Here is a 71,150-nt window from a genome sequence, read left to right as displayed (position 1 = left end):
AGATTGCCCTGAAGAAAAAGAAAAATAATCAGAGAAGAAGCAATGGATTTTCTTCCACAGATACCGTCAACATTAAGCTGGTGGTTTGAATTAGAATATCAAAAGATTTTGCTAAATCAAAAATACTTTAATCTAAACAATGATAAGATATGGATTTTACCTGCTACTCATTGCCGAATGATTATGCATCAGCTGCACATGAATCAATCATACTTGCAACTACACAATCTGCGTGTAAGAGGCGCCGGGGCGGCGGCCCCGGATCTCGTCTGCGGTGGGCGTCCGAGCAAGGCGCAGCGGGGGCTGGGTGCCCGGTGGCTGGGGCAGCGGCGCTTGCATTGGCTGGATCTGGCGCGGGGCTGGCGGGGAGATGGTGGTGCGGCTAGTTGTGACGGCGTGCGAGTGCCCGGCGGTAGGTGGTTGTACGGGCGGCGGTGAGCGGCTGGGCGTGCACAGTGAAGGGTGGCCGTGGCTGGATCCAGCTTGTCCGGGGTTGGTAGGGGAAGGGGCTTCCTCCTCCTGCTGCTAAGGAGGGAAGGGAGGCGCGCAGCGGCCCGATGAGCCTGCGGCTGCGGATCTGAAGGTGGTGCGCGGCGGCGGCGGATTCGCCTAGGGCGCTCGAGCAGATGAAGCGCAGCGCGTATTGGGTGTTTCTTCCGTGCGGGATTAGACTCGGAATTGGAAAGTAGCGAGTGCGTCGCGGGATTGGTTTTCGCGTGCACAGGGCAGGGGACTTCTGGTTTTTCGATCGAGCGGGGTGTGCGGAGAGGGACGGAGACGGACGACGTACGATGGACTGATGCAACTTAAAATTAAGGAATAGTAAAGTGTGTCCTGATACGTGTCATACTAGGAAGTCTTCTACGAGTCGGTTTCCGTGGTCTTTGGTCGGCTACTCGTGCATATATATGCACAGGACGTGTAGCTAGAACTTGAACCGTGAGATACTTGAGAAAAGAAGCTAGAGCACTTGGCTACGAGTTTCCCAACTAGGTCGTGATAGATCGATCTATGGATATCACAAATCAGGCGGCGCTTAACCAGGAGAAGCAGCGGGCAGCGGGCGGAGAAGATGTCGTACCTGCTGCCGCACCTGCACTCCGGATGGGCGGTGGACCAGGCCATCATGGCCGAGAACGAGCGCCTCGTCATGATCCGCTTCGGCCACGATTGGGACGAGACCTCCATGCAGATGGACGAGGTGCTGGCAGGGGTGGCTGAGAAAATAAAGAACTTCGCGGTAACCTACCTCGTTGACATCACTGAGGTTCCCGACTTCAACACCCTGTACGAGCTCTATGACCCATCGACGGTGATGTTCTTCTTCCGCAACAAGCACATCATGATTGATCTCGGGACGGGAAACAACAACAAGATCAACTGGGCGATGAAAGACAAGCATGAGTTTGTTGACATTGTAGAGACCGTCTATCGAGGAGCTCGTAAGGGTCGTGGTCTGGCGATTGCTTCCAAGGATTACTCCACCAAATATCGTTACTAAAGTGTGTTTCAATTCTCTCTGTCTGTTTATGTGTAATTTCGATTACTCCGCCAGATATCGTTTCTAATGTGTTTCTGTTTGGCTATTCATATGTAATTTCTAGCTTGCTAGGTCGTTTTTAATTGGTTGGAACTGCCTAGACACTTCCTAAAAAAAAGAGAAACCATGTGCAAGCTTGTGAACTTGGTAAGAGAAGGATCGATGGCATGGCTCGCCGCAAAGCAAGTCGTGGTGATGAACGTTATCGAGTACATTGCCTGGATACCATGGATTTTAGATGGAAAAGTAGTTGGATCCGTGCATCGAGAACTATGTTGGCTAGACTAGAAGTTTATATAGCAAGGAAAACATATCGATCAATGATAGAACAACCTTATTTACAATCTCGACGAATCACCACTAACCTATGCTTATCTATATGCACACGGTGTGAACTTGTTAAGCTAAAACATCGCTTACATAGGCGTCTTTCATTCTCCTTCGTAAGGTATGTTCAGATCCTAAGCTTTCTTTGAACAATATACATCGGACCTGGTTTACTCGACGGAAGGCGTGAGGTGAACAAGACGCACCACGGCTTTCTGTGGCAACATTTGTTCGAAAATTGGGTGCATTTGGAAGTTCTTGTTTCTTGGGTTTCATTTACTTTGTAACCGATGGCAATGCCATGTCGTTTATTTCTTGTTTTCACCTGGTTTTCCGTAATAAACTCGTCAACTCTTTCTTCTGTATCAATAAACACTCCTCCTAATGGTCTCTTGAAAATATGTCTCTAGTTAGTAGTTTTCTTGCTATTCATTATATGTTTAGTGAGAAAGGTCCAGACGGTGAATGATGGAGGCGGCATCATCTCGCACCAAGTATAAAAAAACCTCCAAGTAATGAATTTGATAGATGCAAAAGCGATCTTTACTCAGAAATATTTATCTTTAAACCAAAAAGACCCCATAGGTAAATGAATCTCAAGCTACTGTCTCCGAGCGGCTGCATTGGGGAACAAGAGTTAGCGTGGCATATAGATTTACTTTGAGAAATTTGGAAACTTCACTTTTTAAAAAGAATAATGATGCTTCGTAGACGTGATCACACGCTCGTTGGGAACCCTAAGAGGAAGGTATGATGTAGTCTAGCAGAAATTTCCCCCAGTGAAGGAACCAGGGTTATTAAACCATTAGGACTTCGAAGTCTCACGGTAGGTTGCTTGTTGGCTGGCGCTCCAACAAGCGTGGACCTGCACACAAACACAAACTCTCTCTTGCTCCCAACTTTTCGAGAAGGTTGTCAATCTTCCCGTCTTGCTGAAAACTTGAGAATTAATTTTATCGAATGGTTGGAAGTAATTAAATAAAAACGGAACAGCGAGCAAATGATGATTAAAAGTGCTTAAAAGAAGGTGTATTCAATGAGGAAAATAGGACCGGGGGCCATAGTTTCACTAGTGGTGTCTCTCCTAAGAACAATAAACATGCTGGGTGAACAAATTACAGCTGGGCAATTGAAAAATCATGAACGTATAACAATACTATTATGACAAGATATAGTTCACGGGTTCTAACATTGTAGGCATTACGTCAAGACATATGGACCGCTATCCAGCATGCATCCATATCTAAAAGTCCACCTTGAGAAAGCTATCCAGCAAATCTCGCTGGTATTAAGTTGCAGCAACGAAGTGATTGCTTGTGTGCAACAGACAATTGCATTAAGAATAGTACGTAATGTAAGCAATAATCCTTGCCCGTAGATAAGAACACCGCTGTTTTCTCCCTAGTGGCAACAGCACATCCTCCACCTTGCATGTTTCTGTCACTCAAACGCATGTGCAAAGGAGGCATGAACCCACTATCTAGCATATAAACCCTCTCTTGGAGGTGCATACAACAACGTGGCCAAGGCAATCATACACACCAGAGAGCATTGCAAGACAAGATTAAAACTCTCTAAAGATATAAGTGAAGCATCTCAATATGACATCAACAAAATAATCATACTCTCATGGCTCTCCCATGTGATGTCGGTCAACTTTAAAAGTATTCTCAACTAATTTGAAAAATAATACACTTCACATATACGCCTTCAACTCTACTAATTAAGATCTATCATGCGATGTCCGGGAAGTAGCAAATTACTAGCCGCCTCCCATGGTTTTCTTTTTGCGTTGTTCTATGGTGGTGGGCTAGATTTTGGGTCTAAAACAATGTTGTAGCTGATATCCTGCTAATTGGTTAACATGTGTGCAATTTGTGACAAGTGAGAACCGATGATTATAATTAGGTGTGTGGTTGTCTATTTCAGTTGCTGGATGATGAGGCACATAGTAGTTCTCGAAGAATGAACGGAAGGAGTGCATGTAAATATATCGAATTGTTAAGCTATTGAACTTTTAATCACGGTTTAATGTAGCCTCGATGAAATTTGTGTTTCTAGGAGACTAAACTTTGCCTTGTTCAGTGATAGTGTACTAGATATTTGTCTAAAATAATATTCTAACTGACTTACTGTTAATTGGTTGGAACTTCCTAGACACTTCCTGATAAAAAGAGAAACCATGTGCAAGCTTGTGAACTTGGTAAGAGAAGGATCGGTGGCATGGCTCGCTGTAGAGCAAGTCGTGATGATGAATGTTATCGAGTAGATTGCCTGGATACCATGGATTTTAGATGGAGAAGTAGTTGGATCCGTGCATCGAGAGCTATGTTGGCTGGAAGTTTATATAGCAAGGAAAACATATTGATCAATGATAGAACAACCTTTGTTACAATCTCGACAAATCGCCGCTAACCTATGCTTATCTATACGCACACGGTGTGAAGTTGTTAAGCTAAAATATCGCTTACACAGGCGTCTTTCATTCTCCTTCCTAAGGTCTGTTCAGATCCTAACCTTTCTTCGAACAATCCACATCGGACCTGGTTTACTCGACGAAAGGCATGAGGTGAACAAGATGCCCCGTACTTTCGATGGCAACATTTGTTCGAATATTGGGTGCATTTGGAAGTTCTTGTTTCTTGGGTTTCATTTACTTTGTAACCGATGGGCAATGTCATGCTGTTTATTTCTTGTTTTCACCTGGTTTTCCGTAATAAACTCATCAACTCTTCTGTATCAATAAACACTCCTCCTACCGGTCTCTTGAAAATAAATCTCTCTAGTTAGTATTTTTCTTGCTATTCATTATATGTTTAATAAGAAAGGTCCAGCCGGTGAATGATGAAGGCTGCATCATCTCGCACCAAGTATGAAAAAACCTCCGAGTACTAATGAATTTGATAGTTTCAAAAGTGATCTTTACTCAGAAATATTTATGTTTAGACAAAAAAAGGCCCCAAAAGGCAAACAAAGCTCAAGCTACGGCTCTCCAAACGGTTGCATTGGGGGACAGTTAGTGCGGCGTATAGATTTACTTTGAGAAATTTGGAAACTCTTGACTTGTAAAAAATAATAACATGCGACTTTCACATAGCTCAACATAATGTTCATATTCTCACATAGATTTAATAAGCCTTAAGTTGTCGACTTGTCCATGTTAACCAGTTAAAGAACATATTCAATACTCTAGGCGATGAGGGTAGGTTGAAAGCCACAAAAATTATTCGCCACAACAAATGAGCAAATGTGGAAGATAAGAATAAGTATAGAATCATCTCATTTTTAATCGCAACAAAAACTCTTATTGTTGTGTTAGCAATAACCTGACTAAAATTACCACCCAACACATTTTCGATAAGGTACGGTTTATTAAACTTAAAAATATAGCATTGAGGCGATACAAGGACAAGAGTTCACACCCGATCTCACGATAATTAGGATGGACAAAGCCATAAGACACCACACATATTTCAAATCTTAAGTTAATCATCAATAGTATCTTGAGTTTATAAATACTTGTTCTACACAAGCTACAACGTTACGATTGACATTGGGGGTAACTTGCCTCACATCAGTACTTTAGAGGGTTACTTTTTCAAGGATATTTCATTATTCACCAACTCAAAAAACACGATTGTATCATATTGTATTTATTCATCTCCTGAAATTTCACCTTCACATCTTCTCTAGCTCCAGCTAGGCCTATAAGAGGGAAGCTCTGACTAGGAACATTATGGCGGCTACCAATAAATGTCTTCTGTCACATGCTCAATCACCGTATATATAGATATGTGACCGATCTCCCATCTTACAATTTTGTTTCACCACTATATTCTTACTTCCTAACTACATTATATTTGGGCATGATGCATGGCTGCATACACTATCTTGGCCTTAACGTATTTGGAATGAGATGCATCGGAACAAGTAATAGAACTTTAAGTTTCCTGGCAGCGGGAAATGATCGTAGACGTTGTACGTCAGGCTATTCTATTACCCTCTTTACCAGGCCATCACCATGGAGGAGGTCCGCATCATGATCTGCTTCGGCCACAACTGTGACGAGACCTGCATGCAGATGGATGAAGTGCTTCGTGGTAATCTACCTCGTTGACACCACCGAGGTTCCCGACTTCAACACCATGTATGAGCTCTATGACCCATCGACGGTGATGTGCTTCTTCCGCAACAAGTACATCATGATTGATCTCGGGACGAGAAACAACAAGAAGATCAACTGGCCGATAAAAGACAAGCAGGAGTTTGTTGAAATTGTAGAGACTATCGCTCACAAGGGTCATGGTCTGGTGATTTCTCCCAAGGATTACTCCACCAAATATCGTTACTAAGGTGTTTATGTCTGGCTATTCATGTGTAATATCTAGTTTGCTAGGTTCAGTATAACATGTGACCTTTGATGTGATGTATGTCAAGTAGTGCATAACTACATGTTCAGTAATGTTACCATGACCGTACTCAGACATTCACTCCCATATGATATTGGTCAACTGTAAAAAGTATTCTCAACTAATTTGAAAAATTATACACTTCAAATATACGCCTCCAACTCTACTAATTAGGATCTGTGATCTTCGTGAAGTAGCAAATTAATTGTTGCTTCCTTTGGGATTTGCTTTGTTCTATGGTGGTTCGCTAGATTTTGGGTCCGAAGTACTGTTGTAGATGATTTTCTGCAAAAAATTTTGGACCAACTGGACAATTTATGCAAACATGTGTGCGATTTGCGACAAGTGAAACCAATGATTATATTTAGGTGTGTGGTTGTCGGTGTTTTGATCCGGCAATAATGAATATGGGGTGGCGTGTGCGCAGGAGATCTAGATGGTTACACACGAGAGACAAAGTTTAGACAGGTTCAGGCCCTCGGAAAGAGGTAATACCCTACGTCCTATGAATCGTGTTGATTGTATCACTCGTATGAGATCGATTGTGTTTGCCTGTGGCTTGATGTTGTTCTGGGTGCCCTTGCCCCTCCTTATATAGGCAGTCGGGGGGTAGGGTTCCCAGAGTTTGAGTCGGGTTACAAGTTGTTTCCTGGTCGGTTACAATAGCTATCCGGGGATCCCGGGTCAACTCTTTCCTATCTTGTACTCCAAGCTGACGAGGAACCCTCGTATCCTGGTCGGATGCCGAGTGCCGGGCCTGGCCCACCCTGGGGGGCTTAGGCCGACTTTGTCCTTCATGATGATACCCGGTTGCCTATGTCATCGACAGTAGCCCCCGAGTCCTTTGTGATCTTCCATCTTGTGTGCTTGCCGAGTCGAGGGATGATCACGGTGGACTCTGAGTTCCTGCAAGATAAGAGAAAATTGGATTGCCGAGTAATACTCATCCATAGGGCAGGAGCATCATGGCGTTTGAGTTACCTACGGGTAAATTCTGGTGGTATCCGTCTCACCAACGGGTGGTGATCAGGCGATAACCCAGCGGGGGGCATACCATGAACCCCGACTAAAATTATGATTGGTATCTGGTTTCCCGAGTGGTTCGGGCCCAGCTAGTGTTTCTCTTGTGGGAATACCCTCAAAATTTTAGTCAGTGCCAGAACCCACACAGTAGCGCTTCGGTCCCGAGTGGTTCGGTTCCCGACTGGTGGCCCCTGGAGGCGCACTTCTGTTGCCCTTCACTCGGATGGGTGTGCCCGAGTGGTCTTGGATCCTAGAGGATCAATCATCGGTCTCGGTCCCGGTTTAATCGGGACACGCCTTTTTGGCCTACTGGAGGCATGCGTGCAGCCCTTTGATAAATCAGACGCTTCAGATCCTTCCGTTCCTGGTGAGCGTGCCACAAGACTTAACCACTAAGCCCCCCACGACCGATCGTGGGTTTATGCGCCAGCGGAATTTCCGGGACGTGCCATTAACTCGCCATGGAATTCAAAGCGTTTCCCGGCACACAGCACATTCAACGCTCGGTCAAACGGCCGGGGAAGGCTAACAGTCGCTCCTCCACTCCCCACACCCCCCTTTAGATATAAAAGGCTGCGGGATTTCGTCACTTCGTCTTCTTCATCTGTTCTTGCACTTCCTCTGCCTCCATTGCGCTCCACCTCGCATTGCTTTAGTTCGTTTTCGCTCGCCGCCGCTTCCACAGAAAGCCTCCGCCTTTTCCTCTTGCACTCTTGCCCAAGCCCTTGTTTCGATTAGCCGTTGTTGGATGCCCATTATCATTCCGGAGGAGGACCTGTTAGCTGAGGAGGAGATCCAATCGGGAACCATGGCTCCTTGAGCAAAATCAACGATGATGGAGGCCAAGCTCGAGGCCATGGTGAAGGCCGGCGTGCTCCCGCCGAAGGAGCTGATCGAGTGGCGCGCGGCCGCCGGAGAGGAGGTGCCGACCCCCAACACCAACGAGGTGGTCGTGCTCGCGCCCTTCTTTTTCCGGGGGTTCTCGCTGCCGGCGCACCCCTTCCTCCGCGGCCTCCTCTATTGCTACGGGCTGGAGCTGCACAACCTCAACCCCAACGGAGTACTCCACATCGCCTGCTTCATCACCCTCTGCGAGTGCTTCTTGGGGCTCCAGCCGCACTTCGGGTTATGGAAGCAGCTCTTCATCGTCTGGCGGCAGCCCAACAAGAACCACCCGGCGATCGTTGGTGGCGCCGGGTTCCAGCTGAGGAGTGGTTTGGGAAAGATGTACCTGGAGCTTCCTTTCCAGACCTCCAACAAAGGCTGGCATTCGGAGTGGTTTTACTGCTCCAATGTCGAGTCCTCTCTGTTAGCATTAATCTTGATATATGTATCCCATGTTTATTTTTCGTCCTTGCATGTAGTAGTGTGATAGTGCAGAGGTATGTGTGATGCATACAAGATGGTGGTTTCAGTTAGGAAGGCATGCATGGAGAGAATCCGAGGTGCTGCGTGAAGCTGGCCTTGCCGTGAGAAATGGTGATGCATGCAAGTCTGAAGTCAAAGGTCTGCACAAGTGCTTGCCGAGTTTCTGGTTGTTTGTAGGAGTTCTTTGACTTCATCTCTCGTCCCCCATTGTCGGAGAACGAGATCTGGAATCGTCCGGGTTTCTGTCGGTCATTCGCTGAGGGCGCCGGGTCCTCCGGGAAGGAGAAAGCGCCAGAAGACGCGCCACCGACCAAGAAGCGGAAGCAAACCGCCTTGAGGATCGGCGGCAGTCCGGCGCCAAGTGCCCCAGTCCTGACCGCGAGCTCGGGTGCTCCGGTGGGCCCGGCTCCGGTGGCGCCTGCGTCCGCCCCGTCTCGAGGTCCCGGTGAACCAAACCGGGGAGGGAGTGCCTGCTCTGGCCTCCCACGTTCCTCCAAGTTAGTATCTTGCCTGTTCTTCGCTGACCGTCCGGAGTTAGGGATTCTGACAAGAAGAGCCTGCCTTACATAGGAAACAGAAGACGGTGATCCCTCGAGGGAAACCGGGTTCCTCGGGTTCCCCGGGCCCGCGCGGTGACCCGATGGGACGGTCCGCACCAAGTGCTGCTCTGGCCCCGAGTGCTGCCCCTGCGGCAAGCGCTGCCCCGGCCCCAAGCTCCGCCCCCTCGTCAAGCACTGCTCCGGCTCCGAGCGCCGTCCTTACTCCGCCGCCATCCTGCGCTCCGCCTTCTGCACCAAGTCCTCTAGCTCCGAGGGAGCACCTGGGGGAGGAACGCGTGGTATTGGCGACGGTAGGCACCGGAGAAATGCGGCCGGCAGCGCCTGATTTCCCCTTCCCAAAGGGGTTCCAACCTCTGCAAGTCTGCCAGGCCGGCGCGTCGTGTCCGGTGGAGGCTTCGCAAGGAGTTGACGACCTCCGGGAGTTGGCGGAGTGGGAAAAGGCGCTCGGAGTGTTGGCACAACTGGGCGGCAAGCTCCCTGCCTTGGTTAAGGCGCTACAGGACGGGGCCCAGCTCGTGGGCTCCGAGCTGAACCCGACACTGGAGGTGAGTCTTTCTTACTCTGGGTGCACGGCAGTGCACCCAGAGGGTGTAGCCCCCGAGCCTCTACTTGGTTGGTAGAAGCTAGTGGAGGGTTTTACCATATCTTCTGACTTCTCTGACTCAGCTCTTTTTTGATTTCTCGCAGTCTCTGATGTTGAGATCTCGGAGAAAGTCCGAGATTCTCAAAGTCCAGCTGGAGAACGCCGGTGCCGCGGCTTCATGGGCCTTAGCCGCCAAGAGAGAACGAGCCTCGCTGGAGCTGCCCGAGCCGATGGTAATTCGCATGTACCTTTTGCTTTTTCCCTCCTCTCCTTCTTGTTCGAGTCCGGGCTGACTCGGTTCGTCCTCAGCCGCAGAAAACGAGGTCACTTGGATGAAGTTGGCGCTCGAGAGTATGGCCAACCTCAAGAACGAGCTTTCTTTGGCAAACGCTCGGGCGGCCAAGGTTGAGCAAGAGAGGACGGTGATTAGACCACTCTCAAAGATGCTCGGGACGCCCTTGACGGTGAGTGCCGTGAGTCCCATGCTTCGTAGTATCCTTTTCTTCGGCGTCCTTTAGCTTGATCCTTCCTTTTTCTTGCTGACAGTTGTCCGAGTCGAGAACGAATCGCTCCGAGCCGAGAACGAGTCATTGAAGGCGGGGGCCCGTGCCGCCGAGACGTCCTATCGGACGGCGACCTTGACAGCAGCGGCCCTTTTCTCGAAGGCTCGTCAGGCCTGTTCTGCCCTTTGGCGGAGCGGGCCAGAGGCGGACAACGCGGAGGAGCTCCAGGCCCGCCTCGACCTTGTGCCGACCCGGATGCGGGACCTGATGAAGACTTCGGCCCGCGCCCGGGGCGCAGATGACCTTGGTGATGACCAAGTCCAACTACCCCACGCTCGAAGTGGAGGACTTGGGCGAGGGCCTGGCGGTGGAGACTACTGACGAGGAGGTCCCCGGTTGCTGGAGGAAGTGAAGCCGGTGGCCTACGCCATCGCGGACGCAATTCAGCTGACGGGCTACACCGATCCGTAGTTATCCTGCATACTCGGGGAAGGCAGAGTGCGTTCCCCTTTATGTAAATAAACAAACAGTCGTGTTAATACAACTTAAGCCTTTTGCAATTTCGTCCTGTCTTCGCGTGTATTGTCCTCCAGTGCGCTTCTCCGACCCGTTGCTTGTTCCTTTGCCAAGGGTTTAGCTCGAGGAGCCGTCTGCCCGAGTAGCGTAGGAGTTTCAAGGACAACTGGCAGTCGGGAAGAAAACGACTCGAGATGTTTTACACGGTACTTAGGAAAGAAGAGTTGCAAAGGCAAGGATTCGAGTGCGCCGAGCGCACCCAGAGGGTGTAGCCCCCAAGGCCTTGTCATGTAACCGCGGGGGTAAACAGTAGGGCGAGTCGGGGGATTGGTGATCATAAATAATCCAAATGAGAACAAGGAGTAAGAATAATCACGTATGTGTTTGATCTGTTAAGTATAATCAAGGGAAAGCACAAAAAAGGGCTAAGCATAGAAACGACGTAGCTGCTCAATGTTCCAAGCGTTGGAGAGAGTGCGCCCGTCCGCATCCTTTAGCTTGGCTTGTAAGCCCCCGGGCGTAGAACCGCAGCGATGACGTATGGCCCTTCCCATGGGGGAGGACAGTTTGTGTTGGCCGATGTTAGTCTGAACTCGTCGCAGGACGAGGTCCCCGACTGAGAACGCTCGACCACGGATGTGGCGGCTGTGATAGCGCTGTAGTCCTTGCTGGTACTTTGCCGACCGAGTCAGGGCCACGTCTCGCACCTCTTCAAGTTCGTCGATGTCGTCCTGGCGTGCGTCTTCGGATCTTCCTTCTTCGTAAGCCCCCGTGCGTAAGGCCCGATGCTCCAAGTCACTCGGGAGGACCGCTTCGGCCCCGTAGACCATGAAGAAAGGGGTGTAGCCGGTTGAGCAATTAGGCGTAGTCCAGAGACTCAGGGCAATCTGGCTACGACCTGGCTGCTGCTTCGGAGACGGCGGGCTTGAGGGCGTCAAGCTCAGCCGCTGCGACCTAGGAAACGGCCAGGCTGCAGTTTTCCTGCTCGCACGCATAGGCGTGGCGAAAGCTACTCTGCACCGTTATGATCCCGTTGGGACCCGGCATCTTGAGTTTCAGATACACATAGCTGGGTACGGCCATGAACTTAGTGTAGCATGGGCGTCCCAGTATGGCATGGTATGAGCCGGGGAAGTCGGCTACCTCAAAGGTGAGGGTTTCTGTCCGGAAGTTGTCCGGTGTCCCGAAGGTTACGTCCAGGGCAATCTGGCCGAGCGGCATTGCCAGCTGGCCGGGTACCACCCCGTGGAAGGGAGCTCCCGTTGGTCGGACCTCCGAGCGTGGGATCCTCATGGCGTCGAGCGTCTTGACGTAGAGGATGTTCAAGCCGCTGCCTCCATCCATGAGGACTTGGGTGAGTCGAACGCCCCGGACAAGCGGATCAACCACCAGGGGGAAGCGTCCCGGCTGGGGTATGTGATCAGGGTGGTCCGTGCGGTCGAAGGAGACCACCGATTCCGACCAGCGGAGGTAGCGGGGAACGGCGGGCTCGACCGCGTTGACCTCGCGCTGGACGAGCTTCTGCTGGCGCTTAGCCTCGTATCCATCTGTTCCTCCGAAGATCATCAGGCAATTGGTTTCCTCGGAAAAACCTTTGTTGCCTTCGGGGGGAGGATCTTTCTTGTTCTGACTGGGTGCAGCCGACTGGCCCTTCTGCCAGTTCTTGAGGACATTGCACTCGCTTGTCAGATGCGTGGACTTTGGGCCGTGGAAGAGGCAAGGTTGGTTCATTTTTTCCTCGAAGGAGGTGTTGCCCCGCGGCTGCCAGGTCTGCGGTGCCCGATCTGTGGCGGCGACCGGCGCTTTTTGTTTCGCCTTTTGGGCGACTCGGAGCGCTCCTTGGCTTTGGACGCGGGATCCTTCTTCCGGTCCTGTCCCTTCCTGGAGACACTGCGCACGGCTTCTTCACCAGTGGCGAAGTTGTTCGCGATGTCGAAGAGCTCGCGTGTGGTCCGTGGGTTTTTCCGCGCTATTTTATGGATCAGGTCCGTGCCGCGGACGCCTTTGGAGAAGGCAGTAATGATGTCACCCTCACGAACTTCCGATAGGGAATTCTTCTTTTTGGAGAAGCGCTGGATGTATTCCCTGAGGGGCTCGTCCTCCTCCTGGACGCAGCTGTGGAGATCCCAGGCGTTTCCAGGCCTATTGTAGGTTCCCTAGAAATTGTTGATGAAGTGGGCCCGGAGGTCTTGCCAGTCTTGGATGAGCCTGGGGCAGGCTGGTGAGCCAAGGGCGCGCCGAGTCGGCCAGGTGCAGGGGGAGACAGTGGATGGCCACCAGGTCATCGCCCCGTTGGTCCGGCAAGCTGTGTGGTAGTCGGACAGCCATATGTCCGGCCGAGTTTCGCCGGTATATTTGTCGATCCCGCTGATTCGGAATCGTTGGGGAAACAACTTTCCTATTGCGGGAGCCGAAAGCCTTCGCTCCCGAGTAATCAGCGCTGGGCGAAACCGACGGGCGGCGTCCCGTGCCCCGGCGATTGCGTCGGTCGGGGCGACGGCACTGCTCGAGGGAGGCCGCGTCGGGCGATGTGGACGGCCGTCGGTTGGCATCTCCGCGATGGGGACGGGCGATACGACGCTGCGACCCCGAGTGGGCTACACTGGGTAAGTCGAGCGAACGCCGCCCCGTGGTTCTCTGACGATTATCCTGACCCGGGCTGCACCGCCTTGTGTTGAGAGTATGGCGGGCATCACGGTGGGGTCCCAACCTGCTGTGGACTGTAGCCGAAGTGTTGCCGTGAGGAATTTGGTCGGCGGGCTTCTTCTGCAGTCACCGCCTTTTGCCGACTTCCCGAAGGGTGCGAGGAGCGCCCTTTGGTGTCGGCTCCGGAGACGGTGCGATCTAGTGGGGCCTCCGTGGCTTGGAGGGTAGCCTCCTCCATTAACACCTGAATCTGCCGAAGCTGTTCGCGACCCGGGGTGCCTTCTGGTAGATCAAGGGAGCGGGCCACCATGGTGGCGGCGACGATGTTGTGGCTAGGCGTGGCGAAGACCGGTACGCCTTCTTTCTCCTGAAGACAGAGGGCCGTATTGACTTGACGGCCCTGTCCTCAGAGAGAAGTGTTGCGCCGGCGCTCGCTTTGCTGGTGCTCAATCGCTGCTTGCTGCTCCTGCAAGCGCAGCTGCTCGGCAAGGAGGTGAAGCCGAGTCTGCTCGAGCTGAGCGGCATCCTGCCCCGCGATGGGAGTTTGGAGGGCGTCTTGCTTGTCAGCGGTGGCCTGTCCGCCATCAGCTGTAATCCCGGCCATGAAGACCTCCCGGGAAGGGTGGTGGCTAGAAGAGCTCTCCTCACCATCCGAGTCGGACTCGAAGATGGGTGCAAGAGATTCGAGCATGCCGACCAGCCGTGTCTCGGGTCCATCGAAGCGGGAAGCGCTAGTCGGGAACCAGTTAGCCGGGCGAGTCGGGTCGAGCCCCTGTTGTGCCAGGAGCGAAACCCCAGCCGTGCAGCCAAGCGTGAGAGGTGCTGCCGGTCCTGCCTGCGGGCAGGGCGAAGGGCAACACCGGTGGAGCTGGCCGATCTGCTCGGCGACGAAGCTCAAGCGCCCGAAAGAGAAGAATTGGCCAGGGATGGCGATGTGATCGAACCGGCCATGGAAGAGGACTCGGCTTGACGAGGAACCGCCGTTGCTGCTGGAGGAAGCCATCCCGATCTGCTGAATTGGATCTACGCGCACTTCCCCTACCTAGCGCGCCAACTGTCGGTGTTTTGATCCGGCAATAATGAATATGGGGTGGCGTGTGCGTAGGAGATCTAGATGGCTGCACACTAGAGACAAAGTTTAGACAGGTTCAGGCCCTCGGAAAGAGATAATACCCTACGTCCTGTGAATCGTGTTGATTGTATCGCTCGTATGAGATCGATTGTGTTTGCCTGTGGCTTGATGTTGTTCTGGGTGCCCTTGCCCCTCCTTATATAGGCGGTCGGGGGTAGGGTTCCCAGAGTTTGAGTCGGGTTACAAGTTGTTTCCTGGTCGGTTACAATAGCTATCCGGGGATCCCGGGTCAACTCTTTCCTATCTTGTACTCCAAGCCGAGGAGGAACCCTCGTATCCTGGTCGGATGCCGAGTGCCAGGCCTGGCCCACCCTGGGGGCTTAGGCCGACTCTGTCCTTCATGATGATACCCGGTTGCCTATGTCATCGACAGTGGTAGTATATTTCAGTTGCTAGATGATTAGGCACCTATGTAGTTTTCCAAGAATGAAAGGAAGGAGTGCATCTAAATACATCTAAATGTTAAGGTAAATATATTTAACATTTAAGCACCGTTCAATGTAGGCTCGATGAAATTTGTGTTTCTATGAAACTAAACTTTTCCTTGTTCAGTGATAGTATACTAGATATTTGGAAAACAATATTCTAACTGATTTACTGTTAATTGGTTTGGACTACCTAGACTCTTCCTGATAAAACAAACAACCATGTGTAGCTTGTGAACTTGGTAAGAGAAGGATCGGTGACATGGCTTGTTGTAGAGCAATTCATGGTTATGAATGTTGTCAAGGTATTTTTCGATGGTGTATTTATGTTCGGAGGGGTCACGCTCGTAAATCGGGATGGAAGGACATGAGAGAGAAAGATTCATACCGGTTCAGGCCGCGGTGCACATCACTTAGTAAAAACCCTGCTCTTGTTTGTGTGGCGTATGCTCGGTGATCTAGAGGTAGATCTCGATCTCGGTGGATGGTTTTGGAAATATGCCCGAGAGGAAATTTTAGAGATGATGATATTTCGATGTATCCATGATTTGTAATAATGTTCCTTGAATTATATCTTTGTATTGATTGGCAAGTACTCGACTTGTTTGTGAAACTCTTTACTTACATGATTATTCTAAATATGTCTCTAGTCGGAGTTCATGTGAAAACACACCTGAATATTAGAGACTAGCACAGGTATTAGTTGATGGCTATGTTTCGCAAGTCATAGACATGGTGATGTCAAACTAATAATGTGAACTCATGTTGTGAACATGGGGTTGGACTGACCCACCTAGAGACATTGTAACAACGTTCATAGTTCTCTCTTTACACGATGTGCTTGCTTTGTCCTTAGACCTGAGATTGTTGTGTGTTCTTGAGATGTGAATCGGCCTACTTTGGGGCTATCAAATGCTACACCATGACAGGGTAGTTATAAAGGTAGTTTTCAGGTTTGTCATGAAGCATGATGCGAGGCATAGTCAGTCGAGATGGGATTTGCCCCACTCTTCATGAGAATGAGATATTTCTCTAGGCCCCTCGAGTGATCGGATCCAGAAATACATAACCGTGCTACATAAGGTTAATGGTTGACCTATTAAGGGATTCCGAATCACAGGATCGAGAAAGAGTGGCCAGCTATGAGCTTGATCAAATATCATGAGGAAAAAGGAATGGCATAAACATGTGATGGTTCGTATGATGCGATCTTTATGCGCGTTTGGGAGTTGGCACATTTTGCTAGAAGCCGCTACCAACTATTGGCCGAGTAGGTGTACTCGTGTCGTGTCTAAATGTGCGTGAACCTAAAGAGTCACACACTTAAGACAGTAGAAGCAGAATTCGGATTGGATCCAAATTGGACTAGAAATGGACTCCAGAGTGGGTTGTTTCGTGGCAGCCCATTATGGGGACGTCTATATAAAGGAGATGAGGTTGTGCATTTTAGGTTGCTAGTTACGCACCACATTCCACCACAACCACCATCTTTCCACTCCACTACCACCCGCGTGGATCTAGCAGTCCGGCGAGCGGTGCTTCCACGCCGCACATGTGGATTGTAGCACTTGGACGAGCCAACAAGAGGAGCTGTTCGTGGAAGCGATGGGATCCAGAGGATTCGTACGACTACCCTGCCCTGACCCGCTTCACCGAGATCGGCACAGCGCGCCTAGTGGTAATCCTGTGATCTATACATGAAGTGGATCTTGGTTAAAGCGATAGAAAATTTTGATTTGCGCTAGTGTAGCCTACCTGTTTTCCTACAGATGCATGGAGGTGGAAGATGATGTTCGTGTGCACTTTTGTGTGATGTACTCTGACCCCTTCGGCGGCCCCCAACCCCTTATATACTGGGAGGGTTAGGGTTACACGGTACCGACGAGGTCCTTGGGGTGCAGCTAAGACCTAATCCCTAGTCGTAAACGAGATGATCTGATATGATCGCTCCGTCAAAGAATCTAGGGTTCGGCGATCTTCAGCGTAGCTTGATCTCCAAGTCATTGTGCTCGGGCCTTGCCATGGCCCGGTCGCCCTAGGCGGGCCATCCTGGCCTGAGTGGTCCGCCTTTCCTGGTTGTGCGCCTACCCGGAACCCAGGACCTCGTTAGTAGCCCCCGAGTCCTTCGTGGTTGGAGGGCGACCCCGTCTTTGATGAGCTAGGTACAAAGTCCATGAAGGAGTTGTCCAACTTGTGTCCACAGAGAAAAAAAGGACTGATATGCAAGTTACTGAAGTTCGTCAATCCCTATGAAGATGATGGGAGAGACCCCAAAGGTCGTTCCATCAGTTCTTCAACTGACCCGAACACTTCCTCTCGGGAATACTGCGGTACCGCAAGGTTCAGCTCTGATGAGGGGAGAGGGAACCCCAAAGGTCCTTCCGTCGGTTGATCGACTGACCCGAATGCTTCCCCCCAGGGTACTATCGTACCCCAGGGTTCGGCTCTCTGGGGAGGGAAGAGGACACCCCGAAGGTCTTTCCGCTGTTTGATCGACTGACTCGAACGCCTCCCCCGGAGATATTATCATATCCCAAGGTTCGGCTCTCTAAGGAGGGCGGAGGACACCACAAAGGCCTTTTCATCGGTTGATCGACTGACCCAACGCCTCCCCCGGAGATATTGTCAGATCCCAATGTCCGTCTCTCCGAGGAGGGCAGAGGACACCCCAAAGGTCTATTCGTCGGTTGATCGACGGACAAGAATGCTTTCCCCCGGAGTTACTATTGTACCCCGAGGTTTGGCTCTCTAAGGAGGGCAAAGAACACCCTAAAGGTCTTTTCGTCGGTTGATCCACTGACCTGAATGCTTCCCCTGGAGGTACTGTCGTACCCTAAGGTTCAGCTCTCCGAGGAGGGCAGAGGACACCCCAAAGGTCTCTGAGGCTCTCTGAGCAAGGAAAATATATTGATCAATGGTAGAACAAGTGTTGTTCCAATCTCAACAACCTATAATTATCTATACGCACACAGTTCGAAGTTGTTAAGCTAAAATGTTGCTGACAGAGGTGTCTTTCATTCTCGTTCCTAAGGTGTGCTCAGATCCTACCTTTCTTCGAACAATCCACATCGGACCTGGTTTACTCAATGTATGGCATGAGGTGAACAAGATGCACAGCGACCTTCTTTGGCGACATTTTTGTGAGTATTGGGTGCATTTGGCAGATCTCTTGAAAATGAATGTCTCTGGTTAGTATTTTTCTTATTATTTATTATATGTTTAGTGAGCAATGTCCATACGTTGAATGATGGAGGCGCATCATCTCATGCCAAGTATAAAAACACCTTCAAGTACTAATGAATCTGATAGATGCAAAAGTGATCTTTACTCAACAACATTTATCTTTGGACAAAAAAGGCCGAAAAATCTCAAGTTACCTTGTCCGAACGGTTGCATCCGGGGAAAAGAGTAAGCACGATGTATAGAATTACTTTGAGAAATTTGTAAACTCTTGACTTATAAAAAATAATAACATGTGACTATTTCACATAGCCCAACATAATGCTCATAATTCTCACATAGATTTGATAAGCCTTAAGTTGTCTACTTGTCCCCGTTAACCAGTTACAGAATATATTCAATACTCTAACCGACGAGGGTAAGTTGAAAGACACAAAAATTATTATCCATGACAAATGAGTGAAGGTGGAAGAGAACGTATAGAATCCTTTCATTTTAATCATAATAGCAGCTCTTATTACCCTTCTAATTAGGTTAGCAGTAACCTTATTACAATTACCACACCGCACATTTTTTCTATAAGGTGTGATTTATTAAACTAAAAAAGACAGCATCGAGGTGATACAAGGACAAGAGTTCACACCCGATCTCTACATAGTTAGGGCGGACAAAGCCGTAACACACCAAACATGTTCAAATATAAAGTTAATCGTTAATAGCATCTTGAGTTTTCAAATAATTGTTCGACAAAAGCTACAATGTTACGATTGACATTGGGGGTAACTTACCTCTCATCAATACTTTAGAGGGTTACTTTTCCAAGGATAATTCATTCTTCACCTACCAAAAAAAGTTGATTGTATCATAGAGTATTGTATTCATTCATTTCCAGAAATTCCCCCTTCGCCTCTTCTCTAGATCCAGCTAGACCTGCACGAGGAAATCTCTGAATATGAACATTATGTCAATATATATGCATAAATTTTATAAATGATGGCTACCCAACACTATATTCGGTCACATGCTCCATCACCATATATATAGATATGTGACTGATCTCCCATATTATAATTTCGTTTCTTCCACCACTGTATTCCGGATGGTTGTCTATTTCGTTTCTTCCCAGCTACATATATATTTAACAGTTGGAGATGATGCATGGCTGGCCTGGGCGTGTTTTGGAATGAGATGCATCGGAAAACCTAATAGAACTTTGAGTTCCTTTGCGGCTGGAAATGATTGTGACAGTTGTACGTCAGGCTATTCTATTACCCTCATTACCAGGCCATCACCGCCGAGGGCCTCGCCACTACCAGAGATTGATGTTCTTTTTCCGCAACAAGCACATCACGATTGGTCTCAAGACGGGAAACAACTAAAATATTAACTAGGCGATGAAAAACAAGCAGGAGTTTGTTCGTATTTGTGGAGGCTGTCTACCGAGGAGCTCGTAAGGGTCATGGTCTAGTGATTGCTCCCAAGGTTTACTCCACCAATTATCGTTACTAAGGTATTGTTTATGTGTAATTTCTGGTCAGGTAGGATGCCAGACCGCCAGTACTCAGACATATGACCCTTGATGTGACCGGCTCAACATAGCAAATCTCACATGTGCATGTGCACCGTTAGATGGACATTGTTCCATCACACTTATATGTTACAACAAAGTATTGTTTTAGAAAATTAACCATGTATCTACTATTCTCCACTTGTAGTATTTGGTCAATTATAATTATCAACAAAAACAAAAAATATCTAGACAAGTGAGCATGTAGTATAGCTAACGAAATCCAGATCATGAATGGAATACAAAGGCTCAATGGGTAAGTATAATCCTCATTGGATTTTGTACTTGACAAGCTACATGCTGTGGTCCATTTTTGATAATTTTCATCAACATGTCTGTCATATTTCTACCTATAAATCGTATAAAACTTATTGCATAGTCCAATAATAATTTAAACCTAGAAAAATATAGGTATTCCAACAATTAAAATTAAAATTAAAAATTCGGTAAGTTTTAGGAAACAACGCGTGACAACCAAACCACACAATCCCTATGAGTGCTCACAAGTTTGCGACCAAATCATTTTTGGTTGGAGTTGTTTCATCATAGATTTATAGATGGTAATCATCAAACTCGGCCGGCACGCCCTGCTGTGGCTCGGCAAGAGGGCACTGGTACTCAAACTGTCGATCGAAAACCATATTAAGATCTCGCTCACTCTCGATAATCATGTTGTGCATGATAACACAAGCATTCATGATCTCCCACATTTGATCTAGTGGCCATGATAAAGAAGGGTACCGTACAACCGCAAACTAGGCTTGGAGCACACCGAATGCCCGATCCACATCTTTTCGAAAACTCTCTTGTTTTCTTGCAAAATGAGTGTTTGCATCACCAACAGGGATGCGGATTGTCTTCACAAATGTCGACCAACAAGGATAGATTCCATCCGCTAGGTAGTACCCATGTCGTATGGGTGGCCGTTGATCACTTAGTTGCACTATGGTGCTTTGCCTTCACATAGTCTGGCGAACACTGAAGACCGTTTCATCACATTGATGTCATTGTGAGAACCGGCCATGCCAAAAAAATGTGTGCCAAATCCACAAATCATAATCTTCCACAGCCTCAAGTACGACACTGCACGCTCCAAGACGTCCTCCCTATACATCCACCGTCAAACAAATGGGAAATTCTTCCATCTCCAATGCATTCAATCGATGCTCCCAAACATCCTTGGAAATCCTCTTGCTTGGCCTTGTGCCATGAGCCAAGATGTCTCTGGTGTATTTGGTGCTCTCATATAGGTGGGTCCAAACACTCCAACCACCGCCTTGAAAAAACTATACGTGTCTTCAATGGTTGTGGTTTCCGAATACAGAGGTAATCATCCAAAGAGTCGGCGGTAGCTCCATATGCAAGCTACCGTATAGTAGCAGTGCATTTCCGAATGGATGAGAATTCAAGAAGCCCGATGCACTCTTTCTTCGGCTCAGAGTAGTCATCATGCTCCCGAAAAACATGCACGATTCCCATGAACACTTCCCTCTTCATCCTAAAGCGTCGGTGAAAATCATGAACATTATTTGCCGATGTCTGTGAAAAATAGTCATTCAACAGCAACACATGACCCGTTGCCCTTTGAGGGTTCTTGTTGGCTATCCAGCCTCTCAGTGATCCTCCATGTTTGGTGGTGGCGTCTAGCTCGGCTTGCGCAACTAAAGTAATGGCGAGGACCATCTGATTCTTGTCGGCGGCGGGTGCAAGGTCGGCGTCCTCTGCCATCATTTAGTGAAACATTCTCTCATGGTCACTATCCATAGCCTCTTGGACAACATAACCCTATATACTAAGATGTGTGGTTTTTTATTTTTCTCTTTTTTTTTGTGCCTTCGGCGATTTTTTGTGGCCGTCGGATGCGGCGTCTGATGGTGTCGGTGGTCTGGACCGAGGCTTCGGCTCTGGGATGGCGATAATTACCCGCCATGCCACCTATAAGTCGTACCAGTTCATTTTTTGGATATTTGCGTCTGAATTGCCATCCGTAGGTCATGTCTTTTGCGCGCACGACACGTGGTCGGGCGGTCTCGCGGGAGACGGGTTTCGAGTCGGTTAGCCGTTAGTCGGTTCGGTGTTGCCCGGCGGATCCTGTCATGCCATGTGTTAGGCTAGACGTTGGTGCCGTGTCGTTATCTGGGGGCTGGCCCCGTGTGTGGGCGACTGGCGTGTCACCTGTTAGGCCGGCGGTCGGTGTCGTTTCATCGCTAGAAGGCTCCATGGGACACTGGAATGTTCGTGTGGGGGCACGTTGCGGGCGGACATTTCCACGTGTTGGTCTTCCTTCGGGTTTTCCCGTCCTATATATATGTCTGCCCTAGGCCGTGTCTCACATTGGTTGTCGCTTTTTGCTTGCTATCATGCCCTGTAGGCTCCCGCCTCCGCCTGAGCTCCCGCCTCCGCGTACATATGCGCCGAGCTGCTCCTCTGCGATTCATGTCGACACGGTGGCTACGCTCGTCGGAGTAGCATGCAAGGACGTGGTCCCACACACTCCTCCGTCGAGCGCTGCTGCCAGTGTCGCTTTCTAGCCGAGCCGTGGAGTGGATCAGGGTGGCGCGGCGGCGATGGGCGCACCCTGCTGGCGATGAAGACGGTGGGTGACGCAAGGCACATCCCCCGGCGGCATCCTCTTCGCGTCTTGCGGCGCGTCCATCCGCATCGACGCCTTCCCTCCGGTGGCTACACAAGCCTGTAGCGGCGTGTTTTTCGGATACTCGGAGTCCTCTGTGAGGGGCGAGTGTCGTGTGTTGCCATTTGGGGTGTTCCCGTGTTTCGTTGCCCTGTGTGCCTTTGAATTGTCATACTCAATTGCAATGGATGTGTGGCTTGCCTCTTAAGGCAAGCACATATGGCGCAGGCTGGAGCCGTTGCCGTTTCTTGCAAGTGCGTTGGTGCGAGTCATGGCCGATATTTTGTTCTATTTTGTTGTTGAGTCGACGGCCTCGGATTCGTTTGTTTTACCCTTGCTGTGTTTCAGCCGGGAGTCGGTGTTCACTAGGTCCCGTGTGTGTTTTTATGGGAGTTGTATGCGTTTGTGCGGTGCTTTTTGTCGGTCTGTTTTGTGGGTGTTCTACGAACGCGCGGCCATTAATTTTGCGCTTCAATGTTCATCTCCCTGCGATTCACTATCGCTCTGACGGCCATAGCGGGACCTTCTCCGGGGCTTCATTGTCTCTGTTCTACGGCTTCGAGTTTTTGTGCCCTGTATTAGGAAATGGTTGATGCATGCGTGTGGGTACGTGTCGTGGCACATGTTTTGTTCTCTTTTGTTGTCAACTCAAGGGCTTCGGAGTCGTCTGTTTTACGGTTGATGTGTTTCGGTCGAGAGTCGGCTGGGGCACGTGTCTGCTTTTATCAAAGTCATATGCGTTAGGGCGGTGCTTTTCTCGGTCTGTTTTGTGGATGGCTTTGGAGTCGGGTTTTTTACGGTTGGCTGTGTTTCGGTTGGAAGTCGGCCGGGGGGCCGTGTTTGTTTTTATCGGAGTCATATGCGTTGGTGTGATGCCTTTGTCGCTATGTTTTATGGATGTATTACGAACGCGCGGCCTTTTTCCTTTTTTTTCTTTACTGTTCATCTCCCTGTGATTCCTTGTCGCTCTGAAGGCCATGGCGGGAGCTCTTAAGGGCACAGATCGTGGTCGTGGACAGTTGTTTTTAACTTGATCGACCCGGGCATCGTCTTGGTCGTCTTCCGGGGTTTCATTCTCTATGTTGTATGGTTTCGAGTTCTTGGTGGCCCTGTATCAGCAAATGGTTCTTGGGCGGTGGATCCGTTCTTCACGCGTTCAGCCTGTGGTAGGGACTTCAGTGGGGACAATATTTTCGTCATCAGACTATTCGAAGGAACCATGTGCCGAAGGTTGCGATGCGATAAAAGCGGGGATTAGTACGAGTAGGGTGCGCCAACAGGCATTTAGCAGTAGAACCTACCTTGGTTATAGGGTCGTGTCTGCGTGCCTTTTGTTGAGTCTATTTCTTTTGATTTGGAATATATGTACGTTTTGTGGCTGCTTTCGGAGCTGGGCCAGATCTTCTTTTCGTATGTCTTTCTATTTCTGTGCCGGCTCGGTGCCTCGATGAGCCCTTTAGCTGCATCTCGATTTAATTCCGTGGAGAGATTTCAGCAGCGGATAGGTGTCGTCTCGGTGGGGAGGAACTGTGGCATATTTGTCGGGCTACTTTGTTCGGAGCTGTTTGTCTTACGGTTACTGTGTTCTCTAGGGTAGTGGGTTGAAGTTGTACCATGGTGGACAGGCTGCGTGTCGGCTTTTGTCTGCTGTGTGTCTGCTTCTTCTCCCGTTTGTAGGTGTTCTGAGGTGGCGACCGACATGTGTCGGCAGTTTCTGCACGCAGAGGCTATATCGTCTTCTTCTATGGCAACATTACGCGTTGGCGAAAATTCCACACGTCGCTCGTCCAGTCGTCCTGTGAACGGGGTTGTGTACGTGCAGGTCTAGAACGCACCTGTTGTGGCGAGCGACTTGCTTCGGCTGTTTCTGTGTGGAGAGTTTATATCGTGTTGTTGGGTGGCTATGTTATGCATTGGCGAAAAGTCCAGATGTAGCTTGGCCAACATTTTGTAGATGGGACTGTACGTGCAGGCGGTTTGAGTTGTTCCCAGACACGTCTTAGGCATGCACGGGTAAACAGAGGTCGTTCTTCATGTATTCGCTTCTATATATGACCGTCTTTTCCTTTCGGGTTTAGTCGCCCAGATACGTCGGGACCGTGATTGTTGTGTTGTACGTAGACTATTGTGATGTACGTAGAGACTCCATGTATCGAGATGAGTGCTCGAGCCGTAGGCGGTACGGATTCATCTCCGGGCGGCGGCCCGCGGCCGCTCGCTGTTGTGCCTCTCATTATTCTTCCACCGCCGGACTTCGTAGGTTTACCTCCTGCTATCATGTCTGCAGATGACTCGCCAGTTGACGGGTCGGTGGAGGAATTGGTGACGTTGAAAAAGGTTACTTGGGAGGGGTCGCACGCTCCCGTTGATGGCTCTGAGATGAGGCGGGTTGACTTGGAAGATGAGCTGGATGAGGTGATGGTGGGGGAACCGGAGGATTGTTGGGTTTCTGACGGTTTCGGGTACAGTGAAGACGAGGACGAGGATGAAGACAACTGGTTGGGGCGGTACATGGTAGTGAAGCGTACCATGGATGAGTCTGTCCAGTCTGCTCGCCTGCATGCGGAGGTGCGAGTTCTCTACGACGCGAAGCAAATTGCGATTGATGAGTTATTGGGAGAAGTTGGAGTTGATGGTGATTCAGTTTTACAGGCAGGAGAATCTGCTTGCGGATCACCTCGGATCTCCTCCGTCGACGGTAAGAAGGTCATCATTCTGTTCTTGGATGACGAGGGCGGGGACTGCGATGATTGCTAAACGTTGTGTGCATGCTTGGCAATCTTAGGTTTTTTTGTCAACGGTGCTACGGTAGTCTGTTGTAGATTCTTGATGGCAGTATGAATATACGGTTCCTTGTTTCGATTGGGCCATGTATCTTTTAGTTGATCCTTAATGGTTTTCTCCTGTTTGGTTTGGTTGTTTGTTCATGTTGGGTGTTAGGTATTCCTTATTGTTCGTTTCGTATTTGTTGATTTCCTTGTAGTGTTGACGAAATAAGTCGTTTTGCATCGTAACTTGGAGCACGTATTATGGCGAATTGCGACGCTAGCCGGTGAAGCATGAACCTAGACGTGAAGGATGGACATTTTGAGACCATTGATGGTTGTGGATGAAGAAGAAGAAGAAGAAGAAGAAGAAGAAGAAGAAGCCACAATAGGTGATTTCGAGTCAGCCAAGTATTTCTCTTGCTACGGCTTTGGGGAAGCGGATTTTAGTCTTCTATTTTATATTGGAATAAGAAATGTACGTAACGACATAAGTGATTTCACAGTTTGAGAAGCAAGGATCTAGCCAAGGATAGTCATATCCTCTTTGCTGTAAATTCCCATCACATCTATGCACGGCTAGCAGCAAGGCGTCGCATTTGGTGCTCCAAACGTCGAGAGGTCTCCCGGGAGTGGGATCCTAAATACAGCCACGATTGTAGAGGTAACGATGTAGCCTAAGACAACTAGCGTATATCTTGGCGTCAAATAATATTGTGCATCTATACAGCAATGAAACTAATCAAACGTTTCGGTCTTTTCATGTAAGCATTACGGTTCGTCTATTCGACTTGTTACATTAATTAAATCTATAAAAAACTGGTTAGAATTTAGGAAGGGTGGATAAACACCAGTTACATTGCGAACTCGCAAATCGCTACTTCGAACAGATCCATCGCCCATACGGTTTTATCAATCCGATTCATTGCCATAGTAGTAATCGTACTCGTCGGCGGCGTTCTCGGGCCACCAGCCTGGATTGATTTTTGTCGATGGTGGTGGCGGTTCTTGCGGAACGGTTGGTGCCGAACGTCCTTTTATCTTCCCAAAGGAGTAGGACACTGAGTCGAGGAAGAAGTGAAGCTGGTTCGTCATAGGAGCTGTACCCCAATGGTGGCAGTCGGACCCCGTGAGGATGTTGTCGGCTTGAGCGGCCTCTCTTATTCCGGTAGTTTGTTCTCCGGAGACGTTCCCAGCCCCTTCCTGGTGGTTGACCTTGCCGCCGGGCACCATATTTTTTTTCTTGGGGGAGTAGCAGGTGCAGAAGCGGGATTGTAGGCTGTTCCCCAGCACACATCGCTCTTTGGCTCGCTGGTGGAGACGGTTGGAGATATGCCCTAGAGACAATAATATTCGGTTATTATTCTATCTCCTAGTTCATTATTATGTTTATGTCTTTGTGCTACAACCGCTATAGCACTTGATTAATGAGTAATCAAAGGAAAATCTTTGTGCGGGTGTGAAGACATGAACCACAAGTGTTCCTAATCTTGTCTCTATGATTAGCTAGTGTGTTGTGGGATGATCACATTTTCCTGATCATGGACTTGGTTGAAAGTCTATCAACGCATTAGGGTTTATTGTTAGAGTAACAATAGTACCGAACCGACACAAGTATATGATCTTCCTAAGAGCAAACCTTTGATTAATTTAGTAAAGTGAAATATAAAGTTATCATTAGCTAAGATTCCTATAGTATGAGAATATCTAGTGACCGCTTGTTCAACAGTTGTGCTTTGATTGTCATCAAATGTCCAGCCGTAAAAGGGGATTATAAACGTGATTTTTGCGCATGACCTAGAATAAGTAAAGGAACTGAGATCGTTCAAGGATAGTACTCAACTCCTCCAGACGATGGAGAGATACATCCTCTGGGCCCTCTCAGTATCACCGATGTCATATCGTCTGGCCAGACACAGTGTGTTTTATCACAGGGACATCAGAGATATGAATGAGAAAATAGAGCGTTATTGGTACGAGTTTCATATGTGTTATGATCAAAAGTTTGATCAGATTAGAGCACATTGTCTCACCTCGTGATAACGTTGGTATCGTGTAGTTGAGGGGATAAGCTTAATGAGTAACTAAAGGTTCCCTCGTACTTCATGGACACACATGAGCTATCATGGGCGTCCACGGCTCCGCTGTTAGTTATTGTTCGGTAAGCTCCCAAACATGTCTATGTGTTGCTGAACCTTTACGGGTCACACTCTTAAGCCATGCCAGCCTTTAATTGAGAGTATAAAGATGTTTCTAGTGGTTTTATGAATGGTCGAAATCGATACGATGTCGCAGAAACAAGTCCGGTGTCATTCGGAGCTGTTTCGGGAAAGTTACTATGAGAGAGAAATAATGCTGGATGATGGCAGAATTTAATATGAGAGAAATATGAGGACATGAGATGTCCCGGGATGTCAGAAATATGTTTCTAACATCAGTAGGTAAGGTCGATGATTTTACCTATAGGGTCCATCTGGTTCCGGAGGAGTTCCGGGCAAAAACCGAGAAGGGGGAAAGTGCCAAAGAGGGGGCATAATTGCCCCCATGGCCGTACCCACTTTGTGGGGGCTGGCAGGTGGGCCCCAGGGCTTCACAATGCAGATAGGCATCCCACCCTGCACCTTCCTTATTTTTGTTGTGAGAGAAAAAGGAAAAACCAAAGCAAAAGGAAAGGGGAAGGAGGAGGTGGTGTTGGACTCCCATGGCAGTCCGATCTGACTCCCACTAGGAGGGGTGGTGCGGCCACCTCCTTGGTGCGGATTTGGGGGGAACTCCTCCCCCCCCCCCCCCCCCCAAGGGGGCAGGTGTTCCCCTCCTCCCACTATATAAAGGACCCCAAACCCTTGAGGCAAAACACATCAAATCAATTGGCTCCAGAGCCTCTCTCTCTCTAGCGGGATTAGAGCCTCTAATTAGAGCTTCTAATTAGAGACCTCTAATCAGTTTAGGGTTTTGTCTAATTGGGTTTTGAGGTGTCCTCTCCCGATTATACCTAGCCTCTAATTGCTAGTTGCTCTCTCATGTGTTGAGGATTTCCAGATTCATATAGCTCTAATCACAGTTGATTAGTGCTACCACTTTAGCAACGCCAAAAGCCTGTCTCTCTTCGTCGGTGCCGAGTCCTGGACGGCGGAGCGCTGACGGGTTGACACGAGCGTATGCGTGCACACCATAAGAGGGATTACACGTGTGATCCTTAGCGAGGGAACTAAGCAACATCCTTGCAACTAGGCCTAGTTGTGAGGATCTACGATATATCAGAACTCTTCTTCGACTACATCGTTCTTCCGATGTTGATGAGTTGAAGTACTAGATCATAGCATGTATGAGCATGCTTCGTTCTCGTTATCTCCATAGTGATCCTCGGCGGTTGCGTAAGGCAAAATTATTAAATTCCTAGTACAACACACCAGTAGTGGTATCAGAGCATGCTATGCGTAGATACGATTTGATCAAGAGCACCGTTGAGTGCGGGTATTCAATGAGCTTGTGCAAGTATATTAGAAAGTTCTCTAATATTCAGTTTACCTTAAGTTGTTTCCCAATAAGTTGTGTTTGTTTTGTTTCCGACGGCATGGTGTGATTTTTACAAACTTTTGGCAATCCTAGGACGCTCGAGTTGCCCTCGGCATATCTCGCTTGATCTGAAGAAGTGCTTCATTAGCTTTGGGTTGCACCATAGTTAGTCTCATATAACGGCATGGTGGAAAGGGCATGTGGATTGGATCCTGATACGTCCAAAACGTATCTACTTTTCCTAACACTTTCCTTATTGTTTTTCCTCTAATTTGCATGATTTGGATCAAACTAACATGGACTAACGCTATTTTCAGCAGAATTACCCTTGGTGTCTATTTCTGTGCAGAAATCAACTTTCCCGAAAAATTCCTGAAAATTCACCAAAATTATATTTCCCCGGAAGACTCCCGGAGCCCGAAGGAGAGCTGGAGGGGGGCCACCATGCCCCCAGGGGGGTGCCAGGCGCCCCCCCCCCCCCTAGCCGCGCCTGGTGGGGCCCTGGGAGCCTGGGATCACCCCTCAGGCTCACCTCTGGTATTTATACCTCTTCGTCCCCGCAACGGAGAATCCCCGAAGGATTTTCCCAAATAAAATACAGAGCTCCGCCGCCATCGAAAACCCTAGAACGGGACTCTGAAGTTCCTGTTCTGGCACCCTGCCGGGACGGGATTGGAGGGGAGATCATCGCCATCGTCACCGCCAACACCCCTCCATCAACCATCCATGATTCCCCCTTCGATATGTGAGTAATTCCCTGCTGTAGGCAGAGGGGATGGTAGGGATTGGATGTGATTGATCATGTAATAGTTCATAAGATTGTTAGGGCTTGATGCCTAGTATCCACTATTGTTGTTAATTATCGTTGTTGCAACTTGGAGTGCTTAATGCTTGTCACTTAGGGCCCGAGTGCCATGATTTCAGATCTGAACATGTTATGTTTGCATGAATATAAGTGTTGTTTTGGATCATATCTACGAGTTGTTTGCACCTACTATTGTCCGGAACCCGAGACCCCAAAGGTGACAGGTTGGGATATCGGAGGGGATGGATTTTAGTTTGAGGATTACATGTATTCATTGAGTGTTAATGCTTTGATCCGGTGCTTGGTAAAACAAGTACCTTAATTACCATTAGTTCCAAATTGGCCCCGCAGCAACGGGATGGTAGGACAAAAAATGTCGTGCAAGTTCTTATTGCAAGCACGTACGACAATTTCCGGGATACATGCCTATGATAGTTAGTGACTTGGATACTCTCTTATATATTTGTGCTGCCCTTAGTTAAGTTTATTACATTGTTAATCTCATTCATGCAACGCCCATACATCCATCCTTATGCCTACGGTGTTTTTAGCACTGCTACTTAATTCGTTTACATTCGTTGTTACTATTGCTACTACCGTTTTACTGGTACTATTACTATCACACTACTGCTGCCATTATATCACCGTTACTACTAATAAATTGTGTCAAGCAAGATACTTTTCAGGTGCAGCTGAATTGACAACTCAGTTGTTAAGGCTTATAAATATTCTTTGGCTCCCCTTGTGTCGAATCAATAAATTGGGCTATATTTACCCTCGAAGACTGTTGCGATCCCCTACACTTGTGGGTCATCAAGACTATTTTCTGGCGCCGTTGCCGGGGAGCATAGCTTTATTTGTAAGCTCACTTGAGAATTATATTGTTCGCTGCAATTTATTATCCATCATGGGAAAGACCAATGATCCCAAAGTTCCTATATTACCTTCCAAAACTAGGCAAAGTACCACTCTGAACACCGCTGTTACACTTGATTCACCTTCTATTTTAAATAAGCTTGTTACTCCATCACATTCTTCGCGTGCTATTACTGCTGAGTCTGATACTATGTCTGATGAATTTGATGATGCTTCTACTGTGCTTGATAATTCTGGTTCGTTAGGTTCATTTTTAGAAACACAAATTGCTAAAGCTAAAGAAATTGAATGTGCTGAAATTTTTGAGAAAATATTGTCTTCACCTGAAAGTCCTGATCCTAAGAATTGGAAGAATAACTACCTTGATGATACTTATGTTACACTTGATGATGAGTTCTTTAAAGATTATATGAGTCATGAAATTGCTCCTGATCCTGAGACTTTTAAGAAGTTGCTTGAGAAACATTCAATGAAAAAAAAAGTTTGTTCCTGATCCTAAATTTGCTAAATCTCCTGTAAACATTAAAGATAAGGAATTTGATTTCTCTATTGATCTTTCACTCATTCCTATGGTTGAAGCTGAACCCTTTTGTGGTAAACAAAATGATGATGATGTTGCCCATTTGATTAAATTATTTGAGATTGGTACTCTATTTTTTGATAGAAATTTGATAAGAGGCTATTATGTGGTTAAATTGTTTCCTTTCTCATTAAAAGATGATGCTAAGATTTGGTATGATAATTTACCCTATGGTTGTATTGAGACTCCGCAATGCTTGACTCGTGTCTTTTGCGAGAAATATTTCCCTGCTCACATGCAACATGCAGCTTTACAAAAGATTTTTAATTTCAAACAACTTGAGGATGAGAAACTTCCTAAAGCTTGGGGGAGGTTTTGTGCTGCCCTCAAAGGTAGACCTGATCATAATATACCTAAAAGTGAGCTCATTGATATATTTTATAACGGACTAACTGTTGAATCTAGGACATATCTGGATAGTTGTGCTGGTTGTATTTTTAGGGAAAGAACTGTAGAAGAAGCTGAAGAATTGCTGGGTAACATCGCCAAGAACCATGATGATTGGAATATTCCTGATCCAACATCATTACCCACACCCAGGAAGAGAGGAGTTCTCTTCCTTAATCCTGAAGACATGCAAGAAGCTAAGAAATCTATTAAAGAGAAGGGTATTAAATCTGAAGATGTGAAGAATATACCTCCAATTGAAACATTATGTGAGCCTACCACTCACCCTCCTATGGTAGAGGTACATTCTCTTTATAAATTTGATGCTGGTGATATTACTTATGATAAACCTCCTGATCAATGTTAGATGAATTTGATGCTTTCATTATTAAACAAACTCATTTTAATGAGCAAGTGCAAAATCAATTAAATGAAAATTCTCTATGTATCAAAAATTTGCATGAAAATTTAGGAAGAACTATTAATGATGTTAAAGGTCTTGTTAAACACTTTGAAATGATTCAGACTCAGCTTGAGCAACTTACTAAGGTGCAAAATGATTTATTTGCTGAAATGTCTGGCCAAATTAAAAAACAAGCTTGTAGTGTTAAAACTAGAGGTGGTGGTTTCACTCAGCATCCTCTATCCTGAGGGACACCCAAAAAGGCTTGAACAAGACTCTCAAATGCTAGATGAAAATGTTATTAGCTCTCCTAAAAAGAAAAAGAAGAAGAAACATAAAAGAATTAGAGAGACTAATGATGATAATACTAATCCTGATAAAGAACCTGTTAAAGATCCTAATAGTGTTTCCATTTCTGATGCTGAAACTGAAAGTGGAAATGAACATGATAATGATAATGATAAGAATGATGCTTCCAATAAGGAAGAAAATGAAGTAGAACCTGAAAACCCTGCTAAGAACAAGAATTATGATAAAGAAGATTTTATTGCTAGGAAGCATGGTAAAGAAAGAGAACCTTGGGTGCAAAAACCTATGCCTTTTCCTAGTAAATCTCTTAAAGGTAAAGAAGAAGAACATTATAATAAATTTTGTGAGTGGATGAAACCCCTCTTTCTGCAAATCCCTTTGACTGATGCTATTAAGTTACCACCCTACTCTAAGTATATGAAAGATATTGTTACTAATAAGAGGAAAATTCCTAATGAGGAAATTTCTACTATGCTTGCTAATTATTCATTCAATGGTAAAATTCCCAAGAAGCTTGGAGACCCAGGTGTTCCTACCATTCCTTGCTCTATCAAAAACAATTATGTGAGAACTGCTTTATGTGATCTTGGTGCTGGAGTTAGTGTTATGCCTTTTTCTCTTTATAAAAGGCTTTATTTAGATAAGTTGATACCTACTGATATTTTATTTGCAAATGGCTGATAAATCCACTGCTGTTCCTATTGGTATTTGTGAGGATGTTCCTGTCCAAGTTGCTAATTGTTTAATATTAACTGACTTTGTTGTGGTTGAAATGCCTGAGGATGAAAATATGTCTATTATTCTTGCAAGACCTTTTCTTAATACTGCAGGGGCTGTTATTGACTGTAATAAAGGGAAGGTCACTTTTAATGTCAATGATAAAGAACACACAGTTTATTTTCCAAAGAAGATTGATAAGAAATATGGTCTAAATTCAATTGAAAATATTGAGACCATCAAGATTGGAGAATTCTATTGTCCCATTCAAGTGCCACAAAAAGAATATGATATTATTATGGTTGGGACTATGCCTATCAAAGTTGAGGTAACATAATCATTTAAGTGAAATGCAAAGTTTTATTTCATATAAAATTGGTTTGGTGACAAGACTTGATCAACCTTGTTAACAAATTGATTTTGAATGAATGAAAATTTGTTTTCACCATATCTTCGCATGTTCTCTTTGTATTATTCATAGTTATCCACTGTTCCCACCTTGTTTTCTCCATATTACCATATGCTTGCATCTTGTTTTCACCATACTCCATCATGTTTTCACTTGTCTCTCACATGTTTTCACCAAGTTTTCACATGTTTCCTTATGTTTTCACTTGCCCTTTGCACTTTAGCATATCATATCATCTCTGTAGAATTAATTTTATATTTGTTTCTCATCATTCCACAAAGTATTTCCTCCATTATAATAATTTCTTAAAATTCTGAAATTGCCCGAAAACAAAGTTTCTCGAAAAATTCCAGAAAATTCAAAATTAATTTTTATGCATTAAAAGAGGCAGGGAGGCACCTGGAGCAAGCCAGGGGGACCCACCTAGCCCCCAGGGGGTGCCAGGCGCGGCCCCCCCCTGGCCGCACCATGGGGGCACCTGGGGGCCACAGGCCCCCCCTACATGTAAGACTGTTCCCCCATCCTTTCTCTCTCTCGAAAAATCACTTTTCCACAGCCACATTTCGTGTTCTTGCTGTTCTTCCTCGGATTTCTTTGATCTCTTCATTTAGCCCACCATTTGTGCTGAAATTTGATACATCTCTTCTCCGGTATGTGACTCCTCCGCCTATACACGTAGAATTTTGTTTGGTGCTGTATATCTTGAGTATTTTGCTGCACTAGGTGGCTGGTTATTTGAGCTTGCATGCTTGTTTTAAGTTGATTTAAGTTGTTATGATGCATGTAGTAGCTCCCCCATGATTGTTAGAGTAACTCCCTATAATATTTATTCACCATGGTTGATTTCTATTGGACTTGCTAAAAATTTCAGAATAGGAGTATGAAGAAAGTAGGAGGCTGGTTTGGGGGCCAAATTGCTCCTTCCACCTCAAGAGAGACCAGGTCTTCGAAGAGGAAATCAAACATGAGACCATCTCTCAATGAAGACATTGCAGATTTGAGCTCGCTTGATTTTGATAAGATGAAAGATGTGCGAGCATCTGCGTACCCTTGCAATGAGCTTTTAATAGCTCTGGGCATTTATGATTCATTCTATGAGCTTGTTAACAATGCAGGGTTGCTAGACTTTGCAACTAACGAAGTAGACCAATATAGAAGGCTTACTTTCATATTTGTGCAAACCTTTAAATTTTATGATGTGGATAACCCATATGTGGAATTCTGCCTCTATGATAGAAAGAGGAGAATGTCTCTTGATGACTTTTGCAGCACCATTGCAGTGACCAACCGGGGGTACACCGGGAGGATAACAACTCCCACGGACCTTCATAATTTATATTCGAAGCTCTGCCACCAGGACACGAGGACCGCGCAGCAAAGTAAGAACTCTTGCATGCAATTCCCTGAGGTCAGGTATTTCGCGTACTATCTTTCTAGAGGAGTTCTTGCTAGAGAGAATACCAGCACCTCCACAAACCTTGACCTAGCCATCATGCTTGCTGCTGTAGATAGAGATTATTCTTATAGCACTGGTGCGCAAATTGCTAGACGTATTGCTAACAACGCTGGTAGAGGGCAAGCGAGATACCATCTTACCATACTTTATTATGATCATTGCAACCTAGTTGATGTTATAGTTCCATACTATTTACTCTTAGTTATTTGTGTACTCCTCATGAGTCAGGATGAATTCGTAAGCTTTGTTATCCTTATAGTGATTATCATGTACATGTTAAATGCTGATCATGGAATAGTCTTATGCACACCATATGAAGTGAAAGTGTTTGTCAAACTTTTCTTTATCGCGTCCAGTTTGTCAACTGAATTGCTTGAGGACAAGCAATAAGCTAAGCTTGGGGGAGTTGATACGTCCAAAACGTATCTACTTTTCCAAACACTTTCCATATTGTTTTTCCTCTAATTTGCATGATTTGGATCAAACTAACATGGACTAACGCTGTTTTCAGCAGAATTACCCTTGGTGTCTATTTTTGTGCAGAAATCAACTTTCCCGGAAAATTCCCGAAAATTCACCAAAATTATATTTCCCCGGAAGACTCCCGGAGCCCGAAGGAGAGCTGGAGGGGGGCCACCCCCCCTAGCCACGCCTGGTGGGCCCCTGGGAGCCTGGGACCACCCCTCAGGCTCCCCTCTGGTATTTATACCTCGTTGTCCCTGAAACGGAGAACCCCCGAAGGATTTTCCCAAATACGATACAGAGCTCCGCCGCCATCGAAAACCCTAGAACGGGACTCTGAAGTTCCTATTCTGGCACCCTGCCGGGACGAGATTGGAGGGGAGATCGTTGCCATCGTCATCGCCAACACGTCTCCATCAACCATCCATGATTCCCCCTTTGATGTGTGAGTAATTCCCTGCTGTAGGCAGAGGGGATGGTAGGGATTGGATGTGATTGATCATGTAATAGTTCATAAGATTGTTAGGGCTTGATGCCTAGTATCCACTATTGTTGTTAATTATCGTTGTTGCAACTTGGAGTGCTTAATGCTTGTCACTTAGGGCCCGAGTGCCATGATTTCAGATCTGAACATGTTATGTTTGCATGAATATAAGTGTTGTTTTGGATCATATCTACGAGTTGTATGCACCTACTATTGTCCGGAACCCGAGACCCCAAAGGTGACAGGTTGGGATATCGGAGGGGATGGATTTTAGTTTGAGGATTACATGTATTCATTGAGTGTTAATGCTTTGATCCGGTGCGTGGTAAAACAAGATGTGATTCTTTTTCATTATATAAAGCGAAGGGACTTAAAAGTCAGTGGGAGCTAGATATGATTCTTTTAATTTGTCTAAGCCTAATTGAAAGAAGAATACCTCGAATAAAGATTTAAAAGTGTTTTAAATGAAGTGTCAGAAAGTGTCTTATGAAAATCAAGTATATATGAGATAGATAGAGGAATTTAATAAACATGACTATGATGAGTGTGCTAAGGACAATTCTGAAATTAATTTCGAATTGTAAGAGACAAAGAAATATGTTTCACAAAAGAAAGCATGACATGCAATTTGCAAAAATACATGACCTTCGTAGTCATGGGTGAGCAAGTAGAGATGAGATCAAATCATATCTTATGGTTTAGTCATACACGTTGTCATGAATAGGCACATAAGAACTGGTACGTTTCCTATGCTAAATTTATTTAGCAACCAATATAAAGGAGAAAAGCTTAAATATAAGTTTTCTCATAAAGTAGTTAATTGTTTTTAATTAAACTATGAATAATATGATGAGATGTTTCTCACATTAATATTTACGGTGGTATTACAAAGTGTCAACGACTTAGAGAATTTTGTATAGCTTCAAATAATATTGTGAGAAGTTGCTCACATATGTATTTGTAGTGGAATTACAAAAATCAAATCTTTATTGATTTTAATTCAGATTATGGTACTTCAATTGATAATAACATATGTTGTGTATCTTAGTCAACATTGGTGTATTTTGTGTGGACTCTACGATATAGTTTCGAATAGTTGCAACATGGTGTGAGACACTATGTATTGCAAGTTATTGGATAAAAAGTCGTTCGACTTAGTGAGGTTCGGAAGATGTATAATAATTCAGTTCGGAGACGCTCTGAATTATCTAATGCTACTATGGAGCCATATTCACAAATGCCAATTCCTAATAAATCCACCGCAAGTTTATCACAAGTTGATTGGATCAAAAGGTGACAGACAAAGGTCTAAGTACCACGTGCAAAGTGTGAGTAACACCGGATTTCATAGGTGTTATGATATCATACTAACCGGAATATTAATTGACTCTAGTGTAAGTGGGAGACTGTTGGAGATATGCCCTAGAGACAATAATATTCAGTTATTATTCTGTTCCTAGTTCATTATTATGTTTATGTCTTTGTGCTACAACCGCTATAGCACTTGATTAATGAGTAATCAAAGGAAAATCTTTGTGTGGGTGTGAAGACATGAACAACAAGTGTTCATAATCATGTCTCTAAGATTATCTAGTGTGTTGTGGGATGATCACATTTTCCTGATCATGGACTTGGTTGAAAGTCTGTCAATGCATTAGGGTGTATTGTTAGAGTAACAATAGTACCGAACGTACCCAAATATATGATCTTGCTAAGAGACAAACTTTTGATTAATTTAGCAAAGTGAAATATATAGTTATCATTAGCTAAGATTCCTATACTATGAGTGAAGAGGGGGTGACCACAACAATCCCCATGTCTAGGGACCCGGGGTTTCGTAAGGGGGAAGGTACTCGAGGGGCAAGATTTACCCAGGTTCAGGGCCCTTCATGGAAGATAAAACCCCTACTCTTGCCTATATGATTGTTATTCCGGCAAGATGAACAGATTACAGGGTTGCGGCGCAGATTGGATCTGGCGCGGTATGCGATCTAGGGTTGTGTGTCCTATGTCTCTCTCTGTGATTGATTGATCCTCCTTTTTCTCTCCTCCCTCCTGGCTTTATATAGGTAGCCAGGCAGGGTTTACATGAGTCCTAGTAGACTACAAATTGGAGTCCTTGTCTTATGCTCTAAGGATTAGCAGTTTGACTTTCTTTATCCTGATATCTTATTCCGTATTCCCGGGAGGTGAGTCCAGGATTGATGCACCTGATAAGTCGTTGACTTCCCAGGCACCTGATATCCGACTCAGGTGGCACCTGACGTTCGCCTCGAGTGGTCACGTCATATGCGACCTGGGTGGTCACCTGGTATGCGAGCCGGGTGGTCACCTCATATTCCACTCGGGTGGCACCTCATATTCGAGTCCCCAGGCAAAGTTCTTCGAGTCCCCAGGCAGAGTTCTTTGACTCCTCTTCTTTGACGAGGTAGACTCCTTCCTGCACCCGTAGACGGGCCGCACCCGGTAGACCAATCGTGGGGGTCCATCGGGCATCCCCACGTCAGTAGCCCCCGAGTGCCTGGTTGAGTCGAAGACTCCACTAGAGAATCAAACCTGAATCGTCCGAGTCCTCTTTCTGGAAATATCTCGAGTCTTCACAGTGACGGAAAAGTCGCCAACTCGGAAGTGCATCGAGTTGACTCGTTCCGCAGTGTCGGGTGGAGCCTCTTGATAACGTCCGTCTTCTTGTCGGGTGTGCGATCAGCACTCATCGGGTGAGGTCTGTCTTCTTGTCGGGTGCGCGACCAGCTCTCCTGATGGGAGTAACCCCCGAGTCTATGTTTGGCTGCATGCAGTCAGAGCATAGACTCAAGTTGTTCTGAAGCTAACCCCATGTCTTTTATCTTCTGTTGGCTCCCGGAGGAGGAATGTATCGACTCCTGAAGGGGCAGCCAATGATGTAGTTCCTGTATTGCAGCCATATAACGGATGTGGTTAAATAATGTAACAAGAGTGCTATATATAGCAAAATGTACGGAACAAGCTGTTGTTCGGGTTAATTTTGGTTGTGAACCAACAGTCTGTCGACTCGCGGAGTCGGGTATGGCCTGTTGGTAGGCAGTGCTTCGACTCTACGCGACACTTTTGCACCGTACACTATGCCTTTTCGTTAGCCTGATAGCCATTGTCTCTGCTCCTTGCCGACCTGTCAGTTGGTGCTTCAACCGGGTCGGAGTCAAGGGTCGACGTCCGGCGGTCTCAGCTACTCAGGTTGTCGCGTGTAATCTGGTAGTGTAACGCGCGGCGTGATGGGTGTCGAGCATACAAGTAGTTTAAGGAGCGCAGACCCCGAGTATCAGGTGTAGCCGAAGCAGGTTAAAAACATGAAAAAGACAATGTGCCGACGTGTATCAGAGGAACTTGTCTGTGTGATGCTGGCGTAGACGGGGCGCGGACGTAGTCGACGAAGCAGAGTCGAGTGACGGAGTCGACAACATCGTCGAAACCGATGAGGTAGAGTCGATAAGGCACCGGACTCGCCTGATCGGGTGCAGCGATTAGTTTATTGTTTGTTGTTGATGACGAAACGCCAACCCCCGGGTATTTTCATGGTGCAGCCTCCCGAGTGTCGAATGCGTCTGCTACGCGGCACAGCTCCCGAGTGTTGAGTGTGGCTGCGGCGAAGGACATCACGAATGTGTCGAGTGCGTCTGTTCCGCGGCACAGCCCCCGAGTATCGAGTGTGGCTGCGGCGAAAGACAGCCCCCGAGTATAGCCAGAAACAATCGACGCGGCGGACAGAATCGACGCGGCGGACGTAGTCGTGCGGCGCTTGAAGTCGAATTCTTGCGAGTCGCTTGTGGAGGTGTGTTGAAGTAGAAGTCTGGCGAGTCGCTCATGGTGTAGTCGATGTTGCAGATTGGTCTTTGTGTCGACTCGCAAATCGACGAAATAGGTTTTAGGTCCGAATCCGCGATTTGAATTCGCGAGCTCGCAGAGATCCAAAAACGTGTCGCGGTGCGCGAGCCGCTGACGGAGATCTAACCGTTGGAATTGGCTCAAACTTGACGGGGTGGTGCGGGATTGTATTCCGCACGTTTTCAACGGTGTGATCTTCGAATTGATGTCCGAGTCGACCGTAAGAATTATTTTTGCAAAGTCGCGCGGAGTTCCGTCTGATTCTGACAGGGCTTCAGTGTTCGAGTCATCCACGGAGATCTAACCGTTGCAATTCGCCGAATCTTTTTGCAGCTGATAGATAATTTGATTTCGCAACTTTTCAGCGAAGGAATTGTCCAGATGAGTTCCGAGTCGCCATCGGTGACGTCCGCAATACGGACGTTGCTGCTGTCCTGCAACCTGCGCGTGAGGGACGACGCCGATATAGATGATGAAGCTGGCGGAGTTAGATCTACGCTACCGTCCAGAGCGTCGAAGGCCGTGCGCGATGCCGAAGAGTGCTCGGTGAAGTTGACAGACTCAAGACGAATCGAGCCCGCCCTGATCGGCGAGTCGCCGCTTGCAGCATATGAGGCCGAAGAAGCCTCGATTCCAACGCCCCAGATCCCCACGGACGGCGCCAATGAAGAGGGCATGGCCTCAACAATCCCCATGTCTAGGGACCCGGGGTTTCATAAGGGGGAAGGCGCTGGTGGACTACTCGGCTTGACAGGACTCGAGGGGCAAGATTTACCCAGGTTCAGGGCCCTTCGTGGAAGGTAAAACCCCTACTCCTGCCTGTATGATTGTTATTCCGGCGAGATGAACAGATTACAGGGTTGCGGCGCAGATTGGATCTGGCGCAGTATGCGATCTAGGGTTGTGTGTCCTATGTGTCTCTCTCTGTGATTGATTGATCCTCCTTTTTCTCTCCTCCCTCCTGGCTTTATATAGGTAGCCAGGCAGGGTTTACATGAGTCCTAGTAGACTACAAATTGGAGTCCTTGTCTTGTGCTCCAAGGATTAGCAGTTTGACTTTCTTTATCCTGATATCTTATTCTATATTCCGGAGAGGTGAGTCCAGGATTGATGCACCTGATAAGTCGTTGACTTCCTAGGCACCTGATATCCGACTCAGGTGGCACCTGACGTTTGCCTCGGATGGTCACGTCATATGCGACCCGGGTGGTCACCTGGTATGCGATCCGGGTGGTCACCTCATATTGCACGCGGGTGGCACCTCATATTCGAGTCCCCAGGCAGAGTTCTTTGACTCCCCTTCTTTGACGAGGTAGACTCCTTCCTGCACTCGTAGACGGGCCGCACCCGGTAGACCAATCGTGGGGGGTCCATCGGACATCCCCACGTCAGTAGCCCCCGAGTGCCTGGTTGAGTCGAAGACTCCACGAGAGAATCAAACCTGAATCGTCCGAGTACTCTTCCTGGTATGCGACCCGGGTGGCACCTCATATTCGAGTGCCCATGCAAAATTCTTCGAGTCCCCGGGCAGAGTTCTTTGACTCCCAAGGCAGAGTTCTTTGACTCCCCTTCTTTGACGAGGTAGACTCATTCCTGCACCGGTAGACGGGCCGCACCCGGTAGACCAATCGTGGGGGGTCCATCGGGCATCCCCACGTCAATGAGAATATCTAGTGACCGCTTGTTCAACGGTTGTGCTTTGATTGTCATCAAACGTCCAGCCGTAAAAGGGGATTATAAAGGTGATTTTGGGCATGACCTAGAATAAGTAAAGGAACTGAGATCGTTCAAGAATAGTACTCAACTCCTCCAGACGACGGAGAGATACATCCTCTGGGCCCTCTCAGTATCACCAATGTCATATTGTCTGGCCAGACATAGTGTGATTTATCAGAGGGACATCGAATATATGAGTGAGAAAAGAGAGTGTTATCGGTACGAGTTTCATATGTGTTATGATCAAAGAGTTTGATCAGATTAGAGCACATTGTCTCACCTCGTGATAACATTGGTATCGTGTAGTTGAGGGGATAAGCTTAATGAGTAACTATAGGTTCCCTCGTACTTCATGGACACACATGAGCTATCATGGGCGTCCACGGCTCCGCTGTTAGTTATTGTTCGGTAAGCTCCCGAACATGTCTGTGTGTTGCTGAACCTTTACGGGTCACATGCTTAATCCGTTCTAACCTTTAATTGAGAGTATAAAGATGTTGCTAGTGGTTTTATGAATGTTTGATATCGATACGATGTCGCAGAAACAAATCCGGTGTCATTCGGAGCTGTTTCGGGAAAGTTACTATGAGGGAGAAATAATGTCGGATGATGACAGAATTTAATATGAGAAAAATATGAGGACATGAGATGTCCCGAGATATTAGAAATATGTTTCTAACATCAGTAGGTAAGGTTGATGATTTTACTTATAGGGTTCATATAGTTCCGAAGGAGTTTCGGGCGAAAACCGAGAAAGGGGTAAGTGCCAAGGGGGGGGGGGGGGCAGAATTGCCCCCTTGGCCGAACCCACTTTGTGGGGGCTGGCAGGTGGGCCCCAGGGCTTCACAATGCGGATTGGCATCCCACCCTACACGTTCCTTATTTTGGTTGAGAGAGAAAAAGGAAAAACCAAAGGAAAGGGAAAGGGGAAGGAGGAGGTGGAGTTGGACTCCCATGGGAGTCCAATCCGGCTCGCACTAGGAGGGGTGGTGCGGCCACCTCCTTGGTGCGGATTTGGGGGGAACACCTTCCCCAAGGCAGGTGGTCCTCTCCTCCCACTATATAAAGGAGCCCAAGCCCTTGAGGCAAAACACATCAAATCAATTGGCTCTCAAGCCTCTCTCTCTCTCTTTCTCTAGAGGGATTATAGCCTCTAATTAGAGCTTCTAATTAGAGACCTGTAATCATTTTAGGGTTTTGTCTAATTGGGTTTTGAGGTGTCCTCTCCTGATTAGACCTAGCCTTAGTTGCTAGTTGCTCTCTCATGTGTTGAGGATTTCCAGATTCATGTAGCTCTAATCACAGTTGATTAGTGCTACCACTTTAGCAACGCCGAAAGGCTGTCTCTCTTCGTCGGTGCCGAGTCATGGACGGCGGATCGCTGGCGGGTTGACACGAGCGTACGTGTGCATGATGCCTGCAAGTGCACAGGTTCGTTAAAGCACAATTTCGTGGAAGTCTCCCATTTTATATCGTTCCCAGGGAGAGCACTATTGGTTGGCACTACCAGTTCCGCAACTATGGTGTCAAACACACCCAAACCGTAGTCTGAAAATAGCATGTTCTATAAGTTGCTAGAATAACAATAATAAAAGTGTGGTTTAAAGTAACTAACAAGAACAAAAGTAAACTAAATAAAGTAAAACAAAACTGAAAATGAAATGATAAGAACTCAACAAGGGACGCTACAGGGGAGTCTGAAATCACTACTAGTACTCATACTAAGGATGTGTTTGGTTGAGCTGTAGATTCCTGAAAATCAGCTGTGAAAAATCAGCCGTGGAAAAGCTGCTGTGAGCTGAGAACTGTGGGAAAGTTAGAAGTTGTTTGGTTGTAACAACTGTCAACTGTGGATTCCATAGAAAATGTCTCTAATGCCCCTGAGGCAGTAAACTAATATTTATATGCTAATTAATCGCAGAACAACGATTTGTATACTAATAAACATGTAAATTACCATTTCGAGAAGGAATTTTTCATTTCTTAATATTCTACATATATAGGTTAGAAAGTGATGTCATGATATTACCGTAAAAGACATTTGCCGCAGAGCAATTAATTAATCTGCTTGTATTAATCCTCAAATCCGTTAATTTATAGTAACAGGCAGGGGATCCATTGCTGCTGCTACATCGATCCATCCATCGGCAATACTCCAAGAGTAGTAATACTAGCATGCACACAGCTCAGCATCGATCCATACGTATGTCAATCGCGTCTCTCGGAATCAATTAGCTTGTGGTGCATGGCGTGAAATCACAGGGCAGCTTGTTCCGCCCCGCCGCCGCCCCCGTTGGCCCGCCGGAAGCGTGCCCCTTCGATGAGCACCCTCTGCGTCGAGCTCAGGAGCGCGCCGTTCATGTGGTCGATCACGCTCGCCGTCGTCGGGTACAGGAACGGCCCGCCGGGGATGTTGTAGTAGGCGTTGAGCAGCGCCGCCGTCGCCTCCCGATTCCTCCTGCCGCGAGCACCTCAAGGACGAGGCGAAGCCAACCCCTTGGTCGATGGCTCGCTCCGAAGCCCTCCTCGCCGGAATTTGGCGCGTCTTCCCCAAGTCCGGCCATCGGCCGCCGTGCTGGTTCTTCGCGTAGGGTAAAACTCCTCTCAATTCCTTTGCACTACTCGATCTACTCCCTCCCATGAGCATATCCCCTCCACCAATTTGGTTGCTCCGCCGTCAGAGCCTCCTCGCCACGGTGAACGGCCGCCGCCGCCATCGGATCGCGTTGCTGCCAGCCTTGACGCCGCCCCTGCGCAAACCAAGACCACTCTCGGAACCCGAGAGGTGCCGGTTCCATTTTTTCCAAGATCCCGCTGGCAGCCCTTCTCCATCACCGGCGAGCTCGAGCACCCTACCATGCTCCTCTGTTTCTCTGTCTTCCTCCTCTGTTGTCGATTTCAGCGGAGGGCCGATCAATCGAGGAGGGGAAAGGAGCGGCAGGCTGGTGGGGTTTGATTTCCTGCCGGCGCACCACCGGAGGCCGTCGGGGTTGGCCGGCCAGGCGGAACCCTAGCCTGGCCGCCTTGCCTGGTTCTAAGGAGAAAGCGGTGAGGAAAAGAACGCACGGGATGAGGGAGAGTCGGACTGGAGGAGAAAAGAAAAGGAAAGCAACCGGTCAATTTCCACTTACCGGTGGCATTGGTGGGTAATTATCAAGTCTTTTGTCTGGACAACGCAGTGAAATCTGCTGTGGAAGCAACTTTCACTTTGCACTGAAATAATCTGGTGATTTTGCAGAATCTATATGGGATTGAACCTCTTTGGTTTAGATTTTAGCTTCCACGTAGTGAATCTGTCTCAGGAATCTTAACCAAACACAGCCTAAAGATTGGAAAATTCGTTCTTCTTCAATAATATATTGTGTAAGGGCGGAGCTCCGTGTATTAGTGTGCCCCGAGTGCCTCTGAGCAACACACTACCCACAACCACTACGTAGCCCAGATGATAAGCGATACGCCTACTGGCACTAGTGATTACTCCAGGGTCTCCCCGTGGATGCGGTAGAAGTTCTGTGAGTTCTCCGTTACTCCCATGTTGGAGATTAGCAAAAAGGAGGAGCGACCTACTGTCATTGTCATACTCACTCTTGTCAGTCTGCTGCAAACCAACACAAACAACCAACTCATGACCCGTAGGCAATATATTATGAGGTGCACAACTCACAATAGCATGAGGATTGTTACTGCACAATAGATAGTTCAAGACAAACAAATAACCGCTCATATAATAGAAACTAGGGTTCATTCATATCCCCAATCAAACAACTCTTCGCGTACCCCCGTCACTTTATGGGCCTGGCCCAGCTTTTTCGCAGGAGACGAAGATGAGGCGCCGACGGCCAGAACAAGCTCGCCGGGGACGGAGACGAGGCACCGACGGCAGGGACAAACTCGCCGGAGACGGGGACGACGCGGCTGGCCGCGACGTCGCCGGTGGAGGAGAGGAAGAGACTTAACTTGGGGGGTCAGGTGCGGGGGGTCACCGGCGACGAACTTAGGGTTCTGGGTGCAGGGGGGTTTAGAGGGAGGTCTGGGCGGCGGCGGACCGGCGGTGGGCGGAGGTTGGAGGAGGGCGGTGCGGTGAGACGCCGCGTGAGCGGCGTTGGCCGCGGGTGGCGGGGGAAGGCGGCCTGGCCGGCGGCAGCAGCGGGGGAGGGAGGTGAGCAGAGGAAGAAGATGATGGACGATGGACGATGGCGCTGTGCTGGGCTCGGCCCATGTTGAAGCTGCTGCAGGCGGGAGCGAGTTGGTTCCGCGTGGGTCGGCAAATAGGACCCCCCTCGTTCTGGTTTCCCTCGACCGTACGAGTAAATCGGCCGCTGCTCTAATGGCGACGCCACAAAGTTCCTCCGCCTTCACATATGCATAGCTAGCAGGGACTTGGGGGCCCCTTACTTCCGGGGGCCCTGCTCGAGATGCCACCTCCCCTGCGCGATGTCACCGTTCCATGCCACGACGCCTGACCTGCGCCCCTGTCGTCTTGCTTCCTCTGGCGCCTGCTCGACGGCCGATGCGCTGACCACCGACGTCCTCCGCCCATCCGCGTCCCTGGTGGCTTCCCCAATGGCGGCCTCACCCCGTGATACGGCCTTTCCACCATGGTCCTCGAAGGCTCCGCCCTACCGAGCTTGCTACCCCAGCTAGCCACGACTACCGCCTGCCGATGCCGCCTCCCTACCTGGCCCATGATGCAGCCTACTCCACCCACGATGTCCCCTTACTAACGAGGAAGGGTGACACCTAGGCCGAACTTCAGGTGTTCCTCATCTGCATGATCCAATTTTGAGCGATGCATTTTTTGTGTCCAATCAGAGTTGGTGTGTCGTATACTGTTGGTGAGCTATTTTGGAAAGCAAGCAATTATGCGAACATCACGACAAGTTTAATTCATGTTTCCATTGATTTTATTGTTTATTGTACTTGATATGGTTCTGTTTCAGGATTTTTCTTTTTATTGTACAGCGAATTTGAGATCAGGAGACCTCTAAATCCTTCTAATCGAAGTTTTGCTTTCTGTTCATGACAAGGTTTTTGTGTCATATACCTTTGTATGTTAGTGCCATTATCCAATGACAGGTTTTCTATGTCATAGAAACCTTCATATTAGTGCCATTCATTCACAATTTAGGTAATCTGTCATGCTACTGCACAGCGATCTCTACTGACATATTCGATTTGTAATCATATGCTTTTTATGTTAAAATATGTCAAGTCCTAAGGGAGAGATCAGGAGCTGTCTTAGAGCATCAACCACTGATGAACTTGATCCTGCAACATATGCAGAGGCATGAGAAATTTAAAAGGATTTGCTCACCTGGTGTGAAACTCTATTAGTTCTTATTATTCCGTAAGTAGAAGATCCATGGTTTGGCACCTCGGTATTTTTAAAACCAGAGTATTACAAAACCAAAGTATTTCATTGCCAGGCAAACAAAGGCCTAGTTTGGCACCTCGGTATTTTAAAAAATAGAGTATTGTAAAACCATATTATTTCGTTGACAGGCTAAGCAATACTTCAGTTTTGGAAAATAGTTTAGTTTAGAAAAAAGAGGGTGAGACCTCTTTCTCAAATACTTCAAAAAAAACTACACTTTTAGAGCATACTTCAGTTTTAAAACCACATTATTTCTATGACCCAAACATGTTAAAGTATTCAATACTTCAGTATTTTTAGAAACCGAAGTATTCCATGTATACTTCAAAAATATTGTGATGCCAAACGGGGCCAAATACTTCAGTTTTGCAGAATACTTCAGTTTAGAAAAAACAGGTAGAGACTGAAGTTTTCAATAAGGCAAAAAAACTGTAGTTTTGGAGAATACTTCAGTTTTTAAAACAAAGTATTTATTGGACCCAAACACCTTAAAGTATTCCATACTTCATTATTTCAGAAAACTGAAATATTCTGAGAATACTTCAAAAATACGGTGCTCCCAAATGGGGCCTAAGTAATTAAATTGTAGATCGCTGAACAAATTAAGCATCCTGCGAAATAATAGACTATGCAAAATTGTCACGAAGGTAGTTCTCACATAAGATTTTTTGATTTGAAAGTAACAAAAATGCTTGATATACTTTTACAGCAGGAAAATAGTTAATTATTCTATCCATACAGATCAAGAATCACATCTCCATTATCAGATGGATATCGCATGTTAGAACGGTGTGTGAGCAAGAGCGCCCCGTACGTGATTAGTATGTACAAGATCTCCGGGTGCAGGTTTAACTGACACTACAGGAATGGCGCTCTGCGCCGACGGCCACCGGCTACGCCGACGGCTTTTTGTCGGGGCTTTCCCAGGAAACGAATCCAGAGTCAATGCTGAAGAACACAGAACCCTCTATTAATATTCTGCCACATACTGAGCCCAAGCCCCATAGTGATACAGGCTCCCATACTGATAGAGACTCCTCGAGTGAATCAGACACACCTGATGATAGAGACTCCTATAGTGAAAGAGACTCCTCGCCTAGTGATACTCGCCCCTCCAATATAATAATTGTAAACGATAATGATACGGAGCCCCCTTATTGGTTTTGATACCTTCCTTCTGCTGCCACAGAAAGAAGACCAACCAATATTAGTACTAAGTTCGGAGAACCACTTGGAATATCATTCGGCGTAGTTCTGTATTTTCCTACGCCGAGGGCAATGCCCTCGGCGTAGCTCTGTTTTTTTTTTTTGACTTACTCACCGTTTTGAGCATAACTTTTGCATTCGAATTCGGATTTTTATGTTCTTTAGCTCGTTTCGAAGAGGAGGAGGAGATCTACATCATAATACACATTGTTCATGCTATATTCTTCAAAAATTTCCATGAGCAAGGACGGAACCAACAATAAAGGGTGAAGACCGTCGATGAAAGGGCGAACCGGAGGGAATCTTGTGAAGAGTTCTGGTATAAATTTGTTTTGGGTGTTCCTATGGGCTACCCTAACACAACCAAGCAAAAAGTTGCACTTTGCTACCCTCCTTTGACGCCGGTACCGGGTGTAGACGTATAAGCTGGGCTTTTCTCCAGCGGGGCTAGGGTTTCGCCGGAGAGGGGCTACGGAGCGTCTGAATCCAACCAAAAGTTAGGTGGTGCCATACCAAGTGTGTACAAGTGTGTTTTGGGTTGTATATGTCCAAGATTCCACTCCGGGGTGTTAGCGGGTTCACTGTCATCAATTTCTCTCTAGTGAGTTTCTGGACTTATAGCTGGAATCTCCCACTTCGGACGAATCAGAGGGAATCTTGTGAAGAGTCGGGGTATAACTTTGTTTTGGGTGTTCCTAGGGGCTACCCTAACACAACCAAGCAAAAAAGTTGCACTTTGCTACCCTCTTTTGACGCCGGTACCGGGTGTAGACGTATAAGCTGGGCTTTTCTCCAGCGGGGCTAGGGTTTCGCTGGAAAGGGGCTACCGAGCGTCGAAATCCAACCAAAAACTAGCTGGTGCCATACCAAGTGTGTACAAGTGTGTTATGGTTTTTCAATTCCATTGTGCTCCACTATGCCAAATCTTGGCCCACTCTAACATGGTTTGTTCATTTGGTGCCCAAGTTTGGCCTGTTTCGACACCTAATTTGCCTGGGGGTGACCCTATACTACACACCCAACTCCCCAAACCTAGGTCTATGTTTGTTTGCAATGCCATTATGCTCCACTGTGCCAAATCTTGGACCATTCCAACATGGTTTGATCATTAGGTGCCCAAGTTTGGCCTGTTTACCCAGAAACCCTATTTTCGACACCTAATTTTTCTGGGTGTGACCCTCTACCACACACCCAAGACCCCAAACCCAGGGCTATGTTGGTTTGCAATGCCATGGTACCCCACTGTGCTAAATCTTGGCCCATTCCAACATGGTTTGATCATTTGGTGACCAAGTTTGGCATGTTTCCTCTAGAAACCCTAGTTTCGACACCTAATTTGCCCAGGGGTGACCCTATACCACACACTCAACACCCCACTTAGTAAAGCCTATACATGATGGAAAAGATGATATGGATGTCATATTTGGATTCCTCTCATTTTTCTAATTGATTTAGACATTATTTGTTAAATTTTGATTTACGGATTTGTAGATATGAATTATTCAATATTAATTGGAAAAAGACAAAAAAACGTTAATTATTATTTGAATTCAAGATTATTTGAAATCGAGATTATTATTACTTATTCATTTTTTACTTAAATAATTATTTGGATTCACAAAATAAAGGCGTGTGACATCATGGTCCAAGGGTTAAAAGGATTGATAGGATACTATTATCAACAAAGCATCCGTTGTTTCTAGGTCCCTCATAGGGAATGAATTAAGAAGGTAAGCGTGCTGGGGCTGGAGCCATCTGAGGAATTTAAATTGAAATTAAGAATGCTTAGAGATAAAGATAAATATGTCTCTAGTGTGATTAATCAGTTAAACAATTCAAATAATAAAAATTTAGGAAAAATATTTTAGAAAAAAAATTGGAAAAAAAATTCTGGCCTATTCTAGGCTGACGGCATCAGGGCTACGCCGACAGCTTGTTACGCCGAGGGAGCTATGCCGCCGGCAATCTGGGCTCTGCCGACGGCTTAGAAGCCGTCGACGTAGCGGGCTGTTGCCGTAGTGTGATGGTTAACTGAATACGAAGTTCATCATGATTAATGTGTAATTATGAGAACTTATTTTTTATTCGAATTGCAGTGATCAGACCTGATTTTAGGTTTTGCGGCAACTGTGTAGTAGGACGCTGATGTTACAAGCTTTGTTCGTCGTGGGCGTGGGTGAGGTAGTGTCGTCAAGTCGGCTAGGGCTGAGCGCCGATGTCGCAGGCAAATGAATCTGGATAGTTTGATGGAGGGTCAAGTGCTCATTCACTTTAAGCTTCACATATCAGTAGTGGAGATATGGATAAGTCATTTTTTCCCTTGGGCACGAGTGCTCCCTTCGTTTTTAAATATTCGAAAAAAAATAGAACTAATTCTTGATGTAGTCCATGATGTATTCTACAAACGTGTAAAATCACAACCCGACATTCTTTTTATTATGGGCTACACAAAAATGACAAAATCTTAAAATATTTGGAGATTTGAAACACTATACTCAAATATGTACATTTGTCATTTTTGTGTAGCTCAAAATACAAATATTTCAAATTGAAATTTTCCACTTTCATAGAACACATCATTGAGAACACTCGGGGTTTTTTTTCACGTTTTTCTAAAACTTTGAAATATGTTTTTTTTTAAATACAGGAAGAACTGGTGCCAATGTGCAGGAAATATCCACTCGTACCTTTGACGCTGTAGGACACCAACGATGGTTTCATGTTTTTTAAACATATGATGGCAAGGAAGCGTGCAATTGTGGACTGCTAGGCTACTACTTCACAGGTTCAGTATCACACAAATGATCATGGAGATTGTCGTTTCTTGGTGTGACCTGAAAGATTAGGATTTCCTAATTGAGAATATATATGCCAATTTATGTAGGTTTAGAGGACTTGAACGAAGCATGCGACAAGGGAAGCATAGGAAAAGCTTCACCATTAGAACTACAAGTGTCATTGACCACAACGTTGATCAGCCTGCCTATAAGAGATCTGATCAGAAGTCAAATATTTGTAAATACTTTTTTTTTGTGAGATGAGCTAGCAGAACTGGTAGATAACAATGTGATAGCATCTTTTGATTAGTTCATTAAGTTACTTGTGTGCCTTTTTTTTGGTAAATTTAACTCATTTTCTATGTGTATGTTAATAACCATGTGTCATGCTTTTGCATGTAACTTTGTACAAATGTTTCCTAATTTTTTTTCTTGTTCCGCATAATGCTGCCATGACAACCACAATGATGTTGCATGTTGACCAAACCACTTTGGTGACCTAACTACGGCACCGAGCGCAGGTCCGAGGTCCCCACCTCCTCCGGCCGCCGAAGCGGTAAGTAGAGGAGGTGGGGACCCGTTGAGTTCCGGCCGATGATGGTGGAGATGGGAAGATAAAGGCGGCAGCTAGCTTTGAACCCTAGATCACTTTTCCTAAGCCTCCACGGGGGGAAACGTTTCACCAACTTACGGTGTGTTGAGAGTTTTTGGGTACTTATCAAGACGTGCATTGTGTTTTAAGCACTTGGTGTATGAACTGTAACATTGCAGTTGCTTGAGATCTAGAAAAAATTAGTCAGGTTAGTTGTGCCATTTTGAATCCAACAGGAGGTACAAAATTTGGTGAACATCTTAGTGAATGTTCACAAAACTAATAACCAATTTGGTATAACATGGTTTTCTGTTTTGCACATTCTATTTCTCAAGGTCATCAACACATGCCCATGTTGTGTTCTTGCTTGTGACATGTAACTATGCAGTTGCTTGAGCTTCTGAATATGTTTGATGGTTTCTTAACGAGTAGTAGTAACTAATTAGCTTTTGCTTTGTCTTCACGAGTTAAAAAACGTTGTATTAGCTGAGTTGAACAACATTGTATTAGCTAATGAGTTGAACAACACTATATTGGATGGCGCTCTTTGATCTTCGGATTGGTAACATGAGTTTATATTGTTTGTTTCCATCAACATCAGTTTCAAATATGCTATCAAATTATGCGCTTATATGAATTTTAAATATATTGATCAATAGTGGGCGTCGTGCATTGCCCGGGCATGCTTACTAGTTGTTCTCAAGGAATAATTCTCTTGCTGTACGTAAGAAAACATAATTTTCAGCCCAAAAGCAGCGAGATCTGAATTATTTTTTCTGGCTCATTCACTATAAGCTTCACATATCAGTAGTGGAGATATGGAATACCTTTGCAGAAAGTCATTTTTGCCCTTGGGCACGAGTGCTCCCTTCGTTTTTAAATATTCGAAAAAAAATAGAACTAATTCTTGATGTAGTCCATGATGTATTCTACAAACGTGTAAAATCACAACCCGACGTTCTTTTTATTATGGGCTACACAAAAATGACAAAATCTTAAAATATTTGGAGATTTGAAACACTATACTCAAATATGTACATTTGTCATTTTTGTGTAGCTCAAAATACAAATATTTCAAATTGAAATTTTCCACGTTCATAGAACACATCATTGAGAACACTCGGCTTTTTTTTCACGTTTTTCTAAAACTTTGAAATATGGTTTTTTTTTTTAAATACAGGGAGAACTGGTGCCAATGTGCAGGAAATATCCACTCGTACCTTTGACGCTGTAGGACACTAACGATGGTTTCATGTTTTTTTAGGAGGCACTGGTACACGTGTTGTAGCTAGACAAAACATCCTGCGTGACTATGTCAGCCTGCTTACAGCTTAGCTAATACGCGCTAGAAAGCCTCATGGAGTGTTGCTTGTTTGTTACCTTCAACAGGACGACTTTGAAGCTTGTTTCTTGTCGGATTGTTTGCCCATGACCTAGTCGAACGCCTTTATCATTGTCTTCCAGTTCTACGTTTTTAGATGGGGAAAAAAAGAATGGTTAACACTTAGCAGGCGTGACTACTATGAAATACAGGTGTTGCTGCAAACCTGGCATGCATATGTCCTTACATGTGAAAAACAAGATCGTTCTTGCATGGCCGTACCTTGCGAGGGAACATTTCGTTGGTGATCTCCCTATGACGCAACAGCTGCGTGATGATGAAGCTGAAATCTTCGTTTGGTGAGCGCGCGAAGCTTGGATCGTTGTTCCTGTCTGCTCGAGGCACTAACTGACCGTACTGGGCGCATATCACGTTATCAATAACCAGCCACTGAAGACAGCGAACCTAATAAAACATCAACAGCAAAGGAACAGAAGGCCCGTCAACCAGCAACTGGAACACCAAAAGGCCCGTCATATTGACAAAACTGACAAGCGGAATTACCAGAAAAAAGCGGCGCTCAAGAATTGAAAACAAAAATCGATACCAAACAAAACGGTCCTGCACTCATTAAAACCAAAAAGATACATATCATCCAGTAAAACCATATACCAGACAAACTTAAGTACAGAATAGGCACACGACGGCAAAAGATTACAACACACGAAGCATAGCAGTCATACATGATACATCAAACAAAGACTACAGCCCTGCCAAAAGGAAACTAAAAACTACAGGCTAGCTAGTCCCTGACTGCATCTAGCACCTCCCTATACACTATATTCCTAGTCTCATTGTCACAAGAACCATCTTCTTCAGCTATAAGAACCTTAAGGCCCTCAGGAGAGGTAACTCGAAAAAACAGCCCCATAAAGTTGACCATGTGTAAAAAACTGGGTTCTGTAGATAGATGATTCCAACTTTCTTCAATGTCGGACCCTGGCTTTTATCGATAGTAAGTAGTAAATGCATAGCATACTCAAAAGGGAACTGTCGGCGCTGCAAGACAAATGGCCACTTCCGATCATTCACACTCAAAACTATTCTCGGAATGCAAACCAACTGCGCAATAGCTAAACCAGTCATCACAGTAACCACAAGCACACAATCGGCTAGCCTGGTAATCAACAGCCTTGTACCATTACACAGTCCCATTCCCTGATTCAGATTCCTTATTAAAATAACAGGCATGCCAACCTTGAGTACCACGGGATGATCCGGATAATTCGGTGGTATGATAGCATTGAGGATATCCTCTGTATACAAAACATCTACATTCGGAATCTGTTCTGACCCCGCGTCGACCTTATCCGCACTCAAATACTACCGACTTTCAGATGGAACTCTAGCAGCAACACACTCGTTGATAGCATCAACAACAGTATTTGTTGGGCATACAATAGCCTTTGCAGCCAAGTACTCAAGACAGGAATAGGAGCTAGCAAAACCATCATAGATACAATCTATCAAAGCATCAAACCTATCATTACTAAGCCAATCATGTCAAACAAAACTGCAAGTCAAATTACCAATCAAAGGAGCAGGAAGACACAAATCTGTACAAAGCTGTCCATCCTGAGCAGCGAGATGCTATAGCGCCTGAGAAGTAGGAGCGAGTTGACCAGTCCGTCGTGCAGTCTGATTTCGCCAAACAGTGCCAGTACACCAACAAACAAATTAGGAAACTTTAAGCAGGCATTGCAGGGCAGGGGCATCAAGCATAATCTAGCACTGTATTATCTGCATAATCCAGACCAAGATGCAAAATTAGGAGCCAAACAGAAGAGAGTCAGTACCATGAGCCAGGCAGGATGGTGTCGGTCTTTGACTCCTGAGAGAGTGTTTCACCTAATCAAAGATGATGTTTCCCTCATCAGAGAGGTGTTTTGGGAGTAATCCATTAGTTTCTTTCGGTAGGTAGTCACCGAAGGGAATCTATCCCCTTCTTTGACTCGTGGTTGTAAATTGTCCTGGTTCTCCTCTTCTAATAATGAAATGGGAGAGATATCGACGGCAAGGCCGACAGCGGGGATACACCACCGACGCGAGCACCGACAGCAACCCCACCGCCAGCGACCCGGCTGGTCATCGACGGGCGCCTTTGACCCAGGCGGCGATACAAATAGCGACTAGCTGCCTCCATCGGAGCCTTGGTGAGGTGTCTGCCTCCGGTGGCGGGGACAGGCTTGGTCGCCCCGGCAGCGGGAGGAGGCGAAGGGGCAGAAGTGGCGGGAGAGCGCGTCCTGGAGGACACAGCAGGTGGTGCGTCGCAGGCCGTAGGACGAGGCCAGGCTCTGCGCCACGTAGCCGGAGTGGGAGACGGTGATGCGCGTATCGCCATCGTCACCCTCGGAAAACTTCAATCTTGGCGGCTGGGATCCTCACGGGACGCGGCCGAGCATTTCCTCCGCGGCCATCCATGGCGGCCAGTACCTAAGCACAGATCTCGCGAGGGTCGTCAGGCTGATACGGCTCGCCGAAGGAAGGGTAGATTGGACCGAGAAGGAGGCGGACGCAGGGGGGAGTGTACAGGTCTCCGGCGACAAGGTCAACGGAGGAGCAGGCAAGGCGGGAGCAGGTGGGAGTTGGGGATGGATGGTGGAAGGAGGGGCGGTCAGCGGCGAAAAGTCGTCGTACCACCTGGGTCCTGGGGCCTGGGCACCTGTGAGACCGTTTTTGAAAGAAAAATCGAAAAATCGTACTCCACTTTTGTATCCAAAAAATTCTGCTAAAAAGTGTGCGTCTAGCTAATTGCCAGACTCGATTTCGCCAGATCCATCGTGTAGCTTGCTGAAAATGAAGAACATAAAAAAGGGGATTTTCTGGGCTGGGGTGCTGTGCCGCTGCACTTAGGCGATTCTGAAGACAAGCAGCCAAGCAGGGTCTTGATAGATGAATATGCTCTGACTTGGTTCAGTTGTGAGGCTACGACCAGAAAGCACCTGGCCGCATTGGATCCAAATGTTGTTTGTGCTTGTGTTGGATTGCAACTTGACGTGCGATTGTGACTCTTTTTTCTTTCTCCTCCATTCAAAATGTTGACCCGAGCTGAACATACGAAAATACAACAGAATTTACTAGCACAAATGTAGAACACAGTTTCAAGAACCATGATAAAACGAAAATGCAGTTAGTATTAACAGATAAGAACACCTTCTCTTTTCAACAGATAAGAATTCCATCTGTATATCTATCCACTTGACCACTTTCATACATTCTGAGGGAGTTTGTTCCCTTCAGCTTCTGTACACAGTTCCTATGCATTTTCTATCTGACCAGTAATTCACATCTATGATCCATCTTCACAGTAAGACTGAACAACCTAGTACTACAGTATAGTATCGCACTCTAAACTAGAGATGGAAAGGAACAAGTGCCAAAATTCAGAGAATCCCATCATGGGAAAGAGCGTAGCGAATTGGGTTTGCCTTATGTCTCATTACCCGGGAAGCCGTGTGACCTGACTGAATCGTGCCACATCAGATGGAGCACCGCTATGACCATCCATTTCCTACTCCTAAAAGCCAAGCCAAACCAAGCACAAAGTTTACCCGTCCCAAGTGGTTGCCAGGGGGCATTGCTTCTTCACAGCCTCTTCTCTCATCGCAGTCCAGGTCACTGATTACGCACACATGAACTGCCACCACAAGCAGGACCATCGGATCTCCAAACTGCAAGGCGGAATCAAGAAATACAGTTAGATACAAGTACAAAACGCCACGCTTGCAAATAATAAATTTAACAGAATGGGTGATGGCGTTGTAACATGGTTAGCCATACTAGAACAGTTCAGAGATGGGGCATTGACATGTTGACATGTATGGCTCTGGTGTACGACCAGATACACAAATGAACAACTAGCAAGATGTCAACAGTTAAAGTTTCGAGTATTTTTTGGGTATCTGACGCATATGAACAGCTAGTTATGGAACAATTCAGAGATGGGGCAATCACATGGGGGTTCATTGACTCTGGTATACAACCAGATACAGAAATAATCAACCAGATACTGATCAAACTATTCAGTGGGAAGCCCAACAGCAATAACCTTCTAGTCCTAAATTTTATTCTACCAAAAACTCCTTTAAACATGAAATATATTACCAGTCAATACACTAATAAGTAGCCTGATCAAAGAAGATTCTAGTAAAGTATCTTCAAAAGTTAATTACTTTCTAAGTGGTTGCTTGACTCAGAGGTTTCATCACCGAGTGGTTTACACAAGTCAATGTCATTGTTTTAATAAACCTTAAATGGGCTAAACTGCTGAGGCAATGTTAGCATTGCCAAAGAAAGGAAGAAAACTGAGGTGGCCATAGCCATCAATTTATCCTTTGAGTCCTATAGGTTTCAATATAATTGCCAGGTATTTTTACATCTGGAAGAAGGTCTACCCTTAGCAGCTAGGCTCAGACAGCTCAGCTACAGTTGCTCACTAAACAAGTTAATCACAGGCTGCTGTAAATAAATTAAAGGAGGCAAGAGGGATGGAGCCAGAAGGACATACAAGACAAAGGAAGGTTACTTCAGTCACTCATAGGTAGATACACCTCCTGGGTGAAAGAAGAATGGAGTGCCGAGTTCGCTGGGATAATGAGCATGAGTCACCGTTTTTGTCTTCAGACAGTAGACTTGTACAGTTTGAGGGGCATCATCCATCATCGGCTCAAGAGCAATATACAGGCTATTCCTATTGATTCCTGGATAGTCCCCAGAATTCAATGTAATGGATTGATTTTTCCCCAGAAATATGGCCCAGCCACCAAGCTCGTCAATGGTAACCAACCTTGTTCGCTCATCTGTCTGTTCAACCCTGAAGACTTGAACATACTGTAGATTTCTACCCAATGCAATGATTAGTAGCTCACTGTTTAGCTCTGCAAGAAGAATATGATCAGGATTTCTTTCATTTGGCAGAAGTTTCCTGATCTCATCTGATCTTTGTTGTGGTCCGATCATCAGCAGCTTTGCACTTTTCTGATCAAGCTTGTACAGCTTGAACATACCATTCACTGCATAAAACTCATTGCCACATTGGCAAATGTCTCGTATACTTGTGTCAGAGCATACAATACTTTTCCAACTATGTTCACTTGCAGGCCTCCCGAAAGACAAGATGACCTTTCCTGGCGAATAAGCAAATGCTGGTGAATGAGATGCTGCTGTCATAGCAATCTTCAAATAGCTCTTCAAGGGTAATGGCAAGACCCTTCCGTCACTTGGATTCCAGAGAGAGCAGCCGAGAGGTGATTCCGATATAAGGAAGTCACCAGTGGATCCACAGAAACTGCCATCAGGTATCTTGGTTTTCAACTTTAACTCCTGTAGTCTATTTCCCTTGATGCTGTGAAATGTGCCTTCCACCATGTTGCTGCCCATTATCCAGGGCCGTGGTGCCAACACCTTTGGCAGCTCACTTAACCATTCAGTCGACACTAATCTCATCTTCACACGATCTGAGTCGGTAGATAGCGATCTCCATACTTGCCATACCACAAGTGGAGGCAGGTGGAGCCAATTTTCAGGACTGGAAGATTCTGGCTGTATTGAGACTGCTCTTCCTGGAGGGTGCAAGGACATCATCCATTCCTGCTCATCGAGATCTCTGCCATCATTCATGTTCAAAGCACTGTTCCTCCTTCCTGGGTGACTTGGTCGACTACTAGCAGCCTTGGGATGGCCCTCAGCTTGTTGAGTTTTATGCTTCCCGCAGTCGCTGTCAGTTGGTTTTGTAGACTCCTCAGTCACCGGCTGGATGGAAAGTTTGACAATCGGAGACTGCATATTAGCTGCCCTCTGTGGCGCTCCCTGTCCGTTTTGCACCATCTGCGCCACATCCTCGAACTGTTGTGGTATACCATTCAAGAAACCTTTGTTCAATTCTTGTTCATCACAATTCCTGACAGTGTTCTCCTCAATCTCCCTGACAGTTGCAGCAATTTGAAGGTAAGAATCCTGTAAGGACAGATAGTTCATGTTAGCTAATATCAACAGATATAAAAGAAAGACTTGCAATTGTCAAAATTAGACATATGTTAACCTATGAATGTTTTATGATTCTTCGCGGGAAAAAAAGGTGTAGCCATGAATACTTACAAAATATCATCCATACCCATTTAAATCAGAGCATACCCGGGTGCCTATTTTGTTTTAAGTACAAGTTATCGATACCAATTGTCAAAATTATACTTTGGCTCGGAAGTTTGATAGCCTATATGTCATCACCACTTCTCAGAATATAACTGTACATACACAGTAGTGTCTGAACGAATAACATGCCTATAGTTTAGAAGATCAACCCATGCATTTCATGGGCTAGACTCCACCACACTTCTATTAAAACCAACTATATATAATTCTCATTGGTAACCCATGGTGCTCAAAAGAAACAAATTTAACATAATCTGGAACAGTATGGTATCAACAATTGTACTAATTTTGTTACCACATTATAGTTGTGATCTTCCCTTATTAAAACGTATACATTTAAAACAAAGTATATCTTCATTCCACAACATATTATTGAGTTGCATCATATGGCATGTACCACATGATATGCTTGATCAAATCAATGGTAGCAGCAGGGGGGGCCTCACTGTATGAAATGCAGACCAAAAAAAAAAGAACTATCGAAGTAAAAGCCAACAATCAAAAGAAACAGCATGAAGACTAATCAGTCATTGTTCTGATACAGGAAAATCTCTTAAGATGGCTGAAATACTACCACTACGGATCTTTTTGGCAAGAGAACATATAATTTTTTCTGCTACTTTTGCTACACTCAACTCACCAGGCCCGCAGGCCGCCATGGCTTTGAATTTCTTCCACGCTTGGATTCTATACGCTTATAAGAAAAATCCACCATTTATTAATTTGCCTCCCATCCAAGCAAAAACACCCACTCCAGCTAAACCTAGAGATGAACAGCGAACAGCTAAGCATGGCATGATTTTTTTCGTCTACTGGTCCATTTATCTGGTCTAAAATTTCTGCACCTATGCATTTTGCAGATCAGAGTACAAGGCTCGTGTCCAAACAATATCATCACCCCGACAAAAGAAAATTTCACACACCGCGATGGATCTTGGGGAGGATCCAGTTGGCCAGACACTAAGAGACGGATCTTGGGGAGATGTCAGATAACAGAGCTATTAACCCCACCAAGTATCTTAACAAGAACGCAGAGTAAGAACCTAACTCGAAATCGGTAACTCCACATGTCCCAAGAACAACTAAATCCCAATAAATGATCTTGTGACAAGAACGACCCACGCACCTGAGAAAGCTGCACTCGTATCCCAAATGTCGGCGGCATGCGCGGCCGCGCCATCCTCGCCTCCGACCGCATCTCCAAGGGGCGCGTGTTGGTGCCCCTCTCCCTCGACTCCGACCGCATCCCCAAGGGCCCCGAGCTGGTGCCCCTCTCCCTCGACTCCGTCCGCGACTCCGAGGGCCTCGAGTTGGTGCCCTTCTCCCGCGACTCCGTCCCCGTTCGCCTCTTAGAGGGAGAGGCAGACGGCAAAAGGGTGGAATCCGCTGGGCGCTTGCCGCCGTTTGCGGGGCTCTGGCGAGGACCCGCCATGCCCGTCGTCCTCTGGGTTCTTCTCTTCTGCGGGAGTTGTGATTTTTCGAGGGGGCGTTGGATTTTTTGAGATGGAGGGGGGATGGGATTGGCGAGGAAGAAGACGTGCGAGAGAGGAAGGGGAATACGGTATGGAAGGGTGGGCAAGGAGGTGAGACGGAGATAGCCTCAACGGATACATTTCAACCGACACGTAGCCGTAGGATTGTAGAGCGGTGGTCCAGATCAGTCCTCGCTCTTTTCCATCTATTTTGCTCCTTGCCTATTATTTTGCACAAAACTCCTCCTTATTTCTTCCTATACTAAAACGAATCCAGCTCCTGCTTGTCCTGTACTCGGTGGCTTTTCTTGTTTCAAATTTCAACCACCATATTTTAGTTTTTTTTTCACGGGGACAACATATTATTAGTTGCCGTCCTGCATGGTTTTTTCAATGAATTTTATGTGAAACATAATCTCCTTTGATAAGAGCTTTTAATCCGGAAAGTGTCTTTGGCACAAGGACACGAGTGCTCACTTTAAAAAATATACATACTTGTGGGTCTCCAAAATTTTGAAAATAAATATATAGTTAAATATGCACATCCTGAATGTTCACCAGAAATTTCATTTAAAAATACACTGTATTTTGGGCTACACTAAAAAGAAAAAATTTCGTCAAAAAAGACGAATTTTTGATCTTATGCACAGTCAAAAATTTGTTTACTTTACTATAGCTCAAAACCGAATGGCTTTTTTACCATAACTTCACACGGATATACGGACATGTACACATATTCCCGAGATTTTTCTGGAATTTTTAAACTCAAACGAACATTTCTTTTACTTTCTTTCAAAATAAAGGGAGCACTGGTGCCCATGTGCACCAAATCCCATCTCCTTTTAATCGAATATTTACATTTCAAATTATTATGTATGTGCTAATGCATTTTCCAGATATATTTTCATGTTATCTTTCAAAATAATGATGAATGCATTCCCCAGATAGAAGTATATTTAAGAAAAGTATCATGTCGGCAAACAGAAAGGTACGCTTCCCTTGGAACAAGCGTAATAGATTATTGCTTGAAAAAATAAAGATGTCAAAAATAGCACCAGAACTACAAACGATAATTTTAGCATCCGGCAAATGCCACTATGAGCTGACCGTCTCAAATGCTTATTTACAAACAGAATACTCACTAACAAGTAACAATACAATGGTACTGTTGGTGAAATTGTGGTCAAGGAGGTGCTACAGGTGTTGCGAGGCGGCAGTATACCGGAGGGATGGAATGAAACTATATTGTTGTGCTCATCCCAAAGGTTCAGAACCCGGATCGTCTAAAAGATCTACGCCCTATTAGCGACTGCAATGTTGTGTACAAACTCATTTCCAAAGTTATTGCCAACCGTCTCAAGATCATTTTGGGAGAATTGATTTCGCCTACTCAATCGGCGTTTGTTCCGGGGAGGTTAATATCAGATAACACTATACTAGCCTATGAGATGTCACACTATATGAGAAGGAAGAGAAAGGGGAAGGATGTTTACATGGCACTTAAATTGGATATGAGCAAGGCTTATGATCGGGTGGAGTGGCCATTCTTGGAAGGTATGATGAGGCGCATGGGTTTTAATGATATGTTTGTACAATTGATCATGAAGTGTGTATCAACGGTGTCTTATTGGTTCCGTATAAATGGTGATCTTACCGATTTGGTTCAACCGGGTAGAGGATTAAGGCAAGGGGATCCTATTTCCCCCTACCTTTTCCTTCTTTGTGCTGAGGGTTTTTCGGCTCTCTTAACAAAAGCCGAAGATGATGGATTAATTCGTAGTATCAAGCTAGCACCTAATGCACCTCGGGTTAATCACCTTCTGTTCGCTGATGATTCCCTGGTGTTACTTGAGGCAAATGTTCAAGGAGTGGAGACCATAAACTCAATCTTGCAGATTTATGAAGAGGGATCTGGACAAATGATTAATAGAGAGAAATCTTCGGTTATGTTTAGTTTGAATGCTAGCCCAAGCATTAAAAATCTTCTATTGCAAGCCTTGGGTTTGGGTGCTGAGTCTACTAATGGAAAATATCTCGGATTGCCAACTTATATTGGTCGTTCTCGGAAAAAATGCTAAGATTATATTGGTCGAATCTTGTCCCTAATATATGCAAGATGGAAGGAAGGGATGATGTCTATGGCTGCTAAGGAAATATTGATAAAAGCTGTAGCCCAGGCTATCCCCACATATGCAATGGCATGCTTCGATCTCTCAAAATCGTTGTGTGATGATATTAGTCAATTGGTTTGTCGCTACTGGTGGTCACAGAATGATGATGCGAAGAGAATGCATTGGGTAGGATGGGAGAAGATGAAGTTATCCAAGGAAGAGGGAGGTTTGGGGTTTAGGGACTTACACTCTTTCAACCTTGCGATGTTGGCTCGACAGTGTTGGAGATTGATACAAGCCCCTAAGTCTCTTTGCGCCCAAGTGCTTAGAGCTAAATACTTCCCAAATGGTGATCTTCTTGCAGCCAAACCAGTAGTGGGGATGAGTTATGTGTGGAGAAGCATTTTAAAGGGCCTGGAGGTGCTTAAAGAAGGTCTTATTTGGCGAATTGGTGATGGGTCGAATGTGAATATATGGAAGGACCCTTGGCTACCGAGGGGAGTCACTCGACAGCCCTCGACACATAAAGGGGACTGTGAATTAGAGATGGTTACTGAACTGATCGATACATCTTCTTTCTCATGGAACCAAGCTCTAATTACTCAGCATTTTCATCTTGATGATGTTCCGTTAATCCTTAGTATTCCACTACGCGCTCAGTCTGAAGACTTCATCGCCTGGCACTTCGATGGCAGGGGGCTTTTTTCTGTGAAATCGGCATATAAGGTACATGTAGAGATGCTAAAACGGGAGCAGTCGTTTCAAGTTGGTCAGGGCTCTGTAGCTATACCAGTAAGTACCGAGGTTTTCAAGAAAATCTGGAAAGTGCAATGTCCGCCAAAGACTCATCATTTCTTGTGGCGATTAGCTCATAATAGCCATCCACTGTATATGAATATTGCACGGCGTGGGGTGGAGTTAGACACGAGATGTGCAGTGTGCCACAAGTTTTTCGAGGATGGTGGTCATCTATTCCTCAACTGTAAATTTGCAAAACAGCGATGGCGGGGACTGCTTCTGGAGGATGTACGTTTGAAGCTGCTTCCTTGTCAGTCGGCTTTGGAGATGTTGGAGGAGGTTTTAGACTTGCCTGAGAAAGACAAGCTATTGACTATTGCTTTTCTGTGGAACTGGTGGCAAGAACGGAACAGAGGGAACCACGGAGAAAATTACCAGAGCATAGACAGATCCAGTACACAGTACGTCGACACGTTGATGAATGGACCACAGTAACTACGATAAAAAAAACCAGGTAGGTTGAATTGCCAATTGGAGCAATAGACCTGCAATGCAAACTGATAGTTAGAATTAATATGTCAACTTCAGTTGGAACTAATTCGGGTAGATAGAGGTGAATGAATATTAACAGTGAACTTCCCTTCGCCCTCAGACTCCATTAGTGACGCCAAATAATGTTCGCTATAATAGCAGACCACAAACAACAGTTCTATGATCATTTCCTTCCTACAATTCTGAATATCGTGCAAACATACATTGCTTTATGCAAGAGAAAGAAGTATGCGTACTTTAGAAAGAAACATGTTGAAGAAACATGTAAAAAGACACAGCAACTTATCATACGCTGAATGCAAATTCTTGCTAGTGTTGCATGGTGCGTATTAATCATCCTATACATGGTGACATCAAAAAAAGTTCACCAAAACGCACAACACAGAAATCCACAAAGAGGGCGCAGTTATTTATGTCCTAGATAAATAACACACTCCTCCTATAGGACGATCCTCATGGTGGCTTCATCGTGCTCAGGGAACTTCTTCACCACCTCAGCGCAAGTGTAGTCGAAGATGACCACATTGTAGTACAGAGCTTCTTGAAGATGAGGAGGTACCCAATCTTGAGATTGTGAGCAATGGCAAATGCTGGCCACCCCTGATCCGGACAGGATTTTCCATCCACATCCTTTGGCTTGATTGTCCCAGTTGCAGCCAGTGGTCGTCTTGAGGGCGATCTTCCCTGGGACCCGGCCCCAAATATGGCATGAAGGCATCTAGGAGAGGTAGCAACCCCAACTCAGTTGCTATCAGCACCTTGCAGAAGTGGGTAGGGGACACCTCATCATGGAAGTGGCCAATATTGGTCGGCCTTCCTCTTTCCCTCCTGTTGGAGCCCTCTTCAGCTACCTCCACAAGGACTCCTAGATATAGAGCCTACCAAAAAAAAAAAAACCCGTGGTTAGAAATGCAAGAAAAAAAGAGTATCACAACACCCAATTGATAGAGTTGGTGCTACTGGAACAAGAGGAAATGCATAACCAATGTGGTTTACATACATTCTGGTACAATAACACCAGCCTTATGATTACGTAGTGCTACATTTTCATCATTGGCTCATACAAACAGAATGAACATAAATAAGAAAGTGCCTCATATAAAAAGCACACAAGATGCAAAGATATGGTTCTACCGTACCAAGAGAAATGCCCAAGCAATGTGCTTGCACAATGCACAAGGTACCATAGGAACATCCCTTGCACTAATATTGTGCCATATTTTAATAATTGGCAAAGAAATGAACATAAATAACATAGAGTCTCATAAAAGTAGCACACGCAATGAAGAGAGATGACTCCATATATAGTACCAGGAGCAATGGGCTTGCACATTGCACAGGGTACCATAGGACCATACCTTGCACTAAATTGTGCCACATTTTAATCATTGGCATAGGAAATAAAACAGTGAAATCATAATTGAGGACTCATAGTAACATAGTATCATCAAATCACTGAGATGATCCGACATTGCCAAGAAACATGCAAAACCAATGTGGTTTTACAAAGCACTAGGTAAATGCAGATTATCACATTAACATAGATAGTGCATCAGTTTAATCATTGGTCATTGTAAGAAAGTCAGCAGCCTCATACAACAATGACACAACACTCAAGAGATGATCCCTTAGTACCAGGGATCATGGAAAAGTAATTTCCTATGTGCACAACACTTTATACAAGAGGGCATCCCTAGAACTTGGTGCATGTGGCAATGGCATAATTTTTGGACTGATAATCATAGGCAATGGCAAAAAATAAATACACTGTGCCTCATATAAGAAATGTGTGTGGAAAGACCAATCGTAAATGTCATGCAACCAATTGGGGACCTTTTACACGCACACATCATGCATAATCATCAGCCATATGAAAAATTGTAACCTTAAACAGTAAATTTCCCCAAATTCGAAGCAGATCTAACTCTAATAAGTCAAACTCATCTATCTTTAGACAGTAACGAGTTACCAGCAATGAATATAGACCCAAAGCGAACAATCCGCTCGAGGTTGAACAGTACACAATCAAGATAGACCAAATCGGAACATCAAAACGAGGAGCTATGGATCTTGACTACATTTCATCTCTTACCCCTGTACTAAGCTCTCTAATGAAGATCTAGTGTACCATATGGTTCTGTAAGGGTGGGAGTAGGGGCTTACCGACATTACTGAGTAGATGAAGCAGTTGTGGCTGGCGACAGAGGTTGTGGTGATGCAGCGTTTACGACCGGTCGGAGTTGCGTCGGCGGCGAGGTTTCCATCAGTGGTGAGGTTGATGGTCGGTGGTAGAGGAATCGCCGTGGGAAGAGAGAATAGTGGGAGGAGGGAGAGTGAGCAGTGAGGGGATCTATGTCGCGTGTTCCCGAAGGGACGCAGGGTCTCCCTCCCGTTCCCCACTAATGCGTCCATTTTATATAGTGTTTTTACTTAATGAATGCATACGTAGACTTACGGACTTCAGTATTTTATCGTGCCAGGGCACACCTTTTATGTCTTTGTATGCAGAAAATATAAAACTAAAGGATAAATCTCATACGAGGCAACTTGACCAAGTATGGGATGAAATATGATGATTAAAAGCATTAAACGCCTTTCCCGTGAACAAAGAATTCGCTGGAATTGAAGAGAAGGAGAAAAATCACGTCTAGGAGGTCAAACTCACCTTAAAGAGCAGTAGTACGGTCGCAAACGACCGTACCAAGCCCTCCAGAATTCGGTACGGCTGCGGAAGAAATATTTACACCAACCAAGTGGAGGCAGACTCCGTAACGACCACGGGTACGGCGTCAAGCGACCGTACCCGCCACCATACCATGGATCGTTGGAACCGCCCTTTCAAGTATTTTAACCCCCGCGGTATCGGATTTCTAAAGGACAGACAGAACAGCCGCCGTTAGGCGCATCGCTGATTATCTGGACTAGTTGTGGTTGTGAGTAGTGTGTTGCCTAGAGTAACTCAATGCACACTAATATACGGAGCTCTGCCTTCACAAAAATACACATGTAAAGAACATGCACACCTAATCAATTCAGAAATATGCTAGTGGCAGAACCATACTTCCCGAGAACGTTTTAGCCCTATTGCAGTTCCAATCACTTCACCACCCATTAATCTGCTCTAATTTAATTTATTGCATTATTTTATTTACTGTTTGTTCACAATCACCATCAAACACTTTCAACACTTTCTTACTTGTTATTTAAAGACAATTTGCAGGCATAAACGAGGAGAAACGATCAAAGCTAAACACACGAGAACATTTCCATAGCTCCACCGTGGTTCGGTACTCTTACTTCGAAACTAGCTATAACAACCCTGTGCACTTGCATGCATCAATATGTGATGCCGCCGCCGTGCTTGCTCCCACATCGAAGACCTTGCGTCCAACGGCGGCAGCCACCTCGCGCTCGATGGCGGCAGTGCTCTCCCTGTTGCGTGCTCGTCGGCTGTGGCCTCCCTCGCTGCATGCTCTGCAGCACCCTCCCCGCTGGATGCTCTACGGCGGCATCGTCCCCACGCTTGGTACGTGGCCAGAATCTGCGGACTGCGCGAGCCCACCAGTCAGGTATGACGTAATCACTCTCGAGCTAACCCTACGTCAGCAGCTGTCCCACTCACAGGGAGTACGTGCGCCGAGCCGGGCGGGCCTAACCCGGGGAGCAAATCGCCAGAAGGGGCGTTTATGCGGAAGTCCGTCCCGGGAGCATCGCTGGAAGACCTTGGGGCGCCACGTGGTGAACAAGCAGCGTGGGGTCCGGCTGGTGCAGCGGCGTGACGCGCCAGGAGGAGACCTAGGGCGAGCGGCACCCCGTCGCAGACCGGTTGCGCCACCTATCTGCCACGGGTGGCACGTGTCCGCACACTTGGAGCGCATGCACCGGGACAGGTGTGGTGACCCCTTGAGATAAAAGGAGCCACCGGTCCAGAGAAGAGAGAGAGGAAAAGGAAAAGAAGGTGTGGAGATAGAACCCCTGAGGAGATGGAGAGGAGGCGAAAGAGAATAGGAGAGGTAGCTGAGCTCCTGGGACGCACCCTTGCTCCCCGAGCGATCCACCAGATCCACCGTGTATCCGTCTGTACACCCATATAATTCCAGATCAGACATGCAGGACGTAGGGATCCATCTCGCGATGGCCTGAACCTGGGTAAAAACCGTGTCCGTGTGCCTTGTGTTGTGTTCTTTCTCTTCGCCTGCATCAAGTGGGGAAGTTAGAATCTCCCGCGCCCACTGCCAAACAAATTAGGGAGTAGGACGTCGGTCTCTCCCGGTGTCCGCGTTTTGACACACGACATCTGGCGTGCCAAGTAGGGGGGCGTGCGAGATCTGCTTCACCTCTGCATCAGAAGAACCTCTTCCGCGTCGGCGCGATGGCGGAAGAGACGGGTCTCGAAGAAGAAACCCCAAGGGCCAGGGTTTTCGCCCGGTGTGCGCGGTCCCTCTAAGGCGTTGGCGGCAGCCAGTGCCTTGATGGACTTCCCGCCCCCGAGCGGAACCCCGGCCCACGAGATGTGGCGCAATCAGATCGTCTTCCTGCTGGAGGCCGCCCAGTCGCCAGCATCGGAAACGCCCGAGCCCCCTACTAGCAAAGCTGGGCCCGCCGGCAACGACATTTCGGGCCCCAGCTCTGCCGGTCGAGATCTAGGACCTCAGGCACCCCCTGAGGTCCGGCCGGCGACCGTGGATCTCGCCTGTCCCAGGGGAGGCAGGTGACCTCCCCAGCCAGCAAAGATCCCTCCCCTGGACTGGGATTTCGGTTCGGGGCCCGGGGTGGGAACTCAGAAGCGCAAGTTCCAGGAGGAGCCCCGGCTCACGAAGCAGGTCCCCCTTGGTTGCATGCTCACCGCACCATTACCATCGGGGCCCACCTCTCCTTCGGACAGGAAAGGGCTCTCGTGGAGTTCCTCCGGAAGAATGCGGATGTCTTCGCATGGGAACCGGCTGATCTGCCGGGTATCCTGCGGGAAGTCATCGAGCATCACCTGGCTGTGCGTCCCGACGCGCGGCCAGTAAAACAGAAGGTGCGCCGACAGGCGCAGGATCGTCATGACTTCATCGTGGAGCAAGTTCGCAAGCTGAAGAAGGCTCACGCCATCCGAGAAGTGCTGCACCCGATGTGGATCGCGAATCCGGTTGTCGTCCCGAAGCAGAACGGATCCAAACGGCTATGCGTGGATTTCACCGATCTGAACCGCGCCTGCCCGAAAGATCCCTTCCCGCTTCCGCGGATCGACCAGATCGTGGATTCCACGGCCGGATGCGATCTCCTCTGCTTCTTGGATGTTTTCTCTGGGTACCACCAGATTAAGATGGCCAAGGAGGATGAAGAAAAGACGGCTTTCCTCACACCGGAAGGGTGTTTCTGCTTCACCAGCATGCCCTTCGGTTTGAAGAATGCCGGAGCTAATTTCCAACGGGCCATGAGGGCCTGCCTGGGAACCCAGATGGGCCGCGACGTCGATGCCTACATCGACGACATCGTCATGAAGATAGAAAAGGGAAGAATCTGGTTGGTGACTTGCAAGAAACCTTTGACAACCTGCGGAAGATCAGCCTGAAGCTCAATTCGGCTAAGTGTACCTTCGGGGTACCCTCTGGGAAGTTGTTCGGTTACCTGGTCTCGCACCGGGGGATCGAGGCCAACCCAGATAAAATCAAGGCCATCGAGGCGATTCCCAGCTCGTCATCAACCAGGTTCTCAAGGAGTACGATTGCCCACGCATGAGGGCACACGTGGAGGAAGTGCGGAAGATGGAGCTCAAGTTGGGACTACAAATGGAGCACGTTCACCGGGGCAGATAACTCCGTCGCCGACGAGCTCTCGAAGATAGCTACTCAACGCGACCCGACTCCCCCGGGAGCTTTCGTCGAGCGGCTTACACATTCAACAATCGACCGAAGACCTGGGGAAGGCGCCCCGGGAACAGGAGTATCGGGCCAACCAGGACGGTGCTACCCGGGGGGAGGGCAGTCATGGCCGCCGTCCCGGGTGAACCGTCTTGGGCTGATGACATCCTGTGGTTCCTGCGCTGTCAGGAGCTGCCGGATGACGACGGGCTTGCCGAGCGCGTTGTACGGCAGGCCAAGATGTACGTGCTGGTCGATGGAGAGCTTCATCGACGAAGGGCAAATGGGATGCTGCTCAGATGCATCTCTCGCGAAGAAGGGTTGGAGCTGTTGGCTGACATCCACCGGAGGCTGTGCTCCCATCATGTCGCTTCCCGGGCCCTGGCTGGAAAGACGGTACGGCACGGTTTCTACTCGCCCACGGCCCTTTCCGATGCCGAGCATCTGGTGAGGACCTGTGAGGCCTGCCAGTTCCATGCCAAGAACGTCCACCAGCCTGCTCAGGCCCTACAAGTTATCCCGCTCTCTTGGCCGTTCGCGGTCTGGGGTTTAGGGTTTAGGGTTTGGGCACTTTCCGAGAATATTTCCTTAAGGACTTTTTTGAAATACGAAAACAGCAGAAAACAGCAACTGGCCTGAGCATCTTGTTAATAGGTTAGTCAATGAAATCATCCGGAAAACGAAGTAAAACATGTAGAAAACATAGGGTATTGGATAGAAAACAAGCATGGAGCATCAAAAATTATAGATACGTTTGAGACGTATCAGCATCCCCAAGCTTAACTCCTGCTCGTCCTCGAGTAGGTAAGTGATAACAAAATAATTTTTGAGGTGACATGAAGCCAACACAAACTTGATCAACATTATGTAAAAGCATTGTAAGCTGAGATCAAAGTACTTTAACAAAGGCATGATAAATATTATTTGAACTAATGTAAACTTAGCAACTATGTTGCACATGAAAAGTAAACACAAATAATTGATAATGAGCAATAATGCATTGAAGGTAATACGTTTGTTTGATCATAATGAAAAACATAATAAAGTGGTATTCAGCTTGTCCTTCGTGGAATAGCAAAACATAAATGCCAGGACACCTTCAAAGTTCAAGTGGTGACTAGATACAAATAATTTTAGAACAAGCAATACCATAATCATAATCCAATCAATAATAAATTTTGGGACTATGCACATTATACTCAGAATGACAACTATGCTCTCTCAATTGGTGCATAAAGTAAGAAGGTGAAGACTCAACATAAAAGTAAAAGAAAGGCCCTTCGCAGAGGGAAGCAGGGATTACTCATGTGCTAGAGCTTTTATTTAATAAAACAGAGGTATTGAAAATATAATTTTGAGAGAGGTGTATGCTTATGTCAACGAATGCTATTAAATGACTTATCATCTTTCAATGTTTAGTGGCTTCAAGAGCGACTCCCATAGAGAGAACAATAAAGTTCCTCTTCTCCTTTTGTTGCACAAGCTAAGTTCATGATTTCTCAAGTCCATAGTGTGACCTTTGCTCTCGTCTGGTGGTCATACATATGAGTTAGGAAATTTTCGATCCAAAATTAAGCTTTCTGTTTCTCAAGCTAGCTGGCTCTTATGTACTGTCGAGGTACGTATGCGCCAGTGTGCTTGTAACAAACACAAACAATGGTATTTGCTACCTAGCTTCCTGCTTATTTTCTTGACACCCTCAAGAACATGGTATAAGATGCTGCCGATGTAGTGGTTGTAGGCGGTGGAAAGAAAGCTTGGACTGATGGGTTAGATTGATTACTAAATTTG

General features: G+C 46.4%; 3 protein-coding genes and 2 long non-coding RNA genes across 13 annotated transcripts; 3 read left to right on the top strand and 2 right to left on the bottom strand.

Moving 5' to 3' along the window:
- Nucleotides 1–1,072: 1,072 nt before the first annotated feature.
- On the top strand, nt 1,073–1,501 carry LOC100837346 (thioredoxin-like protein YLS8). The gene has a single exon (XM_010242346.1). The coding sequence runs from the start codon at nt 1,073–1,075 to the stop codon at nt 1,499–1,501; it is 429 nt and encodes a 142-aa protein (XP_010240648.1).
- Nucleotides 1,502–9,854: 8,353 nt separating this feature from the next.
- On the top strand, nt 9,855–10,847 carry LOC112269492. The gene is made up of 3 exons (XR_002961336.1): nt 9,855–10,043; nt 10,120–10,274; nt 10,357–10,847. It is a non-coding gene; the product is annotated as an uncharacterized LOC112269492 (long non-coding RNA).
- Nucleotides 10,848–22,118: 11,271 nt separating this feature from the next.
- Nucleotides 22,119–25,315, top strand: LOC112269254. 2 transcript variants are annotated; one of them, XM_024455519.1, is made up of 2 exons: nt 22,119–24,590; nt 24,699–25,315. In XM_024455519.1, the coding sequence occupies exons 1-2, from the start codon at nt 24,542–24,544 to the stop codon at nt 25,166–25,168; spliced, it is 519 nt and encodes a 172-aa protein (XP_024311287.1). In that variant the 5' UTR covers nt 22,119–24,541; the 3' UTR covers nt 25,169–25,315. The 2 variants fall into 2 exon arrangements, with proteins under 2 accessions (XP_024311287.1, XP_024311286.1); XM_024455518.1 differs by having other exon boundaries at nt 22,119–24,979; nt 25,064–25,315.
- A 16,994-nt stretch (nt 25,316–42,309) lies between these two features.
- Nucleotides 42,310–55,273, bottom strand: LOC112269513. 8 transcript variants are annotated; one of them, XR_002961371.1, is made up of 5 exons: nt 54,284–55,273; nt 52,710–54,125; nt 52,487–52,572; nt 47,589–47,711; nt 47,168–47,479 (listed from the first exon to the last, which is right to left on the bottom strand). It is a non-coding gene; the product is annotated as an uncharacterized LOC112269513 (long non-coding RNA). The 8 variants fall into 8 exon arrangements; XR_002961373.1 differs by having other exon boundaries at nt 47,589–47,708; XR_002961376.1 differs by lacking the exons at nt 47,168–47,479; nt 47,589–47,711 and having other exon boundaries at nt 52,350–52,572; nt 52,710–52,892; nt 52,992–53,048; nt 54,017–54,125.
- A 328-nt stretch (nt 55,274–55,601) lies between these two features.
- Nucleotides 55,602–60,212, bottom strand: LOC104585472. The gene is made up of 3 exons (XM_010242345.3): nt 59,764–60,212; nt 56,995–58,442; nt 55,602–56,158 (listed from the first exon to the last, which is right to left on the bottom strand). The coding sequence occupies exons 1-2, from the start codon at nt 60,067–60,069 to the stop codon at nt 57,018–57,020; spliced, it is 1,731 nt and encodes a 576-aa protein (XP_010240647.2). The 5' UTR covers nt 60,070–60,212; the 3' UTR covers nt 55,602–56,158; nt 56,995–57,017.
- Between the last annotated feature and the right edge of the window lie 10,938 nt (nt 60,213–71,150).

This window comes from Brachypodium distachyon, chromosome 5 (genome assembly GCF_000005505.3).
Source record: "Brachypodium distachyon strain Bd21 chromosome 5, Brachypodium_distachyon_v3.0, whole genome shotgun sequence".
NCBI lineage: Eukaryota > Viridiplantae > Streptophyta > Magnoliopsida > Poales > Poaceae > Brachypodium > Brachypodium distachyon.
Note: the sequence above shows the minus strand (reverse complement) of the source record. Positions and strands in the feature narration are given on the sequence as shown.

What these genes read in the sequence shown, in the direction of transcription:
- LOC112269254 (XM_024455518.1), top strand. Translation starts at nt 24,542, where the DNA reads ATGTACGTAGAGACTCCATGTATCGAGATGAGTGCTCGAGCCGTAGGC. An exon ending in CTGCTCGCCTGCATGCGGAG is followed by an intron (nt 24,980 to 25,063) that starts GTGCGAGTTCTC and finishes TCAGTTTTACAG; the next exon opens with GCAGGAGAATCTGCTTGCGG.
- LOC100837346 (XM_010242346.1), top strand. Translation starts at nt 1,073, where the DNA reads ATGTCGTACCTGCTGCCGCACCTGCACTCCGGATGGGCGGTGGACCAG.
- LOC104585472 (XM_010242345.3), bottom strand. Translation starts at nt 60,069, where the DNA reads ATGGCGGGTCCTCGCCAGAGCCCCGCAAACGGCGGCAAGCGCCCAGCG. An exon ending in TACGAGTGCAGCTTTCTCAG is followed by an intron (nt 58,443 to 59,763) that starts GTGCGTGGGTCG and finishes CTGTCCTTACAG; the next exon opens with GATTCTTACCTTCAAATTGC.